The sequence below is a fragment of the Leptodactylus fuscus genome, chromosome 4 (assembly GCF_031893055.1).
Source record: "Leptodactylus fuscus isolate aLepFus1 chromosome 4, aLepFus1.hap2, whole genome shotgun sequence".
In the NCBI taxonomy this organism is placed as follows: Eukaryota; Metazoa; Chordata; class Amphibia; order Anura; family Leptodactylidae; genus Leptodactylus; species Leptodactylus fuscus.
This window is the reverse complement of record NC_134268.1, coordinates 187,694,825-187,766,913: the sequence shown is the minus strand read 5'-3', so window position 1 is coordinate 187,766,913 and position 72,089 is coordinate 187,694,825. Positions and strand designations below refer to the sequence as shown.

General features: G+C 43.9%; 1 protein-coding gene across 1 annotated transcript; it reads left to right on the top strand.

Moving 5' to 3' along the window:
* The first annotated feature begins 40,119 nt into the window (after nucleotides 1-40,119).
* Nucleotides 40,120-71,629, top strand: WDR86 (WD repeat domain 86). The gene is made up of 7 exons (XM_075271544.1): nucleotides 40,120-40,336; nucleotides 43,057-43,363; nucleotides 45,567-45,708; nucleotides 47,006-47,426; nucleotides 68,329-68,464; nucleotides 70,969-71,072; nucleotides 71,273-71,629. Exons 2-7 carry the CDS (start codon nucleotides 43,135-43,137, stop codon nucleotides 71,480-71,482), a joined length of 1,242 nt encoding a protein of 413 aa, XP_075127645.1. The 5' UTR covers nucleotides 40,120-40,336; nucleotides 43,057-43,134; the 3' UTR covers nucleotides 71,483-71,629.
* Nucleotides 71,630-72,089: the final 460 nt, after the last annotated feature.

Below are 72,089 nucleotides of genomic sequence, written 5' to 3'. Positions count from 1 at the left end.
GCTCAGGCAGAGAGCAAGTCCTCTCAGTGCCTGCTCTCTGCCTGCGAACGGCGCTAAGCCCCACCCCCTTTGCTCCACCATGCCCCCTTTGCTCCGCCATGCCCCTTTGCTCCGCCCCCTCATTCGGGGGGGGGGGGGGGGGGCTTTCTGTAGTTTGCCTCGGGCGGTGAAAGGGATAGGTTCACCCCTGTATATGCGCGCACATATTTATGCACGCACATATTTATTCGCGCACAAATTTATGCGCCCTACCCTGTATATGCGCGCACATATTTATGCACGCACATTTTTATGCGCCCTACCCTGTATATGCGCACACATATTTATGCGCGCACATATTTATTTGCGCACAAATTTATGCGCGCACAAATTTATGCGCCCTATCCTCTATATGCGCGCACATATTTATGCGCCCTACCCTCTATATGCGCGCACCTATTTATGCGCGCACCTATTTATGCGCGCACCTATTTATGTGCACACCTATTTATGTGCACACCTATTTATGCGTGCACCTATTTATGCACCCTACCCTGTACATGCGCACACATATTTATGCAGGCACATGTTTATGCGCGCACATATTTATGCGGGCACATGTTTATGCGCGCACATATTTGTGCGCGCACATATTTATGCGGGCACATATTTATGCGTGCACATATTTATGCGCGAACATATTTATGCGCGCACATATTTATGCGCCCTACCCTGTATATGCGCGCACATATTTATGCACGCACATTTTTATGCGCCCTACCCTGTATATGCGCGCACATATTTATGCGCGCACATAAATATGTACGCACATATTTATGCGCCCTATCTTCTATATGCGCGCACATATTTATGCGCCCTACCCTCTATATGCGCGCACCTATTTATGCGCGCACCTATTTATGCGCGCACCTATTTATGCGCGCACCTATTTATGCGCGCACCTATATATGCGCGCACATAAATATGCACGCACATATTTATGTGCCCTACCCTCTATATGCAAGGAAATATTTATGCGCCCTACCCTCTATATGCGCGCACCTATTTATGCGCGCACCTATTTATGCGCCCTACCCTGTATATGCGCACACATATTTATGCGGGCACATGTTTATGCGCGCACATATTTATGCGGGCACATGTTTATGCGCGTACATATTTATGTGCGCACATATTTATGCGGGCACATATTTATGCGCGCACATATTTATGCGCGCACATATTTTTGTGCGCACATATTTATGCACGCACATATATATCCGCCCTACCCTGTATATGCGCGCACATATTTATGCGCACACATATTTATGCGCGCACATATTTATGTGCGCACATATTTATGCGCGCACATATATACAGTCCTATGAAAAAGTTTGGGCACCCCTATTAATCTTAATCATTTTTAGTTCTAAATATTTTGGTGTTTGCAACAGCCATTTCAGTTTGATATATCTAATAACTGATGGACACAGTAATATTTCAGGATTGAAATGAGGTTTATTGTACTAACAGAAAATGCGCAATATGCATTAAACCAAAATTTGACTGGTGCAAAAATATGGGCACCTCACCAGAAAAGTGACATTAATATTTAGTACATCCTCCTTTTGCAAAGATAACAGCCTCTAGTCGCTTCCTGTAGCTTTTAATCAGTTCCTGGATCCTGGATGAAGGTATTTTGGACCATTTCTTTCTACAAAACAATTCAAGTTCAGTTAAGTTTGATGGTCGCCGAACATGGACAGCCCGCTCTCAAATGATCTGAAAACAAAGATTGTTCAACATAGTTGTTCAGGGGAAGGATACAAAACGTCTCAGAGATTTAACCTGTCAGTTTCCACTGTGAGGAACATAGTAAGGAAATGGAAGACCACAGGGACAGTTCTTGTTAAGCCCAGAAGTGGCAGGCCAAGAAAAATATCAGAAAGGCAGAGAAGAAGAATGGTGAGAACAGTCAAGGACAATCCACAGACCACCTCCAAAGAGCTGCAGCATCATCTTGCTGCAGATGGTGTCACTGTGCATCGGTCAACTATACAGCGCACTTTGCACAAGGAGAAGCTGTATGGGAGAGTGATGAGAAAAGCCGTTTCTGCACGTACGCCACAAATAGAGTTGCCTGAGGTATGCAAAAGCACATTTGGAGAAGCCAACTTCATTTTGGAAACAAAGATTGAGTTGTTTGGTTATAAAAAAAAGGCGTTATGCATGGCGTCCAAAAAGAAACAGCATTCCAAGAAAAACACTTGCTACCCACTGTAAAATTTGGTGGAGGTTCCATCATGCTTTGGGGCTGTGTGGCCAATGCCGGCACCGGGAATCTTGTTAAAGTTGAGGGTCGGATGGATTCCACTCAGTATCAGCAGATTCTTGAGAATAATGTTCAAGAATCAGTGACGAAGTTGAAGTTACGCCGGGGATAGATATTTCAGCAAGACAATGATCCAAAACACTGCTCCAAATCAACTCAGGCATTCATGCAGAGGAACAATTACAATGTTCTGGAATGGCCATCCCAGTCCCCAGACCTGAATATCATTGAACATCTGTGGGATGATTTGAAGCGGGCTGTCCATGCTCGGCGACCATCTAACTTAACTGAACTTGAATTGTTTGTCCAAAATACCTTTATCCAGGATCCAGGAACTGATTAAAAGCTACAGGAAGCGACTAGAGGCTGTTATCTTTGCAAAAGGAGGATCTACGAAATATTAATGTCACTTTTCTGTTGAGGTGCCCATACTTTTGCACCAGTCAAATTTTGGTTTAATGCATATTGCACATTTTCTGTTAGTACAATAAACCTCATTTCAATCCTGAAATATTACTGTGTCCATCAGTTATTAGATATATCAAACTGAAATGGCTGTTGCAAATACCAAAATATTTAGAACTAAAAATGATTAAGATTAATAGGGGTGCCCAAACTTTTTCATAGGACTGTATGCACGCACATATATATGCACGCACATATTTATGCGCCCTATCCTCTATATGCGCGCACATATTTATGCGCCCTACCCTCTATATGCACGCACCTATTTATGCGCGCACCTATTTATGCGCGCACCTATTTATGCGCGCACCTATTTATGCGCGCACCTATATATGCGCGCACATAAATATGCACGCACATATTTATGTGCCCTACCCTCTATATGCAAGGAAATATTTATGCGCCCTACCCTCTATATGCGCGCACCTATTTATGCGCGCACCTATTTATGCGCCCTACCCTGTATATGCGCACACATATTTATGCGGGCACATGTTTATGCGCGCACATATTTATGCGGGCACATGTTTATGCGCGCACATATTTATGCGCGCACATATTTATGCGGGCACATATTTATGCGCGCACATATTTATGCGCGCACATATTTATGTGCCCTACCCTGTATATGCGCGCACATATTTATGCGCGCACATATATATCCGCCCTACCCTGTATATGCACCCTACCCTGTATATCTGTATATGCGTGCACATATTTATGCGCCCTACCCTGTATATGCGCACACATATTTATGCGGGCACATGTTTATGCGCGCACATATTTATGCGGGCACATGTTTATGCGCGCACATATTTATGCGCGCACATATTTATGCGGGCAAATATTTATGCGCGCACATATTTATGCGCGCACATATTTATGTGCCCTACCCTGTATATGCGCGCACATATTTATGCGCGCACATATATATCCGCCCTACCCTGTATATGCACCCTACCCAGTATATCTGTATATGCGCGCACATATTTATGCGCCCTACCCTGTATATGCGCGCACATATTTATGCGCGCACATATTTTTGTGCGCACATATTTATGCGCGCACATATATATCCGCCCTACCCTGTATATGCGCCCTACCCTGTATATCTGTATATGCGCGCACATATATATGCGCGAACATATTTATGCGCCCTACCCTGTATATGCGCGCACATATTTATGCGCGCACATATTTATTCGCGCACAAATTTATGCGCCCTACCCTGTATATGCGCAGCGCCGCACATCCCATGAGGCGACCTGAAGCGAGCACTTCAGGCGGCGCTATGTCAGGACCCCAGGGAGGGCGGCATTTTTGATTACCTAAGCCAGTCCAGGACAAGCTGTCCTGGACTGGCTTAGCACCGAGCGGTGGTTTGGGGAGGCCACTGGAGCAGCGCTGCTCCAGCAGCCTTCCCTCACGCTCAGGCAGAGAGCAAGTCCTCTCAGTGCCTGCTCTCTGCCTGCGAACGGCGCTAAGCCCCACCCCCTTTGCTCCACCATGCCCCCTTTGCTCCGCCACGCCCCTTTGCTCCGTCCCCTCATCCGGGGGGGGGGGGGGGGGGCTTTCTGTAGTTTGCCTCGGGCGGTGAAAGGGATAGGTTCACCCCTGTATATGCGCGCACATATTTATGCACGCACATATTTATTCGCGCACAAATTTATGCGCCCTACCCTGTATATGCGCGCACATATTTATGCACGCACATATTTATGTGCCCTACCCTGTATATGCACACACATATTTATTTGCGCACAAATTTATGCGCTCACAAATTTATGCGCCCTACCTTGTATATGTGCGCACATATTTATGCGCGCACATAAATATGCACGCACATATTTATGCGCCCTATCCTTTATATGCGTGCACATATTTATGCGCCCTTCCCTCTATATGCGCGCACCTATTTATGCGCGCACCTATTTATGCGCGCACCTATTTATGTGCACACCTATTTATGCGTGCACCTATTTATGCACCCTACCCTGTACATGCGCACACATATTTATGCGGGCACATGTTTATGCGTGCACATATTTATGCGGGCACATGTTTGTGCGCGCACATATTTATGCGGCACATATTTATGCGTGCACATATATATCTGCCCTACCCTCTATATACAAGGAAATATTTATGCGCCCTACCCTCTATATGCGCGCACCTATTTATGCGCGCACCTATTTATGCGCCTTACCCTGTATATGCGCACATGGCACATGTTTATGCGCGCACATATTTATGCGGGCACATGTTTATGTGCACACATATTTATGCGGGCACATATTTATGCGCGCACATATTTATGCGCGCACATATTTTTGTGCGCACATATTTATGCGCGCAAATATATATCCTCCCTACCCTGTATATGCGCCCTACCCTGTATATGCGCGCACATATTTATGCGCGCACATATTTATGCGCCCTACCCTGTATATGCACGCACATATTTATGCGCGCACATATTTATGCACGCACATATTTATGCGCGCACATATTTATGCGCGCACATATTTATGCGCGCACATATATATGCACGCACATATTTATGCGCCCTATCCTCTATATGCGCGCACATATTTATGCGCCCTACCCTCTATATGCGCGCACCTATTTATGCGCGCACCTATTTATGCGCGCACCTAATTATGTGCGTACATATTTATGCGCGCACATATATATGCGCGCACATAAATATGCACGCACATATTTATGTGCCCTACCCTCTATATGCAAGGAAATATTTATGCGCCCTACCCTCTATATGCGCGCACCTATTTATGCGCGCACCTATTTATGCGCCCTACCCTGTATATGCGCACACATATTTATGTGGGCACATGTTTATGCGCGCACATATTTATACGGGCACATGTTTATGCACGCACACATTTATGCGGGCACATATTTATCCGCCCTACCCTGTATATGCGCGCACATATTTATGCGCGCACATATTTATGCGCGCACATATATATGCACGCACATATATATGCGCCCTATCCTCTATATGCGCGCACATATTTATGCGCCCTACCCTCTATATGCGCGCTCCTATTTATGCGCGCACCTATTTATGCGCGCACCTAATTATGTGCGCACATATTTATGCGCGCACATATATATGCGCGCACATAAATATGCACGCACATATTTATGTGCCCTACCCTCTATATGCAAGGAAATATTCATGCGCCCTACCCTCTATATGCGCGCACCTATTTATGCGTGCACCTATTTATGCGCCCTACCCTGTATATGCGCACACATATTTATGCGGGCACATATTTATGCGCGCACATATTTATACGGGCACATGTTTATGCGCGCACATATTTATGCGGGCACATATTTATGTGCCCTACCCTGTATATGCGTGCACATATTTATGCGCGCACATATTTTTGTGCGCACATATTTATGCGCGCACATATATATCCGCCCTACCCTGTATATGCACCCTACCCTGTATATCTGTATATGCGCGCACATATTTATGCGCGCACATATTTATTCGCGCACAAATTTATGCGCCCTACCCTGTATATGCACAGCGCCGCACATCCCATGAGGCGACCTGAAGCGAGCGCTTCAGGCGGCGCTATGTCAGGACCCCAGGGAGGGCGGCATTTTTGATTACCTAAGCCAGTCCAGGACAAGCTGTCCTGGACTGGCTTAGCACCGAGCGGTGGTTTGGGGAGGCCACTGGAGCAGCGCTGCTCCAGCAGCCTCCCCTCACGCTCAGGCAGAGAGCAAGTCCTCTCAGTGCTTGCTCTCTGCCTGCGAACGGCGCTAAGCCCCACCCCCTTTGCTCCACCACACCCCCTTTGCTCCGCCACGCCCCTTTGCTCCGCCCCCTCTTCCGGGGGGGGGGGGCTTTCTGTAGTTTGCCTCGGGCGGTGAAAGGGATAGGTTCACCCCTGTATATGCGCACACATATTTATGCACGCACATATTTATTCGCGCACAAATTTATGCGACCTACCCTGTATATGCGCGCACATATTTATGCACGCACATATTTATGCGCCCTACCCTGTATATGCGCACACATATTTATGTGCGCACATATTTATTCGCGCACATATTTATGCGCGCACAAATTTATGCGCCCAACCCTGTATATGTGTGCACATATTTATGTGCGCACATATTTATGCACGCACATATTTATGCACGCACATAAATATGCATGCACATATTTATGCGCCCTATCCTCTATATGCGCGCACATATTTATGCGCCCTATCCTCTATATGCGCGCACCTATTTATGCGCGCACCTATTTATGCGCGCACCTATTTATGCGTGCACCTATTTATGCGCCCTACCCTGTACATGCGCACACATATTTATGCGGGCACATGTTTATGCGCGCACATATTTATGTGGGCACATGTTTATGCGCGCACATATTTATGCGGGCACATAATTATGTGCGCATATATTTATGCGCGCACATATTTATGCGCCCTACCCTGTATATGTGCGCACATATTTATGCGCGCGCATATTTTTGTGCGCACATATTTCTGCGCGCACATATATATCCGCCCTACCCTGTATATGCGCCCTACACTGTATATCTGTATATGCGCACACATATTTATTCGCGCACATATATATGCGCGCACATATTTATTCGCCCTACCCTGTATATGCGCGCACATATTTATGCGCGCACATATTTATTCGCGCACAAATTTATGCGCCCTACCCTGTATATGCGCAGCGCCGCACATCCCATGAGGCGACCTGAAGCGAGCGCTTCAGGCGGCGCTATGTCAGGACCCCAGGGAGGGCGGCATTTTTGATTACCTAAGCCAGTCCAGGACAAGCTGTCCTGGACTGGCTTAGCACCAGTCCTCCCCTCACGCTCAGGCAGAGAGCAAGTCCTCTCAGTGCCTGCTCTCTGCCTGCGAACGGCGCTAAGCCCCACCCCCTTTGCTCCACCATGCCCCCTTTGCTCCGCCACGCCCCTTTGCTCCGTCCCCTCATCCGGGGGGGGGGGGGGGGGGCTTTTTTGTAGTTTGCCTCGGGCGGTGAAAGGGATAGGTTCACCCCTGTATATGCGCGCACATATTTATGCACGCACATATTTATTCGCGTACAAATTTATGCGCCCTACCCTGTATATGCGCGCACATATTTATGCACGCACATATTTATGCGCCCTACCCTGTATATGCACACACATATTTATTTGCGCACAAATTTATGCGCTCACAAATTTATGCGCTCTACCCTGTATATGTGCGCACATATTTATGCGCGCACATATATATGCGCGCACATAAATATGCACGCACATATTTATGCGCCCTATCCTTTATATGCGTGCACATATTTATGCGCCCTTCCCTCTATATGCGCGCACCTATTTATGCGCGCACCTATTTATGCGCGCACCTATTTATGCGTGCACCTATTTATGCGTGCACCTATTTATGCACCCTACCCTGTACATGCGCACACATATTTATGCGGGCACATGTTTATGCGCGCACATATTTATGCGGGCACATGTTTGTGCGCGCACATATTTATGCGGCACATATTTATGCGTGCACATATTTACGTGTGCACATATTTATGCGCCCTACCCTGTATATGCGCGCACATATTTATGCGCGCACATATGTTTGTGCGCACATATTTATGCGTGCACATATATATCCGCCCTACCCTCTATATACAAGGAAATATTTATGCGCGCACCTATTTATGCGCCCTACCCTGTATATGCGCACACATATTTATGCGGGCACATGTTTATGCGCGCACATATTAATGCGGGCACATGTTTATGTGCGCACATATTTATGCGGGCACATATTTATGCGCGCACATATTTATGCGCGCACATATTTATGCGCGCACATATTTATGCGCGCACATATATATGCGCGCACATATATATGCGCGCACATATATATGCACGCACATATTTATGCGCCCTATCCTCTATATGCGCGCACCTATTTATGCGCGCACCTATTTATGCGCGCACCTAATTATGTGCGCACATATTTATGCGCGCACATATATATGCGCGCACATAAATATGCACGCACATATTTATGTGCCCTACCCTCTATATGCAAGGAAATATTTATGCGCCCTACCCTCTATATGCGCGCACCTATTTATGCGCGCACCTATTTATGCGCCCTACCCTGTATATGCGCACACATATTTATGCGGGCACATGTTTATGCGCGCACATATTTTTACGGGCACATGTTTATGCGCGCACATATTTATGCGGGCACATATTTATTCGCGCACAAATTTATGCGCCCTACCCTGTATATGCGCAGCGCCGCACATCCCATGAGGCGACCTGAAGCGAGCGCTTCAGGCGGCGCTATGTCAGGACCCCAGGGAGGGCGGCATTTTTAATTACCTAAGCCAGTCCAGGACAAGCTGTCCTGGACTGGCTTAGCACCGAGCGGTGGTTTGGGGAGGCCACTGGAGCAGCGCTGCTCCAGCAGCCTTCCCTCACGCTCAGGCAGAGAGCAAGTCCTCTCAGTGCCTGCTCTCTGCCTGCGAACGGTGCTAAGCCCCACCCCCTTTGCTCCACCATGCCCCCTTTGCTCCGTCACGCCCCTTTGCTCCGTCCCCTCATCCGGGGGGGGGGGGGGGGGCTTTCTGTAGTTTGCCTCGGGCGGTGAAAGGGATAGGTTCACCCCTGTATATGCGCGCACATATTTATGCACGCACATATTTATTCGCGCACAAATTTATGCGCCCTACCCTGTATATGCGCGCACATATTTATGCACGCACATATTTATGTGCCCTACCCTGTATATGCACACACATATTTATTTGCGCACAAATTTATGCGCTCACAAATTTATGCGCCCTACCTTGTATATGTGCGCACATATTTATGCGCGCACATATATATGCGCGCACATAAATATGCACGCACATATTTATGCGCCCTATCCTTTATATGCGTGCACATATTTATGCGCCCTTCCCTCTATATGCGCGCACCTATTTATGCGCGCACCTATTTATGCGCGCACCTATTTATGTGCACACCTATTTATGCGTGCACCTATTTATGCACCCTACCCTGTACATGCGCACACATATTTATGCGGGCACATGTTTATGCGCGCACATATTTATGCGGGCACATGTTTGTGCGCGCACATATTTATGCGGCACATATTTATGCGTGCACATATTTATGCTTGCACATATTTATGCGTGCACATATTTATGCGCCCTACCCTGTATATGCGCGCACATATTTATGCGTGCACATATTTTTGTGCGCACATATTTATGCACCTAATTATGTGCGGACATATTTATGCGCGCACATATATATGCGCGCACATAAATATGCACGCACATATTTATGTGACCTACCCTCTATATGCAAGGAAATATTTATGCGCCCTACCCTCTATATGCGCGCACCTATTTATGCGCGCACCTATTTATGCGCCCTACCCTCTATATACAAGGAAATATTTATGCGCCCTACCCTCTATATGCGCGCACCTATTTATGCGCGCACCTATTTATGCGCCTTACCCTGTATATGCGCACATGGCACATGTTTATGCGCGCACATATTTATGCGGGCACATGTTTATGTGCACACATATTTATGCGGGCACATATTTATGCGCGCACATATTTTTGTGCGCACATATTTATGCGCGCACATATATATCCTCCCTACCCTGTATATGCGCCCTACCCTGTATATGCGCGCACATATTTATGCGCGCACATATTTATGCGCCCTACCCTGTATATGCGCGCACATATTTATGCGCGCACATATTTATGCACGCACATATTTATGCGCGCACATATTTATGCGCGCACATATTTATGCGCGCACATATATATGCACGCACATATTTATGCGCCCTATCCTCTATATGCGCGCACATATTTATGCGCCCTACCCTCTATATGCGCGCACCTATTTATGCGCGCACCTATTTATGCGCGCACCTAATTATGTGCGCACATATTTATGCGCGCACATATATATGCGCGCACATAAATATGCACGCACATATTTATGTGCCCTACCCTCTATATGCAAGGAAATATTTATGCGCCCTACCCTCTATATGCGCGCACCTATTTATGCGCGCACCTATTTATGCGCCCTACCCTGTATATGCGCACACATATTTATGCGGGCACATGTTTATGCGCGCACATATTTATACGGGCACATGTTTATGCGCGCACACATTTATGCGGGCACATATTTATCCGCCCTACCCTGTATATGCGCCCTACCCTGTATATGCGCGCACATATTTATGCGCGCACATATTTATGCGCGCACATATTTATGCGCGCACATATTTATGCGCGCACATATTTATGCGCGCACATATTTATGCACGCACATATATATGCACGCACATATATATGCACGCACATATATATGCACGCACATATATATGCGCCCTATCCTCTATATGCGTGCACATATTTATGCGCCCTACCCTCTATATGCGCGCACCTATTTATGCGCGCACCTATTTATGCGCGCACCTAATTATGCGCGCACATATTTATGCGCGCACATATATATGCGCGCACATAAATATGCACGCACATATTTATGTGCCCTACCCTCTATATGCAAGGAAATATTCATGCTCCCTACCCTCTATATGCGCGCACCTATTTATGCGTGCACCTATTTATGCGCCCTACCCTGTATATGCGCACACATATTTATGCGGGCACATATTTATGCGCGCACATATTTATACGGGCACATGTTTATGCGCGCACATATTTATGCGGGCACATATTTATGTGCCCTACCCTGTATAAGCGTGCACATATTTATGCGCGCACATATTTTTGTGCGCACATATTTATGCGCGCACATATATATCCGCCCTACCCTGTATATGCACCCTACCCTGTATATCTGTATATGCGCGCACATATTTATGCGCGCACATATTTATTCGCGCACAAATTTATGCGCCCTACCCTGTATATGCACAGCGCGGCACATCCCATGAGGTGACCTGAAGCGAGCGCTTCAGGCGGCGCTATGTCAGGACCCCAGGGAGGGCGGCATTTTTGATTACCTAAGCCAGTCCAGGACAAGCTGTCCTGGACTGGCTTAGCACCGAGCGGTGGTTTGGGGAGGCCACTGGAGCAGCGCTGCTCCAGCAGCCTCCCCTCACGCTCAGGCAGAGAGCAAGTCCTCTCAGTGCTTGCTCTCTGCCTGCGAACGGCGCTAAGCCCCACCCCCTTTGCTCCACCACACCCCCTTTGCTCCGCCACGCCCCTTTGCTCCGCCCCCTCTTCCGGGGGGGGGGGGCTTTCTGTAGTTTGCCTCGGGCGGTGAAAGGGATAGGTTCACCCCTGTATATGCGCACACATATTTATGCACGCACATATTTATTCGCGCACAAATTTATGCGCCCTACCCTGTATATGCGCGCACATATTTATGCACGCACATATTTATGCGCCCTATCTTCTATATGCGCGCACATATTTATGCGCCCTACCCTCTATATGCGCGCACCTATTTATGCGCGCACCTATTTATGCGCGCACCTATTTATGCGCGCACCTATTTATGTGCGCACATATTTATGCGCGCACATATATATGCGCGCACATAAATATGCACGCACATATTTATGTGCCCTACCCTCAATATGCAAGGAAATATTTATGCGCCCTACCCTCTATATGCGCGCACCTATTTATGCGCGCACCTATTTATGCGCCCTACCCTGTATATGCGCACACATATTTATGCGGGCACATGTTTATGCGCGCACATATTTATGCGGGCACATGTTTATGCGCGCACATATTTATGTGCGCACATATTTATGCGGGCACATATTTATGCGCGCACATATTTATGCGCGCACATATTTTTGTGCGCACATATTTATGCACGCACATATATATCCGCCCTACCCTGTATATGCGCGCACATATTTAAGCGCACACATATTTATGCGCGCACATATTTATGCACGCACATATATATGCACGCACATATTTATGCGCCCTATCCTCTATATGCGCGCACATATTTATGCACGCACATATTTATGCGCCCTATCTTCTATATGCGCGCACATATTTATGCGCCCTACCCTCTATATGCGCGCACCTATTTATGCGCGCACCTTTTTATGCGCGCACCTATTTATGCGCGCACCTATTTATGTGCGCACATATTTATGCGCGCACATATATATGCGCGCACATAAATATGCACGCACATATTTATGTGCCCTACCCTCAATATGCAAGGAAATATTTATGCGCCCTACCCTCTATATGCGCGCACCTATTTATGCGCGCACCTATTTATGCGCCCTACCCTGTATATGCGCACACATATTTATGCGGGCACATGTTTATGCGCGCACATATTTATGCGGGCACATGTTTATGCGCGCACATATTTATGTGCGCACATATTTATGCGGGCACATATTTATGCGCGCACATATTTATGCGCGCACATATTTTTGTGCGCACATATTTATGCACGCACATATATATCCGCCCTACCCTGTATATGCGCGCACATATTTATGCGCACACATATTTATGCGCGCACATATTTATGCACGCACATATATATGCACGCACATATTTATGCGCCCTATCCTCTATATGCGCGCACATATTTATGCGCCCTACCCTCTATATGCACACACCTATTTATGCGCGCACCTATTTATGCGCGCACCTATTTATGCGCGCACCTATTTATGCGCGCACATATATATGCGCGCACATAAATATGCACGCACATATTTATGTGCCCTACCCTCTATATGCAAGGAAATATTTATGCGCCCTACCCTCTATATGCGCGCACCTATTTATGCGCGCACCTATTTATGCGCCCTACCCTGTATATGCGCACACATATTTATGCGGGCACATGTTTATGCGCGCACATATTTATGCGGGCACATGTTTATGCGCGCACATATTTATGCGCGCACATATTTATGCGGGCACATATTTATGCGCGCACATATTTATGCGCGCACATATTTATGTGCCCTACCCTGTATATGCACGCACATATTTATGCGCGCACATATATATCCGCCCTACCCTGTATATGCACCCTACCCTGTATATCTGTATATGCGTGCACATATTTATGCGCCCTACCCTGTATATGCGCACACATATTTATGCGGGCACATGTTTATGCGCGCACATATTTATGCGGGCACATGTTTATGCGCGCACATATTTATGCGCGCACATATTTATGCGGGCACATATTTATGCGCGCACATATTTATGCGCGCACATATTTATGTGCCCTACCCTGTAAATGCGCGCACATATTTATGCGCGCACATATATATCCGCCCTACCCTGTATATGCACCCTACCCAGTATATCTGTATATGCGCGCACATATTTATGCGCCCTACCCTGTATATGCGCGCACATATTTATGCGCGCACATATTTTTGTGCGCACATATTTATGCGCGCACATATATATCCGCCCTACCCTGTATATGCGCCCTACCCTGTATATCTGTATATGCGCGCACATATTTATGCGCGCACATATATATGCGCGCACATATTTATGCGCCCTACCCTGTATATGCGCGCACATATTTATGCGCGCACATATTTATTCGCGCACAAATTTATGCGCCCTACCCTGTATATGCGCAGCGCCGCACATCCCATGAGGCGACCTGAAGCGAGCGCTTCAGGCGGCGCTATGTCAGGACCCCAGGGAGGGCGGCATTTTTGATTACCTAAGCCAGTCCAGGACAAGCTGTCCTGGACTGGCTTAGCACCGAGCGGTGGTTTGGGGAGGCCACTGGAGCAGCGCTGCTCCAGCAGCCTTCCCTCACGCTCAGGCAGAGAGCAAGTCCTCTCAGTGCCTGCTCTCTGCCTGCGAACGGCGCTAAGCCCCACCCCCTTTGCTCCACCATGACCCCTTTGCTCCACCACGCCCCTTTGCTCCGTCCCCTCATCCGGGGGGAGGGGGGTTTTCTGTAGTTTGCCTCGGGCGGTGAAAGGGATAGGTTCACCCCTGTATATGCGCGCACATATTTATGCACGCACATATTTATTCGCGCACAAATTTATGCGCCCTACCCTGTATATGCGCGCACATATTTATGCACGCACATATTTATGCGCCCTACCCTGTATATGCACACACATATTTATTTGCGCACAAATTTATGCGCTCACAAATTTATGCGCCCTACCTTGTATATGTGCGCACATATTTATGCGCGCACATATATATGCGCGCACATAAATATGCACGCACATATTTATGCGCCCTATCCTTTATATGCGTGCACATATTTATGCGCCCTTCCCTCTATATGCGCGCACCTATTTATGCGCGCACCTATTTATGCGCGCACCTATTTATGTGCACACCTATTTATGCGTGCACCTATTTATGCACCCTACCCTGTACATGCGCACACATATTTATGCGGGCACATGTTTATGCGCGCACATATTTATGCGGGCACATGTTTGTGCGCGCACATATTTATGCGGCACATATTTATGCGTGCACATATTTATGCGTGCACATATTTATGCGCTCTACCCTGTATATGCGCACACATATTTATGCGTGCACATATTTTTGTGCGCACATATTTATGCGCGCACATATATATCCGCCCTACCCTCTATATACAAGGAAATATTTATGCGCCCTACCCTCTATATGCGCGCACCTATTTATGCGCGCACCTATTTATGCGCCCTACCCTGTATATGCGCACATGGCACATGTTTATGAGCGCACATATTTATGCGGGCACATGTTTATGTGCACACATATTTATGCGGGCACATATTTATGCGCGCACATATTTATGCGCGCACATATTTTTGTGCGCACATATTTATGCGCGCACATATTTATGCGCGCACATATTTATGCGCGCACATATATATGCACGCACATTTTAAGCGCCCTATCCTCTATATGCGCGCACCTATTTATGCGCGCACCTATTTATGCGCCCTACCCTGTATATGCGCACACATATTTATGCGGGCACATATTTTTGTGCGCACATATTTATGCGCGCACATATTTATGCGCGCACATATATATGCACGCACATATTTATGCGCCCTATCCTCTATATGCGCGCACATATTTATGCGCCCTACCCTCTATATGCGCGCACCTATTTATGCGCGCACCTATTTATGTGCGCACCTAATTATGCGCGCACATATTTATGCGCGCACATATATATGCGCGCACATAAATATGCACGCACATATTTATGTGCCCTACCCTCTATATGCAAGGAAATATTCATGCGCCCTACCCTCTATATGCGCGCACCTATTTATGCGTGCACCTATTTATGCGCCCTACCCTGTATATGCGCACACATATTTATGCGGGCACATATTTATGCGCGCACATATTTATACGGGCACATGTTTATGCGCGCACATATTTATGCGGGCACATATTTATCCGCCCTACCCTGTATATGCGCCCTACCCTGTATATGCGCGCACATATTTATGCGCGCACATATTTATGCGCGCACATATTTATGTGCGCACATATATATGCACGCACATATTTATGCGCCCTATCCTCTATATGCGCGCACATATTTATGCGCCCTACCCTCTATATGCGCGCACCTATTTATGCGCGCACCTATTTATGCGCGCACCTAATTATGCGCGCACATATTTATGCGCGCACATATATATGCGCGCACATAAATATGCACGCACATATTTATGTGCCCTACCCTCTATATGCAAGGAAATATTCATGCGCCCTACCCTCTATATGCGCGCACCTATTTATGCGTGCACCTATTTATGCGCCCTACCCTGTATATGCGCACACATATTTATGCGGGCACATATTTATACGCGCACATATTTATACGGGCACATGTTTATGCGCGCACATATTTATGCGGGCACATATTTATCCGCCCTACCCTGTATATGCGCCCTACCCTGTATATGCGCGCACATATTTATGCGCGCACATATTTATGCGCGCACATATTTATGCGCGCACATATTTATGCGCGCACATATTTATGCGCGCACATATTTATGTGCGCACATATATATGCACGCACATATTTATGCGCCCTATCCTCTATATGCGCGCACATATTTATGCGCCCTACCCTCTATATGCGCGCACCTATTTATGCGCGCACCTATTTATGCGCGCACCTAATTATGCGCGCACCTAATTATGCGCGCACATATATATGCGCGCACATAAATATGCACGCACATATTTATGTGCCCTACCCTCTATATGCAAGGAAATATTCATGCGCCCTACCCTCTATATGCGCGCACCTATTTATGCGTGCACCTATTTATGCGCCCTACCCTGTATATGCGCACACATATTTATGCGGGCACATATTTATGCGCGCACATATTTATACGGGCACATGTTTATGCGCGCACATATTTATGCGGGCACATATTTATGTGCCCTACCCTGTATATGCGTGCACATATTTATGCGCGCACATATTTTTGTGCGCACATATTTATGCGCGCACATATATATCCGCCCTACCCTGTATATGCACCCTACCCTGTATATCTGTATATGCGCGCACATATTTATGCGCGCACATATTTATTCGCACACAAATTTATGCGCCCTACCCTGTATATGCACAGCGCCGCACATCCCATGAGGCGACCTGAAGCGAGCGCTTCAGGCGGCGCTATGTCAGGACCCCAGGGAGGGCGGCATTTTTGATTACCTAAGCCAGTCCAGGACAAGCTGTCCTGGACTGGCTTAGCACCGAGCGGTGGTTTGGGGAGGCCACTGGAGCAGCGCTGCTCCAGCAGCCTCCCCTCACGCTCAGGCAGAGAGCAAGTCCTCTCAGTGCCTGCTCTCTGCCCGCGAACGGCGCTAAGCCCCACCCCCTTTGCTCCACCACACCCCCTTTGCTCCGCCACGCCCCTTTGCTCCGCCCCCTCTTCCGGGGGGGGGGGGGCTTTCTGTAGTTTGCCTCGGGCGGTGAAAGGGATAGGTTCACCCCTGTATATGCGCACACATATTTATGCACGCACATATTTATTCGCGCACAAATTTATGCGCCCTACCCTGTATATGCGCGCACATATTTATGCACGCACATATTTATGCGCCCTACCTTGTATATGCGCACACATATTTATGTGCGCACATATTTATGTGCGCACATATTTATTCGCGCACAAATTTATGCGCCCTACCCTGTATATGTGTGCACATATTTATGTGCGCACATATTTATGCGCGCGCATATTTATGCACGCACATAAATATGCACACACATATTTATGCGCCCTATCCTCTATATGCGCGCACATATTTATGCGCCCTACCCTCTATATGCGCGCACCTATTTATGCGCGCACCTATTTATGCGCGCACCTATTTATGCGTGCACCTATTTATGCGCCCTACCCTGTACATGCGCACACATATTTATGCGGGCACATGTTTATGCGCGCACATATTTATGTGGGCACATGTTTATGCGCGCACATATTTATGCGGGCACATATTTATGTGCGCATATATTTATGCGCGCACATATTTATGCGCCCTACCCTGTATATGCGCGCACATATTTATGCGCGCGCATATTTTTGTGCGCACATATTTCTGCGCGCACATATATATCCGCCCTACCCTGTATATGCGCCCTACACTGTATATCTGTATATGCGCACACATATTTATTCGCGCACATATATATGCGCGCACATATTTATTCGCCCTACCCTGTATATGCGCGCACATATTTATGCGCGCACATATTTATTCGCGCACAAATTTATGCGCCCTACCCTGTATATGCGCAGCGCCGCACATCCCATGAGGCGACCTGAAGCGAGCGCTTCAGGCGGCGCTATGTCAGGACCCCAGGGAGGGCGGCATTTTTGATTACCTAAGCCAGTCCAGGACAAGCTGTCCTGGACTGGCTTAGCACCGAGCGGTGGTTTGGGGAGGCCACTGGAGCAGCGCTGCTCCAGCAGCCTTCCCTCACGCTCAGGCAGAGAGCAAGTCCTCTCAGTGCCTGCTCTCTGCCTGCGAACGGCGCTAAGCCCCACCCCCTTTGCTCGACCATGCCCCCTTTGCTCCGCCACGCCCCTTTGCTCCGTCCCCTCATCCGGGGGGGGGGCTTTTTTGTAGTTTACCTCGGGCGGTGAAAGGGATAGGTTCACCCCTGTATATGCGCGCACATATTTATGCACGCACATATTTATGCGCCCTACCCTGTATATGCACACACATATTTATTTGCGCACAAATTTATGCGCTCACAAATTTATGCGCCCTACCCTGTATATGTGCGCACATATTTATGCGCGCACATATATATGCGCGCACATAAATATGCACGCACATATTTATGCGCCCTATCCTTTATATGCGTGCACATATTTATGCGCCTTTCCCTCTATATGCGCGCACCTATTTATGCGCGCACCTATTTATGCGCGCACCTATTTATGTGCACACCTATTTATGCGTGCACCTATTTATGCACCCTACCCTGTACATGCGCACACATATTTATGCGGGCACATGTTTATGCGCGCACATATTTATGCGGGCACATGTTTGTGCGCGCACATATTTATGCGGCACATATTTATGCGTGCACATATTTACGCGTGCACATATTTATGCGCCCTACCCTGTATATGCGCGCACATATTTATGTGCGCACATATTTATGCGCGCACATATATATCTGCCCTACCCTCTATATACAAGGAAATATTTATGCGCGCACCTATTTATGCGCCCTACCCTGTATATGCGCACACATATTTATGCGGGCACATGTTTATGCGCGCACATATTTATGCGGGCACATGTTTATGTGCGCACATATTTATGCGGGCACATATTTTTGTGCGCACATATTTATGCGCGCACATATATATCCTCCCTATCCTGTATATGCGCCCTACCCTGTATATGCGCGCACATATTTATGCGCGCACATATTTATGCGCGCACATATTTATGCGCGCACATATTTATGCGCGCACATATTTATGCGCCCTACCCTGTATATGCGCGCACATATTTATGCGCGCACATATTTATGCGCGCACATATTTATGCGCGCACATATATATGCACGCACATATTTATGCGCCCTATCCTCTATATGCGCGCACATATTTATGCGCCCTACCCTCTATATGCGCGCACCTATTTATGCGCGCACCTATTTATGCGCGCACCTAATTATGTGCGCACATATTTATGCGCGCACATATATATGCGCGCACATAAATATGCACGCACATATTTATGTGCCCTACCCTCTATATGCAAGGAAATATTCATGCGCCCTACCCTCTATATGCGCGCACCTATTTATGCGCGCACATATTTATGCGCCCTACCCTGTATATGCGCACACATATTTATGCGGGCACATATTTATGCGCGCACATATTTATACGGGCACATGTTTATGCGCGCACATATTTATGCGGGCACATATTTATGTGCCCTACCCTGTATATGCGTGCACATATTTATGCGCGCACATATTTATGCGCGCACATATATATCCGCCCTACCCTGTATATGCACCCTACCCTGTATATCTGTATATGCGCGCACATATTTATGCGCGCACATATTTATTCGCGCACAAATTTATGCGCCCTACCCTGTATATGCACAGCGCCGCATCCCAGGAGGCGACCTGAAGAGAGCGCTTCAGGCGGCGCTATGTCAGGACCCCAGGGAGGGCGGCATTTTTGATTACCTAAGCCAGTCCAGGACAAGCTGTCCTGGACTGGCTTAGCACCGAGCGGTGGTTTGGGGAGGCCACTGGAGCAGCGCTGCTCCAGCAGCCTCCCCTCACACTCAGGCAGAGAGCAAGTCCTCTCAGTGCCTGCTCTCTGCCTGCGAGCGGCGCTAAGCCCCACCCCCTTTGCTCCACCACACCCCCTTTGATCCGCCACGCCCCTTTGCTCCGCCCCCTCTTCCGGGGGGGGGGGCTTTCTGTAGTTTGCCTCGGGCGGTGAAAGGGATAGGTTCACCCATGTATATGCGCACACATATTTATGCACGCACATATTTATTCGCGCACAAATTTATGCGCCCTACCCTGTATATGCACGCACATATTTATGCACGCACATATTTATGCGCCCTACCCTGTATATGCGCACACATATTTATGTGCGCACATATTTATTCGCGCACATATTTATGCGCGCACAAATTTATGCGCCCTACCCTGTATATGTGTGCACATAAATATGTGCACACATATTTATGCGCGCACATATTTATGCACGCACATAAATATGCACGCACATATTTATGCGCCCTATCCTCTATATGCGCGCACATATTTATGCGCCCTACCCTCTATATGCGCGCACCTATTTATGCGCGCACCTATTTATGCGCGCACCTATTTATGCGCGCACCTATTTATGCGTGCACCTATTTATGCGCCCTACCCTGTACATGCGCACACATATTTATGTGGGCACATGTTTATGCGCGCACATATTTATGCGGGCACATATTTATGTGCGTATATATTTATGCGCGCACATATTTATGCGCGCGCATATTTTTGTGCGCACATATTTCTGCGCGCACATATATATCCGCCCTACCCTGTATATGCGCCCTACACTGTATATCTGTATATGCGCACACATATTTATTCGCGCACATATATATGCGCGCACATATTTATTCGCCCTACCCTGTATATGCGCGCACATATTTATGCGCGCACATATTTATTCGCGCACAAATTTATGCGCCCTACCCTGTATATGCGCAGCGCCGCACATCCCATGAGGCGACCTGAAGCGAGCGCTTCAGGCGGCGCTATGTCAGGACCCCAGGGAGGGCGGCATTTTTGATTACCTAAGCCAGTCCAGGACAAGCTGTCCTGGACTGGCTTAGCACCGAGCGGTGGTTTGGGGAGGCCACTGGAGCAGCGCTGCTCCAGCAGCCTCCCCTCACGCTCAGGCAGAGAGCAAGTCCTCTCAGTGCCTGCTCTCTGCCTGCGAACGGCGCTAAGCCACGCCCCCTTTGCTTCATCACGCCCCCTTTGCTCCGCCACGCCCCTTCACTCCGCCCCCTCATCCGGGGGGGGGGGGCGGCTTTCTTTAGTTCGCCTCGGGCGGCGAAAGGGATAGGTTCACCCCTGCCTGACACATGTGATCCTAGCCTAAGACTGCTAAAGTACAGTGTGCATAGAGTGTATAGAGTAGTCTAAGAAGCTGGTGCTCATCATATAGGCATAAAGAAGAAACTGGAGAGACTGCACTAGAATATTCAAAAACAGAGCACCAAGGGATCAATGTGAACTGCAAATATCCTACTAATATTATAAATATGAAAGTTTGGATGTTACTCTTTCATGCAAAAACGGATGAATAGATTTGAATGAAATTTGGCACATAGATAGTTTGTAACCTCGATTAACACATAGGCTACTTTTATCTCGGTAAATGACATGGCTTCACGACTGTTATGAATTTATGTTCATATATTATATTAAGTTGCTCTTACAGCAGCTTATCTCACTAATTGCACTTTGCTGATAACAGACCTGGCTTTATCCCTTATATCTTATGTAAACACACAGCTAACACTGAGTCCATTGTAAACAAGCCTCTGCATATTATCTGATCTGCTCTAACAGTGTTCTCACAAACCTCTTTAATCCAAATTGGCAGTTTGCCAATTTTAAACATGGGGAGAGGAAAAGAAAATTAGTTCTTCACAAGCGGAGATCAGGGGATCATCGACGCCAACAACACACTTATTACAGGGTGTCCCAGCGAGCTGCTGAGATACGAGAACAATCACAGGCAGAGTGCAAGGAACAAATTCAGTGGCAGGGCAGCTTGAGAGCTGCCAAAACGCTGTAGCAGGCAAACCATTGATGGCAACAATTTGCTGAATATAGGTGGATCATCGATGCCAACAACATGCAGACGAAGTCACGGGCAGAGGCTAGTACACACATATATATTCTTCATAAAAAGTGTTTAAAAATCTTAACAAATATATTTAATTATATTGTAAGGAGTTAAACATTAATGTACAGTGCCGTGCAAAAATTGTATTCAGGTGTAGAAAATGCTGCAATGTACAAATGCTTTAAAATTAGAAGTATTAATAATCTATATTGAGAATTAACAAAATGAAGTAAATGATCAAAAGTGAAATTTATATAAACTCGCTATTTGTTGTGAGTGCCCTTTACTATATATCAATTTTTCTCATTGCAGTTGCAGAATGAACTTGGCAGGGAGGTTGTTCCCGCCATCTTGGAGAACTAAGCACAGATCTTCTGTGAATATAGGCTTTGTCCAATCCTTCTGTCTCTTCATGTAATCCCAGACAGACTGGATGATGTTGAGATGAGGGCTCTGTGGGGGCTGGATCATCACTTCCAGGACTCCTCCTCCAAAGGGCAAAAGTCATACCAAATATTGAACGGATTTAGATTTCTCTTTTACTCAGATAAATATATAAATTAAATTAATTAATTTTATTAATTGACAAAAATGAAGTAGTAACACTTTTATTCTTAGTTTGTTTGTAGAAGCTTTTTTTCCACACTTTTGCAAAGTCCTGTATATGTACTAAATAACTTTTTTTTATTTTTTATGTAGATTGTGAGCCCCACATAGAGCTCACAATGTACATCAGTATGTCTTTGGAATATGGGATGGAAATCCATGCAAACACGGGGAGAACATACAAACTCCTTACAGATGTTTTTTTTTGCCCTTGGCGGGATTTGAGCACCAGGACTCCAGCACTGCAAGGCTACAGTGCTAACCACTGAGCCAACATGTGGCTCCTATATACTAAGTAACTTACATACAGAAAGCGCAATTGGCCGGTTGGACAATGCTAGCTTAGTTCTGAAGGGGTTAAGGTTCCTTACAATTTGATTGATAAGTATCAAAGATATATGAAAGGAAATTGCTGTAGTGTGAGGTCTTCTCGTACACATTCCTTATATATGGCATCACATTGCTGTCATTATGTTGTATAGTGAAGATATTTTTCATCCTTTGCACAATCCTAAATAGGAAAATAACTATAGAAATGGTTCTGCAGTGACTGCTGGGAAAGGAGAGGAATAATATGGAGGCGATGAGTCAATGCTCTGATCTAACACTTATTCTCACATTATAAATGTCTGATAGCAAACACTCTGCATGAGATCTTCTTAATAGACTTAGTAACAGGCCCGGGCAATGTCTTACAGGAACAGAGGTTTTCCAGAAAGAACTTTTCTTATTTGCCAAAATTTTGGAGTAGATGCCTTGCATCACATTTTTTAAAGAGTAACTAAACTTTTTTTAGTCTGTAGTCTAGGTAAAAATAGCAAACTTTGACATATACCGTACTTTAACTTAACTTATTTAGTTCCTTTTGCCAATAATCAAATGTGTACAACAGAAGCCTATGGAGAGGGGAGAGAGTAAGAAGAAGAGAGACAGCTATTTATAGAGACAACTTCGCCGGGGTTTGAAGAATTACTATCCTTCTCCTACAGGAACAGGTCATTCAAGGATGTAAACGGTTTCTTATGTCAGTCTCTCATCTCCTCCTACCCCCTCTCCATAGACTGCTTGTGTGTGAAGTACAGACTGAAATCACTCAGATAAGAGGTAAGGATAGAGGTAATATTTAAAGATGCAGAGACTTTTCTTTAGTAAAGTATATTACAAAGTTTGTCAATTCACCTGCACTAAAAACTAAAAATAAAGGTTTACTCCTACTTTAAGAATTTTTAGACATTTTTGCCTGGACCATATAGGGAAAAGGTGACTTGAGATGAACCAATGTATACCAAAATTTTGTTGGAAAATTCAGGTGTATAGTAGGCCAACTAACAGGTGGGATAAATGTAGTGCGGTCTAAAAATACACCCAGCATCAACCACTGCGATAAATCTGACTCTGAGTCTGAGATTCTGAGTAATTGACTGTTTAGTCTAGGTTTGCCTAAATTTTAGACAGGACCCTTAAAGGGAGTCTATCAGCAAGTACCAAACTAATAACAGTATCTTGTGGGGCTTCTTATTGTTCGCTGCATTAGCAACAGCACTTCTCACTACAGCACATGCGCAGATTTGCGCAGCAAAGAATAAGAAGAGGAGGATCTCTTCACGTGAAGGGGCGTGTAGTGGCCAGAGGAGGCGGTATACTGGATAAGATAGGGCTGTGCTCGGAGCACAGGGGGAATGTCCCCTCTGATTCGGGCACAGAATTAACATATTAGAATAAAATATTTATTTCAAAAACGGTGTCAGAGCTAGAGCTAAAGAAAGGTAGGGATAGAATTGGCTTGTTAAAGGCTATTCCAATATGTTGTTATGGAAATTTGCCTAAATCCAATGATAGACTCCCTTTAAAGGGGTTCTCCCATCTCATCCTTTTCAGCCAGGCTGTATCCAGTGTCTGCTTCTCACTTCCTGTATTTCTTTCCCTCCCCCTCCTTCCTGCTGAACAGGACTCACAACACTTCTTCAGGTCAGATAATCTTCAGGTACAGAACGAACTCAGTGTTATCTGTGTTTTTACATAGAGAGATAAAAGACTCGGCTTTATCAGCAAAGTGCAATTAGCCAAATGGATTCCCTTGCCGGCACTGAGTAAGTGACATCATTTTTCCTATCTCCCAGGTCCGTGGTTATAGCAATGCAGTGTAAACAATGGGAGGCATAAGTTCACATAACAGGCAAACAAGGCAGAATTTCTATAGCAATATATTTAGGAAAGTCTTCATTTTACATAAGCTATCAGTATAGCTAGGATCCTTGAGATGGAACAACCCCTTTAAGCAGCGAAGAGCACATTGAAGTGATGCATGATCGCTTAAGGAGAAATGCATTTAACTACTTTGCTACTGGAACAACTTCTGAGAACAATAAATGAAAGTAATACATCTATAACAATGCAAAAAGAAGGCGATCAGTTTACAAGCGGCTTGGCTCCAACGCTCAATGATGAGTCAGGAGGATTTAAGCCAGATGGATCTTGCTTTGACCCCTTGCATCCCTTAGTGTACATTTTTCCCAGTGGCTTGGCTCAGAGGTCTGTAAATAAAGCCAGACCCCTCTCATTCTTATAGCAATGCAACCCTCATATTTCTTAGTGAGCCGGGTATTACAGAAAAAAATAACATCCGCACTCCACCACAGCAGAGAGCCCTGTATACACAGTGCAGATTACTGTAGGTGCATGCTTTACACAAGAGTAGACCCTGAACATCAGACTCATGCTGGACTGCACTTCTCATTTCCAATACAATTACGGTTTAAGCTAAATCAAAAACTGCATAAAAATGAAATTATGGAGTAAGGAAAGGGTTAAGTCCTGCTTCTTTGCTTGTTCTCCATCTTCAGTTCAGTAGTAGCTCTAGCCAAGTTGTAGACCAGGGTAATAAGGTATGATCTAGACTGGTTGGTACCTTATTATAATGTGTTAATTATAAAGGGCACAGAGGTACAATCGCACCTGAACCCTCATGTCTGAAGAAGCACAATAGCCCCTCTGCAATGGAAAAGGTTGCCAGTATTATTATGGGTGTAATTTAGGTGGTTTCTGTTAAAGATTTTGCACAGGGGCCCGGTAGGTGTCCTTCTAACAACCCAATCCTAAGAAAACAGAATTACCATTTATTGTAGTTTGGTTTGAACCCCAGATCATGTCACTAGGTTTCTTGATAACCCTTGACCTATCACATAGGGAGCAACCTTCCAAAAGGTGGACCTAGGGAAAAAGCCATATGTGAGTTGCTGTCCTTGTGACGGTCATACGGATAGGGTAGAAAGCAGTGTAGGTCCATGTTGTCAAACAGGGAAGCTGGTATGTGGCAGTTTTTATTATGTAGACTCTATTTTATTATTACCGTTATATGACTATCGAAATGTTTTGGACAATTCTGCGTGGAGGTCTGTGCAGTGTAGGCAATTGTGTCTCAATGTTATTGTCACTACTGTTTGGCCTTCCCTCCTATATGGAATACCGGGACTCCCGGGGGCCGAGCCTGAGCCGGTGGTCCGAACCGGGGCTCCTATACAGGAATAGCTGTAAAGTAGCGGAACTGTGTAGGTACTAGATCAACAAACAAAACATGATATAGTAAAAACTTTTTTGCATCACATCATTTTTAAGCAAGTTTTCCCTTTACCTTTACCTACATTGGAATTTCCAATGTAAAAAAAAATTACCAGTAAATATTCCATTTCTCCCACTAGAGCACAAAAATGAATCTAATATTTCCTATTTTTAATATATTTCTTTAATATAGAGCGATGATACTCATGCATGGTACCTGCAATGTTCATGGGTTTGGCGGTACGGAGACAAGAGTGAGGGGGCAAAGGTCTCCATCCTGCGCTTAGGGATTGCGAACAATGGGGGATCCTATGGCTATGGCCCAACGATCAGAGGTTTATCTTCTATCCTGTGGATGGTGGCAAATATTAATAATGGGAAACCCCTTAGCTGTACTTATACTCAGCTCAGGGGCTTATAAAATAAGGAAACTATTAAAGGTGCATTTTGGAAATAATTGATTTATTTAGTTTTTTTGGACCTTGGCACGCTCCGTAATTTTTAATTGTTTGTGTAGCGAGTATTTGCACACTAGAGTTCTATTAGTTGACTGCTCCTATTTCACTAACACATGTTTTAAATTGTTTGCGGGAAGCCTTATACTCTGTGGTCTGGATTTCACAGACTGACTTCCTAGCCTTATTCCGACCCACTTCGGCTCGTCTGGAGCTCTATTCAATAGTTGACCAAAAAGAATCCATTTCATGCTACAGCCGAGTGCGATAAGGTGATTGTTTCAACTTTTCCATAGTCTAGTAATGGAATCTATTTAACCAAAACTAAAGGAGAATAAACACAGAGGTATATTTAGAAAATCACAAGCTAAATAGTGAATCGAAGCCATGAGATCAAGTCAACAGATTAAACAATGAGAAACATTTGCAGTTTCGAGTGGAATGATAGGATTTTCCAGTTTCCCAGAGCAAATGTAGGATTTTCACAGCATCTTGTCTATTCCATATAATTTATATGTTTGCCATTTCAATCATCTTAGAAGAAATATTAAATAGATTTCAACTCATTGACCCAAAGTTTGGAGACGATCATTGTGGTCTACCAAGAACATACTAGACATGGATCTCCAGTGTAGACTGAGTTGACTCATTGTGACCTAGTCTGCCCCACTCTTGCATATCCATACACAAGTATGTGCAATCCTTATGATTAGAATTTGGGTAAAATTCCAATGACTCATTCTGTTCACCCATAGACTATAATGCAAAATATCCCACACTTCATTCCAGGTAACTTCCAAAATGCACAAAAAATGTGTGGACTTTTTTCATACATGATGATCAATCTCTACTTGTTGGTGCCATTCAATAGGACATGTGGGTCTTTTTTCAATAAATACCACATTGTGAGGAATTTGTGCCCCCCAAATAAGCAAAGGCACTCACAAAATCAAACTGACAATAGCTCGAATATTCCTGTTTTTGAAAGAAGGACATCAGGCGGGCCCGGGCAAGGTTTAGGTGTTGTTTTTGTCTCAAATTTTCAGGGAATGTTTTTACATTAGCTATTAATATCATCTCTGTAAAGTAACTAATAGAAGATGACAACGAAAATATAAAGAAACAAGTTATTCACAATACTCATATATTAGTCAAAAGGATGACCATGGTGGGCTCCAATTAAAGTCCTTCACTCTGGTGAATATTTCATAGGGTCATAGGGTGTTTAGTCTGCATACTGTGTGCTGGGTATCAAAACCTCTTTAGTAGTTATTTGAACCAGACTAATGGCTATGTAAGGGCTATTAAAATTCTCAAGTATCGGAGAGGCCACAGGAAAATCGCCGATGGGGCATAGTCGACCATTTTCCTGTGGCCGAACAGGAGAGAAGAAGCAGAGTTTTCTTGCAGCACAAGGGTGGTCCTTATGGGGAATATCTACCAAATGGCGGCACGGAGAAGACATCTAAAGGTAGGGGAAGAATAACCTTCCTTAAAGCTATTCTGATGTGGGTTTATCTAAAAACAGGATTGTAATGATAGAATCCCTTTAATACCAGTCCTCGAGTATAAGCCAAGGGGGCTTTTTCAGCATAAAAACTGTGCTGAAAAACTCTGCTAATACTCGAGTATATACGGTAATACCAAATAATTTGTAATTCATCTCAGATGCACTAAAACCTCCATGACAGAAGAGACATGTGTCAGCCAATAGTCAGTGCTGATGTCACGTATCGTGTATAAGATACCATGGGCAGGGCATTTTAGTGATATTAAAACTAGACTAACTTTGTCTAAGACTGTTTTATAGATGATATTTTGATCTATGACTGTCCACAAAGTCTCTTGTTTTTACTGACAAAATCAGTCCTTTTAGTGAAAAATCTTTACTCAAGGGTTTTTAAGGAAAGAGTTAGATTTTTTTTTTTTTTTTTGTTAAACAATACAAACTGCTGATCTAATGGTCAAACACTTAATTCCACCTGTGATATTCTGAAAAATCTCAGTTTCTTAAGGATTTTCTTTTGGTTACCCAACAGACATAGAAACTGGTGTTCTAACCTCACGGCAACAACCAAACACACAACAGGCAACTGACACCGACAACCTACACCCTCAGGTACATTCGTATCTAGCGTGCACCTATATACCTGCAGATAACTGTGACCCCAAGGAATTCTAGGACAATAGGTTAGAGCAGTGGAAGGAGCAGGCCCAGTTTGCCATTGGTGTTTTATTTCGTCCAGCCTCAAACGTAATGGCCAAGAGAGTGATTGGCGCTGCTAATGCCGTTGTAACACCTAGAAGGGCCAAACTGACTACCACCAGTGTTACTGGATCAGTCATGGATCCGTGAGGATTTCCACACACCTACGGCTGTTGACTCTGAATAGGGCTGCTATACCTCAGTGTATCATGCTCCATTAATAGTACTGCTACTCCTACAAAGCTGGAATCATCTCCTGAGGCCCAGCCATCACATTATTCCATGCTGTACTGCCAGTCATGTTGCCAAAGCAGCCACATCTGACACCCCTCTTTTAATGCCAATGCCATTTTGATTTCCCATTTGAAGGGATGATTTTTAACAGTTTTTGTTTTGGAAAGCCAATTCTTCATCTAGGCCCACAGATAAATTTGTCTCTCATATAGCAAGCCTGTAGCACCTACAAGTCATCAAAACGGGCTAGTTTGTAGACCATATATGTATGGGCAAGCGCATTTCCCCCCAAAAAGTCATTTTTTGAGCATATGGTTAAACTCAGAGTTGTATCCACTGCTTACCATTCGTTTTTCCATAGACATACATTTCATGTTCACTTTGACATAACTTCAACCATGTTTGCCTAAGGGCCCCTTCACACGGCTTTACGCGCGTTCCCATTGAAGTAAATGGGAAGTGTTTAGAAGCGCTCGCGTGTACAGCTCGGAATGAGCCGAGCGCTTACGCCGTGTGAAGGGGCCCTAAGAGCTGGAAATTGGATAGAAAGGTTCCCTGGAGCCCTGAGATGTTTTAAGACAATTTTAGCTATGGTTCATACCAAACTTATTCGACCTGAAACTAACCTTTGTGCTGAACCAAGCAACCCCAAAATGAAACGAATTTTGAGAGGTTTGCCCATCTCTAAATATATGATGTTTTGGAATATCCCATTGGTTTGTCCAAATGCTTGGAATGAATTTCTAAGTTCCACAAATATATTTGCCTTTTCATAAATCCATCTAATGTCTGATCTTAGATTCATGAGGCCCTTTGCAGTTCAATAAAATAATTCTACGGTTTTGACTTTCTAATACAGAGAGGCACAGGTGGCTCTTTTGGGTTGTAGAATTTTGGAAGTCGGCCTTCAAGAAGGTCTGTTTAGTATATTGCTTTGTTCGCGGGTAAAATGCCACACCAGCTAAACTGAGAATGTTTTTCTTCACTTCCCTGTTTGTTTTTGCATCCTACCAATGAAATGTAAATTGATATTTTTACTTACTCAACATCTGGTCACTGACCACAAACTTTGTTGATTCAGAAGTATGGTACTTGAGAAATCCTTTGAATGATATATCAGCTCTTATGCTGCAGTAAGTAAATGTTCCTACATTTATGGGGCACTCATCCATTTCCAATTCGCTACCAGAAACGGACTTTGTGATCCAAAAGCAGCATCTGAAACCCTGCGGAGCCAATTACCACTGAAGATATTTGCTAAGAAAAGTCTAGAACAGTCTGGAAAAAAAACACTATTCCCTTGGAAAATTTACAATAAAAATGTCTTTGTCAAAATCCATCTATCTAGTTGCAAGATGCTGATAGAAGAATAGATGTCCATCAATAGTGACGCCATGGACATATCTACATAAAATCTCTGGGCAGATCTCAGTAACGTAACTCTTTAACAAAAATGATATTATTAGTAGAGATGAGCGAACAGTAAAATGTTCGAGATTCGATATTCATTTCGAGTAGCCCCTCAATATTCGACTACTCGAATTGAATATTGAACCCTATTATAGTCTATGGGGGGAAAATGCTCGTTTCAGGGGTAGGCAACGTTCGATCAAATTATACTTACCAAGTCCACAAGTGAGGGTCGGGCTGGATCCTCCGAGAAGTCTTCTCCGTGCAGCGTCCCCGCGGCATCTTCTGGCTCTGAAATCACTCTGCCAAGCATCAGGCCTGGGCAGAGCCGACTGCGCATGCCCACACTACAAGCGGACATGCGCAGTCAGCTCTGCCCAGGCCTGATGCCTGGCAGAGTGAATTCAGAGCTGGAAGACGCCGCAGGGACGCTGCACGGAGAAGACTTCTAAAGGTAGGAGAAGAACCAGCGTTGATTGGCCGACTGTATAGCATTAGGCCAATCAATGCTGGTTCTGCATCAAACTTTTCCATTCGAATAGCGAGTGGTACTCGATCGAGTACGAGTATTTCGAATACCATAGTATTCGATCGATTACATACTACTTGCTCATCTCTAATTATTAGAAGTTGCACCAAAGATTAGTAAAATAGATTTTTCCAATATTATATTTGTTGCAAATAATAAAGGTTAACTTGCAATTGTGTGCTTTGCCTTGAATCCAGCTAAAATAGACATTTAGGCTGAAGCCCCGCTTTGTGAAACACAGCAAAAAATTGTTATGGAAAAAAAGCATTGTGGTGTTTTTCTTTGTGTTTTCGCAGAGTTTGTCTCTGTGAACTTTCAGACGTTATTATATCTATAGGTAAAAATGTCAGCATTTTTCATAGGTATTGGCTGAGAACCACTTGGCTCTCCTTCTAAATGCTTCTCCTGTAAAGTTAATTTCAACTGAAAGTCCTTGGGAAAGATTTACTGAGTTAAATGCCCCAAAATTATGGGGGGATGTATATGGTCCAGTGTTTGCTAGAGCAGTCTTAATTAGAGATGAGCGAGTAGTATTTGATCGAGTAGGTATTCCATCTAATCTTCCATCTCTGAATTCACTCTGCCAGGCACCGGGCCTGGGCACAGCCAACTGCGCATGTCCGCTTGTAGTGCGGGCATGCGCAGTCGGCTCTGGCCAGGCCCGATGCCTGGCAGAGTGAATTCAGAGCCGGAAGACGCCGCGGGGACGCTGCATGGAGAAGACTTCTTGGAGGATCCAGCCCGACCCTCACTCGTGGACTTGGTAAGTGTAATTTGATCGAACGTTGCCTACCCCTGAAACGAGCATTTTCCCCCCATAGACTATAATAGGATTCGATATTCGATTCGAGTAGTTGAATATTGAGGGGCTACTCGAAACGAATTTCGAATCTCGAACATTTTAATGTTCGCTCATCTCTAGTCTTAATCTCTTAGTTAGTTAGGTAGTCAATGTGCCAGAAGCAGACATCTATATGAGATAGGGGCTGATGTACAGGGTGGGCCATAAGAATGGATACACCCAGGTGGTCCATAAGTTTGGATACACCCAAATATGGATACACCCAAGGTCTCCGGATCTCACTCCCTTGGACTAGTATCTCTGGGACCATTTGAAGACTATGGTGTACTCCATGAAGATCCAGGATGTGGGGCACCTTGAGCACATCCTTTAGTGGGTTACTGTCGTTGCTCCATGTCACAAACGTGTCAATAACTCGATAATGAATAAAACTATGTTAACAATGAGCACACCATTTTTTCCCCTGTGCAATTCTCCATGTTTTTGATGTGTCACATGACCCCTTTCGCATTGAAAAAAGTAAACTTGAATTCAAAATGGCAGCTTTGCGGATGGCCGCCATGGGCGTCACCTGGCCTCAAATGTTTCCTCCCTCCCATGTACTAATATGCCACAAATGGTAAGTGATAGCAACCACTTCCATTTTAGTTTGGGTATATCCATACTTATTGCCCACCCTGTAGATTCCAGCCATTATTTGGATGAGTTTTCTGGTGAAATTATGTCAAATGAAGTGAGTGTCATGAAAAGATGAAAAACTTGCTGTTTTTGGGACAAATATGCCACATTCCAAAACATCTGACATAAGTAGTTTCTGGCATAAAATGTATGACAAAGTCCCCTCAAGTGGCTTCATTGCAGATGCAGCCCTGGGCCTTGTGTTTGACCCCTGAGGTCTATAGGGAGCAGATTATATGAGAGGCAGTGAAGTAGCAGGGAGGCAGACAGATGAGAGAAGACAGAAGAAAAGGGGGGAGAAATCGATGAATCTAAGGTCACTTGGTATCTCTCAATAGTATCTGCAGACATCAGAGAGAGACCTACTGTTTACATAGTAACACATGCTAAAAAATAAAAGTCACACTGTGATCATCTGGCTTATTGAAGAAGGTGAAAGCATAATAAGGAAAGGCACTGTGAGGAGACAACTAGCGAGGAGGTGGTCTTTCAGATAATATCGCAAATCAGACTGTCCACGTCCACCACAATGGCTCTATGTGGCAACATTCTGGTTTAGTGTAAATCACCTTACCCTTGTGATAACCTCAATCTAGACAATCTAAAGGTGTGCCAAATGTGTCATATAGCATCCAACATTGTGATAAATCTGTATAAAACTAGAAGACAGGATGAATAAATCTGCCCCAAATTCTCGACTACCGAAAATCCCCCTTCGAAAATTCAGTTTTGCCTCTTGCAGTCGGGCTTCCCTTACTGCATCTGGACTTCCCAATATGAAGGATTTGTCTTTCCTGGCACCTGACCATTTTGGGCACTCGTGTAGGAATGATCTTTGTGTATAATTCCCTGGTCACGTATATTCAATAAACTTCTAAATACTGACTTTTTGTTATTTGTATTGCCTTAAAAGCTCAAGAATGCAGGTGAAGAAATGGATTTACTTTGGCTTCGTCCTGGTGGCACCAACTTGGCGGCTCAGGACTGTAGACTTTAATGATACGTTAAATCTGTACAAGGAATTTTCTGCACAGTATGCCGCACAGAATAATCCAGCGTTCCTTTTCGTTCCAATTAACTCACTTGACCCTCACATCCAATTAGCTAATTCTTTGTGATTTAGCTAAATATTACATTCAATTAAGCGCTAATGTCCATGTCATGTCATTCTCTACATCTGGTCCACAATATTCTAAATCGTTTGTTTGGAAATGGTTTATTCCTGCAGTCGTTGTTTTCCAAAAGCCTCTGATATTTTCCTGTCCAGATCGTGAAGTTGTCAGCTTTTACAGCATGATTCAGCTATGTATAAACAGGCAAACAAAGAAACGTTTCCATATGGCCCTGATCATGGCCAGCTCCAGATATATGTTTATTATTCCTCTGTCTTTTCCAACCATGGCAGAGGATGAGCTGGCTATAAGAGGCGCTATCCCAGACATGCAGCCCTTCCATTTACATTACATTAGTACTAAGAAACACTGAAACTATAGGAAAGTCGTTTCCGATTTCCCACCAATTTTATTTACTAGCCATCCATATCCTAGAGACTATATAGAATATATCCCAGAACTGACTATATATAGTAAAACTGGTGTAAGTCACACATGTACTTTATTTTTGAATAACTTCACTAATATTGTTGTACAGGATTATAAAACTTGGCTTGGGTCAAGTCTGGTATTATAACTCTGTAAACTGTTGCAATACCACACACAACCAGTGAATGAATATGGCACTGTTTGCAAAAATAAGGAGCCATGTTTTTCTAATCCTTTGCAACCCCTTTAAGCCTTAAAGGGACTTTCTCTTGTACTCACCCAAGGGTGTAATGATTGTGCTTAAATTAAAGTAACTGCCAAACACCTCCGAAGGGGAAGGAGGGCCACAATATGGTCAACCAAGTCACTTCAGTCTTGTTTCCCTTTCAAACACCGTGCTGGAGTCCATGTTTGTTAAAGGGGTTGTGCAGTTTCTGCAAATAAATGCTGTTTTTTTGTATATTGAAAAGTTGCACAATTTTCCAATATGCTTTCTATATCAATTCCTCACAGTTTTCTACATCTCTGCTTGCTGTCATTCATTGTTTACTTCCAGTTTATAAAAATCAGTCCATGGTTATGTGATGTACAGTCCATGGTCATGTGATAGACACACAGGTGCACAGCTCTTTACAAGACAGAGCTCCTTGAAGTGTTCTCATCATCAGTGCATCAGTGGTGCAAAGATTGTGATGACACTGCTTTATACACAGGGGTGTTCACACTTGCGCCCCGTGTCCACCTTGTGCCATTCTGCCGGGTTTCCGTCCTCAGCCCCGAGAAACTGGAGAGAGGATGGCTTCCTGGCTGTCAGCTTTAGAGCCCATTCCCTTGAATTGGTTTTTAAAGGTGACCGCTGGTGTCCGTCTGCGGCCTGCCCGCGCAGAAACCATTTTTTTCAGCCAGACTCAAAGTCCTGCATCTCTGGTAGGGTTACAGGTAAACAGGGCCGTGTACCAGGCACAGCCATATGGACTCGAGTTGTGTAACACCAGCAGTTTACTGCCCCTGTCTTTCATTGCTCCAACACATCCCGGCTCCTCTCTGCTCTCATCTCCCTGTCTTTGAATGGCGTGCATACTGGTGCTTCTAACTTCTTAAAGGCTACACCAGCAATTGTGCCCCCAGCCAATCCCTGTTGGCCCTGACCTTTTTAATGATGCTCATTTTTCTACTCTGGGCCTGACTTTATCTAAACTGTTATCTGAACTATCCTGACCAGTGCATTGACCATTGGCTTGTTCCTTTGTTCCTTTCTTCTGTTCCTATCCTGTCTGATATTTGTGCCTGGACCCTGGCTTTCCCATCTGCGTGGACCTGACTGCTCACTTATCTGACCCCTGGTTCTTTGCCTCAGTGTCTCTTGGCTCACTCGGCCAGTTTCTACCAACAATGGAACAACTTTGGGGTGAGTTCACACGGAGTAACGTCCTGCGTGATGTGGCACGTATACGGCGGGTGAGACTTTACGCGCTGTAAACGCTCCCATTAATTTCAATGGGAGCTTGGATCGTATACGCCGTGTTATTTTGCGGCTGCAAAATAACGCGGCGTATACAATCCAGGCTCCCATTGAAATCAATGGGAGCTTTTACAGCGTTCAAAGTCTCACACGCCGTATACGTGCCACATCACGCAGCACGTTACTCCGTGTGAACTCCCCCTAAAAGGTGGCACTCTGGTAGCCTTCCCACAGATCACATCCTTATACAGGGGTTAAAGGGGGTTAAATATCAGTGAGGCTCCTTAGAGAACATCCTTAGAGGTAGCCCGATGGCAAACCAGTTTGGTTGCATGGTGGGTCCACATCTTGCTGACCATAAAAGTAGTAAAGTGTCAGGTACTTCTTTGATAGGTGCTTTCTAGCGATCTATTGTAAATTCAGGGTAATAGACCTGCGCCATCCAAAATGAATCACTTCTCCGCACTCTAAGTTATATTGCACACAGGACAATTTGTTTAGGAAATAAAGTAATTTCATCAGAATTTCTTCCTTTTGTAAGAATGATCTGGTCAATATTTAACCAGATAAATCACATGAAAATCAGTCTCTGCGCAATTTCCCTGTCAGATATTCCATGCACCCCTGCCAAATTATTACTGGGCAGTCCAGCTTCAGCAGATGGATTCATTTATGTAAGGAATGAGATGCCTATTAGAGTCATTACTAACATCAAGACCATATTGGATTCTGTACCCCTTGAACAACCCATTAAAGAACCAACCTGGAGGTGTCTATTTCAGCTAGTTAGCTATGAGAGATCATGAGACCACATCCACAACTTATTTTCCATGATTGGGTGATGTGGACATGCCAAATAACATAGAGAGGAGGATTTCTCAGAGCCCCGCCCATGAGGAGCCCATACAGTGGATGGATCAATTATTTACTCTTGTAAGAACATCTGTGGATGCCCTAATATCATAAGATGTGTTTGGTGACAGATTATCTACATAGGCAGTGTTTCTTATATTAAATATAGACTTGTTTTTTAAGTATAGGTTCCTCTTTAGCTGTAAGTTATTCTGTCCTGCTAGGCCGGGTTATTGCATTCGTTGAATACTGAGCTCTGGTTGTGAATTGATAGATTTATTTTTATTACTAACATTTGTACCATAAAAAAAAGATCTCATCAGTTTATTCCTGAGTGTTTTCCTGTAACAATGTTGTCTGTGTCCACTTAGTGGCTGGGAGCTGTGTGTGACGTGACTAAATCACTTTAATGCGAGAGGCTTCTGGTAAATACATACAGGACGGCGAGGCTGCAGTCATGTCAGCATCTGGAATTAATCTGCTCATGCAATGTATGTGGATCTTCAGGATTCGGAGATTAGTTTCAGCTCAGTTCATTAGAAAGCGATATTCTGTCTATTTGCTTAGAAAAACTCTAAAAGATGACTTAATGTGATAAAACACAGGTTTGAAAAAAATATTAGCCGACTTGGGTTACGGCCATAGGCCAACTTTAGCTGGGACACTCGCTTGACCGAAGATCGCCATGTTATTTACTATTGGAAGTAATTGGAGTCACAATGTGCTGCAACTACAACTACAGGTCTCAAAGTGACTCCATTCTATTACATTGGTAAAAGTCCAAGAACGGCAATGAGATCTTTGGTTGTGCAAAAGTCGCGATTGCCAAGAAGCCCTAGCTTTAGAGGGTTGTCCAAGAATTTCAGGGCAATTGGTGGCCTCGGCAGCCTAAGCAAAGGAACTGTGACGTCCTGGTTCCTTTCTTTAAGGTTTTGTATGATTTTTTATTTTTATTTTCACATTCCCTGGCTTCCTTACAAAAATCTGAAATTCCTAGGTATCCCTGCGCATGTCAGTGAATTGTGACCTTACATTCAATTGAATGGACGATTGTATAATAAATGAACTTGCTGAGTCCGTCCGAGCAGCAACAATTTCTTTGCGGTACCTTTGTTCCTTGCTATTAGTCATGTAGTAACCAAGGGGCTGTAATGGCGCAGATTTTCTACAGCAGACATTTTCCAGCATTCCTGGTTTGCAATCTATGGGATTGCTGGATTTAGCCAAGTGCTGTAAGTGACTGTCTTCAGCATTCTCATAGACTATGAATAGCGTACCAGCATGCATGCTTTACCGCTGCTCCATGTAAACCAGGCACATGGGATACTCATTGTCCGAAACAGTAGGCAGGGGAAGGGGGCAACAGTTTCACCACACATGATCAGGTACTTATCAACTATCACCGTTATGGTGGACCTATGGCATAGGTGCCACAGTTGGCACTCAGAGCCCTCTCTTTGGGCACCCATCCGTGGAACAGATTACACTGTGTGTGGGCCACTATGGAGCAAATTGTACTGTGTGGGGGTCATTGTGAAGCAGAAAGCTCTATAAAGCCCCATTCGTGTGACCATATTTTGGAGGTCTGTAATTGTCTGCAATTGTGGATCCGCACATTATTAAGGTTAACTTGCTGCGTGGCACTTTGTGATAAAATAGTGGGTTTTGGGTTGCTGTTTGGGCACTTGGTCTCTAAAAGGTTCACCATCACTGACCTATGGGCATAAACAAGGATGTTTTCATTCCTTGACAGCAAGCAGAGATTCAAACAATGATGGGGAACACAGTAGATTAGAAAATGTCATCATACAATAATTATATTTATTGTATAATATGGAAAAACCCATTTAACACATCTGATGGTTGAACTGTACAGTGCAGGGTTTCTTCAAGTAAAGAATAGTGCAAGATCTCATCTCCTGTGTCAGGCGTCTTGTAAGGAATGCAGATAGATAGATAGATAGATAGATAGATAGATAGATAGATAGATAGATAGATAGATAGATAGATGCATAGACAGATATGAGATACATAAATATGAGATTGATACATTTTACATAGCGTGACATGTAGGAAGATAGATATATAAACAGATGATATGAGAAAAATAGACAGATAATTAGATATGAGATAGAGAGAGAGAGAGAGAGAGAGAGAGAGAGATAGATAGATAGATAGATAGATAGATAGATAGATAGATAGATAGATATGAGCTAAATATAAAATCGATGTATTTTTGGATAGGTAGGTATGTGAATAGATACATAGATAGACGATAGATTTTCAATAGATAGATAGATAGATAGATAGATAGATATGAGCTAGATAGATATAAATAAATAGATAGATAGATAGATAGATAGATAGATTTTTTATAGATACAGATAATAGTATTCTGCATGCATAATCTATACAATCTTTATTCTCCATGTATAATCTATACAATCTTTATTCTGCATGTATAATCTATACAGTCTTTATTCTGCATGTATAATCTATACAGTCTTTATTTTATTTGCATAGTGTTAATCTAAGAAATCCATCAGCATTGCCTTTATCCCTTTGCCAGCCTTTAGAGTGTAAGCTTCTCTGCCCAGTAACTCCATATGTTACACATTTCCCTGCTCTCACGGTAAACTGTAAGGATCCTGAAATCGTGTGAGTAAATCTGCAATATATTTAGGGATTTAGATAAAATTGCCCTGAATTCAATTTTCTGACTACACAGAAGAAAGAAGTAATTGACAGCACATGTGGAGTAAGATGACCTGTGTGAGGGCACGGCTGTGATCAGGCAGTGATGGGCTACTGTGCCAGTGACAGTGCTGGGAGAGGGGGGCATCTCCAGGGGAGGGGGTTAGGATCATTTGTGCCAGCACCGCCCCCCAGGATAAAACCTAGTGCAGCTCACTCTCCTTACACAGCCAGTCCAGCACATGTATCCTGCAGACAGAGGAGGATTAGGATCCTGCACAGAGCAAGAAGTATCTCAGCAGCTGGGGATTGGATACGTATTCACACAGGAGGTAGCCCCCCTGCACTGTACATATGTGGCCCATTAAATAGGGGGTGCAGCATCAGACGGCCTCGCCATACATTACATGGGCAGAGGAGACTTCGGCTATTGCAATGGAAAAAGAATCCTTCTAATTGGGAAAACTTCAAAGACTTCACATTATCTCCTGCTGAGGAATCTGGAGGTAAATAGTCAAGTACTGTGAGCAGATGTGTGTATGGGAAGTGTCATACCACCTGTGGTGGGGGTCTCTGGTGTGGTGGGCACATGTAGGTTCTTGTATATTGTGCTATTATTATTACTCTTATTATATTGTATTCATTGAGATCTTATTCTTTTATATTCCTTGTGCCCACTGAACAGAGACGATAGCCTAATGTTACTCGGGCTAGCGACAAACTGGCATAGGACAATTGTTCACTATGTAGCCGAATGTGCAATGAATAGGAAGGGTTAGGTAGGGTTACTATATAGTCACACATAGGGTTTTATCTGTATTTTCGGTATGTAGATCTGTACACATCAACTTGTGGCAACTCTTGCAAGACTACAACTGCTAGCATGCAATGATATCCTTATGCTGGGAGTTGTAGTGACTGGAGTACAATAGGTGTTACATTGTAGTAAAGGCGGTGTTCAGGGCATGCGGGATTTTTGTAAAATGTGTATACAGATGGAGCAGCCTTTAACTTGAATCTGATAACTTGCTACAAAAACCATTGATAAAGTCAAGTTAAAGTTGGCTGTAACTGTAAAATCCTTGGTTGCTGGTAGAAGTTTTTCCATCTCATTTGAAGACCAAGATCTAAAGATAATACATATACATGTGACTTATGATGAAAGTTTGGAGTATGGTAGGTGGTTTGACCAGGACCACTTTCTAATGGTGAATGGTGCCCCGTTGAGCCCAATCTCAGCCTTGGAATACAGAGGTGATAAAGGATTCTGTGTATATCCTATCACTCTTTAGTGTTTCAACTTCTAATGTAGTTTTCATTGTGATGGAACTACAAGTCCCAGCATAGCTGCTTAAACTGAATGGTTGCATGTTGCTGGCCTCTGGAGCTGTGAAACTATTAAGATCTCTTAGCAGGGGCTTGAGTCTTGTAGTCACAGGAGAGCTCCAGTCTATGATTCTTGGAAAGCTGAGATTGGGAGCTGTGCTGACTCTGCAGTTCTCGCTTCCCAGCCCCCTGCATAGATAGCATTGTTCTGTAAACTCTACAGCATAACCATGGGCTCTGTATAAACTGCTGCCTGGTCTCTGCAGGGCTCAGCTCAGGGCCAGTCGCTTATTGAGACTGTGGTGCATGACTTTAATAAATCCGAGTCAATAGTGTAGATATTCATATAATCAACATAGGACGAGAAAAGAAAACACATTAGTTTGCATTCATGTCATTCCAATGCAAGATGCATATGGACGCCTCTATACAAAGAAACACAGCCATATCCTCAGGCACAGTCCTTAGGGTTTGTACTCTGACATCATATTTCTAATGTATTACAATGTTTCATTTATTTGCTTTCTATGATCCTTTATAAAAGTAGACATCCCCTTTAAAAGTTGTCCCATCAGAGACAACCCTTTCAGAATACGGCCATGGGGCAATAAACTAATTGCCCCAGGTAGTGTTTGAGGCGCCCCAGGTAAGAGCAAAATAATCTATCGCTACAGCCAGCCATGTATTCCCCTGTAATGTTATATAATGTCCCCTGTAATATTACATGCTGCCCATTCAGATGAGTGTCTGCTCATTTCCACAATAATAGCAGACAGTCCTACAAAGCAGCCCTCCGTTCTGGCTCATAAAGGGGGTCCCAAGAAGCCAATCCCATTCTGTAATGTACATATGCCATAACAGGGCATCCAACGGGGGTGGGATTGGCATTGTTCCTACTCTCAAAGTGGACATAGAAAATGTGCATTGTATTAGCCAATGGAAGAAGCCTTGGCCACCACACCAGAAGTCTAGTGTAGGATTTGCGTCCACCAGTACAGGAGACACTATGACTAAGGACTCATGTTGCAGAAACACAACAGAACAAAATGCTGCATTGTACAGTATCAGCAAAGAAAATGAGATTTTAGTTACTCTCATTCATACACTGTTAATAATAGGTTGTTTCACTTGGTGGAAATGGAAGAGGATTTCCATTTGTGCTCCTCCAGATTTCCGTCACGACTTGCCCCATGGATGAATAGTCCTACTCAGTGAATGGCTCCCATCACGCTGGTTTTCTTGGAATTTTGCTTCAATCTCTACCCCAAATTGAATACAACAGGAGGCAGAATCAGGGCAGAATTTAGTACTGGTTTTAAGATGGAATCCACCTTAGAATCAGCACCAGATTCCTCAATGTGAACCGGCCCTGAGCACGGATAGCAGTGAGCAGTGCGTATACACGAGAGGAGTAAGTAAAGGGACTGAACATCTTGCTCCCATCCGCTCCTTCTACATATGGTCGCCCAAAAATGTGATAAATGAAAACTCTGTGATACTTTAACAAACTTAGATTACAAAAATAAACAAGTTCTCAGGGCCGTGCGGTGTAATGTATTGAATGGACTACTTCTTCCATCATCCTTAGATGGACAATTGGCTTGTGCTTTGAGTTACTGAAGCAGAACTAGGGAGTACGAGTGTTCTCGAATATCCGAGCAATCAGTCCTCGGTTATGTTTATGTTCTGCCAAGTGTCATGTAAGCCTCGAGTTATATGATCAGGTCTGTAGAGCTGGTAATGGAGAAGCCAACACGACATTGCATGGGGCTGATATAATAATATACTTTATGTATTTATACCAATAAACATGGCAGGGAAAGTTGGTGTTGGCTTCTCGAATGACTCCATGTTTCTTTAAAGCATCTCCACTAATTTGGTCTTTTCGATCCGTCTATAGGTACCTTCCATAAGTTTTTCACAATGTAGAAGACGCCAATAAATTGTCCTGCTCCTTTGCACCTGAGTGGTGAAACCCATGAGTCCTCCTCCCTATGTCACTGCCCATGCTGGGCTCCAGAGAATGGGGAGCGGAAGCTCCAATTGTGGCACAACCAATTCTATGATCAAAGTCTGCAGAGATCACAAAGGAGGAATCAATTGGCTTAGTCTGAGCCCAGACGGGTGTCATCTATTGACCGCCAGTGAGGATTGCACTGCTCGCTTGTGGAGGACATCTGACCACCAGTGCTGTAAATTACTGCAAGGTGAGTGTATGGTTTAAATAGCATCCCTACATCACCCCAAAAGTGTTGATCAATAAAACTCATTATTAGATTAGTGCACACTATATATGACAACCATAGCCAAGCAATAATAAATGGTTGGGCTTAGAATACATAATAATGTCTTATTGTCCCTACACTTTTAGGCTGGAGCCATGTCAATTATACCTGTCTGTCCATAAGCCCTTATCGGACATATGGATGCCATAAAGGAGTTTCTCTGTTTGGGATTTTAAGAATATTGTCTAAAAATTGGAAATAAAAATAAGAAAACCATCACTCACCTGTTAAATTCCCCAACTCTCCAGTGGCCCCTGCCAACCCTACAGCAGTGATGTCACCTATATAATGTATATGTTCACTGTAGTCAAACACTGGCATCACTGGCGATTGGCAATTATAATATATGACTGCTGACACCAGTGACCGACTACAGGAGTCATGTGACTGATGGATATGACGTCACCACTGCAAGACTGACAATGACCACCAAACATAACAGGTCAATTATATTGTATTGTTTTTAGTTTCCTACTCTTAGAAAAATTTTGGAAAATCCTGGATGACCCCTGTAATGTACACGATTTAGAAATAAATCCACTTACCTAGAGATGTAGCCTTCCTGCATACAGAGCTAGAGTAGATGGACATGATAATGTCACATGATTGCTATATGTCCCATCAAATGGCCCACTTTTTTCCTCCAGCCATATTGGTTGCAGGGATCCTATAGCACTGTAAGGATCTGGATTACTCATGTATATACATTATAACTTCTCGGACAATCTAAGAAAGAACTACTGTCTATAAGATAAGATAATCAAATGCAAGACACACATCAGTTATGGAACGTCTTGTGATCCGTGAAGCCTGGGAATTCATTGCAGTGATATAACTACAGTATTATGTTAGTAGCCTTCGTGTGTTCCTGTAGTTCACTGGTGGTCTAAATCCTATTATGACTATAGGTAGCAATGTGAAGCATTAGGAGGCTACACTGTGGATTTCTCATTACGTGGGCACCAGACAGTCTCATTTTCCTCCAGGGATTAGTCCTGAAATTGAGTTTCTTGATAATACTTCCACAAACTGCATATTAAATACGGCACCTTATACAAGGCAAAGACTTCAAGTTGTTCTGGAGCCAAATCTTACTCTTTTCCCTGACACCAGAGCGCAGTTTGATGAATGGGCTTATGCTACAATGTAGCCCCAGTGATATTCCAATCATCAGCGGCTCAGAAGGGAGCGGGCAACGCTTGGCACATACCAACATGTAACTTGGCAGTCATGTAAAGGGAACGGATTTATAGGGAAATAAGCATGACTTAAGTAATCTGCTGTTCGGGAGAATCAGCACACTACTTGATGCAATATTTGGTAAGAAATAAATACCGTATATATTTCACGTTACGTTCCCTTTAGCGATCAGTCCAAGGCACAAACCTCGCTTATATAGATCTGCTACTAAAGAGAGAGAACTGAATTATAAATCGCTGCTTTGTCCGATATTTTCTGGTGCCGGACACAAAGTACAGTACTGTGTATGAGGCATGCAACTCTTGTGCGCCGCATATATAAGATTTGGGGGTAGCTTGCAAGAGCCGGGCCATGGTGACCGCTCCAAGCAGGGAAAGGGATACTTAAAGAAAACAGGTGGGTTTGAGCGGTACTGGTGGCTAAGGACAAAATGGTGCAACTGCGTGCAAGCGAATGTCCCTGATGCATCAATAGACTATATTCACATCACCATGTTGTGTCACGGCCAAGTGTGGCATCCTACGTTGTCACTGATGACTTTCAATGGGAAAGTTTGGTCCATGAAAACTGAGCCATGTTTTCAATCCATCAAATAGTACAGCAAGATCTACTTCTTCACAGATCACAGATATCGCTTACCCGTGAACATTGTTAAGCTATATTCACATCACCGTGCTGATTTTTGGTCACATTTTGCCTTGGCTGATTCAGCACCAATGTAGCATCCTATTTTTTCAGGGACCTAGTGATTTTCAATGTGAGAGTCGAGTCTTTGAAAATGGAGCCGTGTTTCTGATCCATCAAAGCATGTTCATAGAAATAATATAATATGGTATTTAGCAGTATTGTATTATACCAGATACCACTGTATACAATAGGAGCTCTCATGACAGATTTCTCTTCTTTTGCCAACCGTTGGCCACAGGACATAGCAGCTACATTACATTTTGTCACCTGGAGAATGAGGCCGCATTCACGTGCAGCGCTGACCACACTGTGAGAAAATGGGAGGTGTCGACAGGTCAGTGTCTGACTGTGTATACAGGACACACATCCATTGTCAACAGGTGAGTGACACTTTCCCGGGATATTTCCTGTACTGACTGTCAGTTTTGTTTTTGATATATTCTTCACGTGTCTTCTACTTTGACCAATTCTTCTGTAACATACGTCTTCCACTTTGCACAAGAAGCCTGATAAACTTCCAATATGGAGGGCTGAACTTGGTGCGCTTCCAGTTTTTACATGAAATATTAGGCAATTGTATAAACAGGAACTTCCTAATATATTGTTATTAACAGACGTGTTACCATTACCAGCAGTAGCAGGCCAGATGTAGAGCTACAGTCTATACAGCTGCTGGTCTGGCAGACAAGATATGGACATTTCTCTGGCTGCAATCTTCTAAGATGGAGATATTGTGTTATACAAATATCGTGTTATACAAATAGAAATTTCTTAATGCTTAGAGGACTATTCCACTTAGAGAAAATGTGATCCTTTGCTGATCTTGACATCAGTCTGGTATACTTTGGCATTCTTCTACTGTATGCACAGGCCTATCAGGCACTCTCAACTTTGCCCAAGTCACTTGTCGGAGATGATACTGGATGGGTCCCTATGATCCTGTTTTAGAGGTAGAGGTGCAATAGTAAGAAGGGGATGCTTATCCACTATCCAGGCTGGGGGATCCTTCATTCTAGCAAACAATGGGGGTCCTAATAGTTGGACCCCACCCAATTTAATATGTACATTATCACCACTTCTGTCTGGTAAATGGCACATTTGCCTCAAATTCCTCAGCTGTTTGGGGCAGCATAGCATTATAAAAGTAAGATGTCTTGTCAAGGCTACTATAAAACTAAATGAATGAACTAAAGAGAAATCTAAGTCACATTGATATTTGGTGTGAGTGCCCTTTGGAGGAGGAGTCCTGGAAGTGATGATACGGCCCCCACAGAGCCCTAATCTCAATATTATCCAGTCTGTCTGGGATTACGTGAAGAGAGAGACGGATTGGGGCAAGCCTATATCCACAGAAGATCTTTGCTTAGTCCTTCGAGATGTCTGGAACAGCTTTCTGCTGAGTTCCTTCATGATCTGTCTGCAAGTACCGAGAAGAACTGATGGAAGGCAAAGGGCAAAGATCACACCAAATATTGATGGGATTTAGATTTTTCTATTCTTCATTCACTTTATTTTATTAACTGATTTATTTGTGAAAGCATCCCTTCTTTGCAGCATTTGCACCTACCTAAAGCTTTTGCACATCCTTGGAAATTTACACTGCTTCGCTTATTTCATGAATAAGTCTCTTGAATTGCCTCAAAAATCTGAATTTTCAATATAACTCTCCCCCCTCAGGATACTTGTGGTCAGGAACTTGCTCTTCAGTGGATCTTATGATAGAACTGCTCGCTGTTGGGACACCGACTCTGGGAGACGTCTTCAGGAGTTTCAAGGACACCGAAACTGCATCTTAGTCTTGACTCATTTTTCATCCAGCGACATCCTGGAGGAATCGGATATTGAAGGCAAGGAAATGAAGGAATTCTTGGTGACTGGAAGCACAGACTGCACAGTGAAAATCTGGGAAGCTTTTAGTGGGTGCTGTTACCAGACATTAAGGGGGCATTTAGGCGCCATACTGTGTATAGTGTTGGACACCCCCAATAGTGAGCTGTATTCAGGCAGCACGGACTACACCATCCGGAGATGGAACATGGTCACTGGGGATCAACTTAAAGTATTCAGAGATCACCAAGGATCTGTAATATGCCTAGAGGTAGGTGGTACAATTAGTACATAGTAGTACTTTAAAGGTGTTCTTCTCATAAGAACCATTGGATTCGACCTTCAGGGCAGGTAAGTGGAAACACATGTGAAATTAGATTTTGCTTTCTGTTGATGAAAGGTTAGATTGGTGCGGATCTGATGGCTTGGTTGCCCACCATTTGTTGGAATGAGGTGCGCCAACTCAGTTGTTTCTGTAAATTCCTATAGAGCTGTATGTAGCAGCAATGAATCTGCTTGGCCGTCACACCGTACAATTGTTTCCCACCATAAATGTGCTGGTTAGGAAGGACATGGGGACTTGAGACCCTCATACTGGAAACTAGCAAGACTATGAGGACAAAATGACCTATTCTATCTGAGGAAGGTGAATCCATAAGACAAAGCATTAACCAGACCTGTCTATAGATTATTCTCAGCTGTCAATGTCACATTCTTGGCAAATGTTTCGATAAGGTAATCTTTGCTATGCTAAGGTAAAGGACTCCGTTCTGGTGATAGGCTTCTCTTCTTTCTAGAGAACTCTAGGAGTATAGAAACATTAAAGGTTCACTTGCTGGGTTAAAAGACTCTCATAGGTCCAATGTCATGGTCTCCTGATGAAGAGACTACTATGGCCCTCATACACATTGGTAATTCTTGCGCCTGTAAATGGAACTTGTCATCTGATATATCTGATATGTAGTATTGGAGTCATTTTATTCAGCAGGTCCACCAGAAGTGATCCTTCATTGTACAATATCCATGGTGCCAGATTGCCTGAGATTCAAGAACCTGGAGAAGGAAAACTCAGCTGACTACTTGTAACATGTGCAGTGTTAGAAACAAGAGTGACAACCAGGTTACTACTTATAAAGTCTTTTAAGACGGTGGAACAGATAAATTGTCAGAGTAGGCAAACAGTTGGGCCACAGAGTCCCTGTCTTTAGACGCCTGGCCTGTGCAGGGGGAGTGTCTTGACTCACTGTTACGGTTCTCTGTGTATATATATATATATATATATATATATATATATATATATATAATATTTTTGAACAACAGAACCTCTGGTCTGCAAGACACTGCAGCGAGGTCCACAGGCCCATATGGGCGGCTGTATGTCTGTACTAAAGGTGAACAGGGTGCAACACACACTGGCCAAGGTGCGGCGCAGTACTCAATGTGAAAAACTGCAGTGACAGTGGTGTGGTGCGATACTCAATGTGAACAGGGTGCAACTAAATCCTGACAGTTAAGCTCACTGGCCAGGTGCACCAGTACAAGTGAAACAAACACAAGGCTGCCAAGGGTTAACACTCACCCCAGGTCAGCAAACACACATGCCCCTTCAACAGCTAGAAGCCACCACGGAAGGTAGAACATTCTCCTGCGCACAGCTTAGGAGTTACCAGGGGAGTTTTCATGCTCTTGCACACAGCTAGGAGCCATGAATGAAGTTTGACAGTACACATAGGCTATCTCAGAGACCATACCTGCTGCAACTCCACAGGCTGGAACAATGTCTACTGCTCCTAGCCCTGGTGTAGAGCTAACAGTTCAGGGTTTACAGGTCCTAACTAACAGCACCCAGGAGAAGCAGAGGAACCCCACACAGAGGCCTAGTCTGGCAACCTGCCTGAATACTGGAGCCTATCCCTGAAACTACTGTCATTAGCAAAACTCTGTGAACTTTGAAGTGAAGTGTGAGCGCTGGGCAGGCGTTGGCTCACACTATTTAAAGAGAAGTCCCTGCCCAATAGGGGCGGTGGTGATTACCTCACCGCTCATGCTCAATAGGGGAGAAATGGCACTTAGCTTGTGAGTGGCTCCAATAGGTCTGAGCATGCTCAGTAGGGCGAAAGCTGTGCTTGGACTGACCCGCAGGTGGCGCTGTGCGCTGTGAGAGCAACCTGCGGGATCCATTCCTAACACTCACCCATGGTACTCTTCATCAGCAGAGCTCTCCATTTCTCAAAGTAGCCACTTTCCCTAGTGTGTCCATTGATGACCTGTACTGTGCTTATACCAGCTTTTGGGGCAAGAGCTTGGTCCTCTCACCCCATTTTGGGGAATACCAATTACGCCAAACTCAAGCCAACCAATCAGGACACACAATATGTACTTCCTCTCTACTAGCTGTGTGCAAACTGAACCCATATTTTGTCAAAAGTCAAGTAAAGACCTCTTCACCCTCAAGGCTTATGAGACTGCTGGACTGGGTTGAAAGTCCATGCCAGTCTTGATATCCATCGATTCCTGCCCCACTGGAGTTTGCACCTGAATTGTGACAGAGTACAGAAAAACGATGTGAATGATGGTAAATCTAAGAGGGGCAATGGCTACGTACTACTGTACCCCCATTGTGATGTCTCTGAGGAAAGTGGAATGCAGGCTGCAAAACTTGAAAGGTCTCAATTTGCACAAAGATTCTGACTTGCAAAAAATTGCACCTTTTGTCATGGCCTGTATGCAAGCTTTCTAGCACACAAGCCATGATAAATCCAGCCTTAATGTTTTATGTGAATGGGTTATTTAATGTATGCTATAGTTCAGGTACTTCTATATGTTTCCAGTATATACTTTACATTTGTATTTTCCTGCCGTCCTATGTCTGTTACACACAACTGGTAGATAACAAGGATTCTCACAAAGATTCTCCTTAGAGGGTCAAACACAGACAACATTTTATCAAACCCAATTACAGTTGTGAATCAGGAAGCCAAAAGAAATCATGGAGGGGTTGTCATCCCAAAAGGGCTGAAAACATCTGGTGTGTGCTGGGGGATGGGTTACTGTATAGCTTGGTGTACAATTACTAATATGTACCAGAGTCCTCAGGCCTTAGCATATCACAAATGCTATATATATATATATATATATATATATATATATATATATATATATATATATATATATATCTTTTACCATTTTGCAACATTTTTTATTCTGCAATTTTCACCTTGGTCACTAAGTTGAGTAGTAGCCTGACACTTGCCAATTCCATATGGGTTTTATTTTGCAGCAATCACTTCATTTACATCACAGACGGTATACAATAAAAGATAACACCTCTATAAATAAGACCACAGAGCCATCATTGCAACTACTTCCGACAATAGATGATATTACAGTTTATCTTCTCCCCTTCCCTACATAGAGTCTAGAAAATTCTCCCATAAACCTCAATGAGACGGCTTCAGTCTACTGAAGTCTAAATGGACTTGTCTAATATCGGTAAGTCAAACTCATCTGAAATATTATTTCGGAAATCTTGAATGTTTCGCCACTCATGCAAGTTAGTCTTACTTCGTAGTAGGGAAAGTGTCAGGATGACTTTCCCTATAACTTGTCCTACAAGCCATGTAAGCTATGGAAACAATTAACGTGACTCCTGAAATGGGATTTCTTCTATAAATCTAATTGATCTTGACTTGCTGGTGCCAGAAGCGCTATGGACGGGTGTAGTAAGGCTTACACGAACATACTTAAGCTAGACGTCAGTTTTGTACTACGTATAGTTTACCATACCGGAGAGCATATATTGGTCACCACGCCATGATTTCTCTTTGATCGTCTCCATAATTGAGGTACATAGAGGATGTAGAGCCCCATAGAAAAAAGGAAACCGCACTGCAAACCACCTGGGTCAAAAGGCCGGCTGTATTTTCTTGAGTCCTCCACTTCCTTACTTGCTAGCACCTGTGGAGGTCAGATCCTAGAGTAGGTTCTCACCATTAATAAGACTAGGACAAGGTCACCCTAGAATGGGCCCCTCCGCTCAGTGGCCCCAGTGCAGTTGCACAAACTCTCAGCTGTTCTTTTTCTCTAAGTAAAAATACACTAAGGCTACGTAATTTTGGACCACAAAGTGATGATCATATTTCTTATTTCCTGGTCTAATTCTGGAAAACCAGTTTCCTATAATTTATTAGGGAATTTATATGTGTGTGGTGTGCAGGGTCTCTCACTTTGGAGGACTTGTCCTGTCCTGCATTATACAGACCACCCATTGATTTGAATGGGTAATGTGTAGAGATGAGCAAGTAGTACTCGATCGAGTAGGTATTCGATCGAATACTATGGTATTCGAAATACTCGTACTCGATCGAGTACCACTCGCTATTCGAATGGAAAAGTTTGATGCAGAACCAGCATTGGTTCTTCTCCTACCTTTAGAAGTCTTCTCCGTGCAGCTTCCCCGCGGCATCTTCCGGCTCTGAATTCACTCTGCCAGGCATAGGGCCTGGGCAGAGCCAACTGCGCATGTCCACTTGTAGTGCGGGCATGCGCAGTCGGCTCTGCCCAGGCCCGATGCCTAGCAGAGTGAATTCAGAGCTGGAAGATGCCGCAGGGACGCTGCACGGAGAAGACTTCTCGGAGGATGCAGCCCGACCCTCACTCGTGGACTTGGTAAGTATAGTTTGATCGAATGTTGCCTACCCCTGAAACGAGCATTTTCCCCCCATAGACTATAATAGGGTTTGATATTCGATTCGAGTAGTCGAATATTGAGGGGCTACTCGAAACGAATATCGAACCTCGAACATTTTACTGTTCGCTCATCTCTAGTAATGTGTAATGCTTAGGCTGAGGCCCCACATTGTGTAAACGCAGCTTTTTTGTTGCAGATTTTGCTGCAGTTTTTGAGCTAAAGCCAATAATGGCTACAAAAGGAATGGGAAATATATAGGAAGTTCTTATACGTCTACCTTCTGCTCAATTCACACCTGGCTTTGGCTCAAAAAATTGCAGCAAAATCTGCATTAAAAAAAAAGCTGCGTTTCCGCAACATGGGGCTTCAGCCTAAAAATTTGCTTGCTAGGTTGAAAATGTATTTTTTGCTACAGAGCGCCTGTGTGGTTTGATATTGGCTTTTGGATGTCTTCTGCTTCTTATAAGTTCTATCATGAGATGTGGCTTTAATCGATCGGTATAATCGTGTCTCCCTCTTCTGATACATTTGATACATTGTAAGAACATTCTTTGCTTCCTTTACTATCTTTACATCAAAACAATGCTGAAATAATTATTTTCGCACAGACTTTGATGAAAACAGGCTGAGGTTTAGTTGCCTTCATAGGGGAGGTTAAGCCCGCCATGTGGAACTTCTCATCTTAATGTATGTTGACCTCCTCTTGTATCTTGTGAGGCCAATGTACTCTGGGGAGACTGTTTTAATTCATGGCTAGTTAAAGGGAATGTGTCTACTTTATTTTAAACTTGAGACTTCTAAAAACTAATGAGAATTTAATCTTGAACCTTTCCCCTCCTGAAATATTCTTCCATTTTAGCGATTTTAGTTTTTGGATACAGTGTCTAGTTATTTCTTATATTTACACATAAAGTTAATGGAAGCAAAATATTAATTGTGCTGACTCCAATATCACACAACTTATCCATGAAAATAGTATAAAGATAACTTGTAATCCTACAGTGTTGATCCAGGAGAAGGCACAAAAACAGTAAAAACTGCACTGTGGACACACCGCGATTTCCAAAACTGGCTTGGTTTTGGAAATCGCAGCATGTCAATTAAACTTATGGAAACACCAACCGTTTCCCCATAAGTGTAATTGAAACAGTAAGTCCGAAGAGGAAAATTCTGCAATCTTTCTGTCTAAAGAGCTGTGGGAAGAACTTTGATACATTGCCGACACGGTTTTCTCACAGCACTTTTTTGCTACGGGATGCCATGTAGGACCTTAGCCTTAAAGGAGGTTTTCCCGAGCATTATTTTGGTCACTTTGCCAACTTATAGTAATTTTACCACCCATTATACGCCAATCACATGGTGTAATAGGTATTTATAGAACAAGGAGGTTTAGATAAGATAAGATAATCCTTTAATAGTCCCACCATGAGGAAATTCAGTGTGTTACAGTAGCATGGATAATACAGTAATATATTACAAGAAAGAACACATACAAGCTCATAGCAGATAGAAAAGATACTAGGAGTCATCGCAATGAAAAAGAAAAGAAAGACTTCAGGATCATTTAGTTCTCTGTGTGGAGTGATTTTCTCTTAGCCTGATGTTGATTATACAGCCTGACCGCGGTTGGGAGGAAGGATCTCCGATAGCGGTTCCTTCTCACACTTGGGGTGAAGCAGTCGGTCACTGCCCAGTGCTGGCACAGTCTTATACATGGGATGGGAATTATTCTCCAGCATGGAGCTCACCATGGACAGTGTCCTTCTGTCACCCACCACCTGTATTGGGTCCAGGGGGCTCCCCAGGACAGAGTGGGCCCTTCTAACCAGCATGTCAAGTCTATTTCTATCCCTGGCTGGTATGCTACTCCCCCAGAAGGCCACTCCAAAAAATATGGCTGATGCTACCACAGAACGGCTGTGTACAGAGTATACAAGTAGCTGTAGTAGGTGAGTGGAGATGGTAGGAATGACACAGTGTAAGTCTAGTGTCCCGCTATGGCAAACAACACTGCGTTTTACAGCATCTCCAAAGTGGATCGAATTCTAGCAAATCCCATCCACGCATTGCAGAAAAAAATCTGCAGCGAAAAACTGTGTTTTCAAAAACACTTTGAAAATGTGTGTGTTTAAAAATCGTAGCCTGTCAATCATACCTACAGAAACGCTGGAGGAAAACTCTGCAAAGTCATGTTTTTTTTGCTGTGCTTCACTACATGGGGCCTTAGGCTACAGTGAGGATTGAAATAAGCTACACTGGTAACACAGGCTTATTACAGAGGTGACAAAACCAAGCAAGTTAACTTGTTAGAGATGATGGCCTCAGGCAGGCCAAGGAAGTGTTCCAATCTGGCAGAGACGTTCCTTGCTTTGTGTGGACAACAATATCCTGTTGAAGAATGCCAGTTGTCCGCCCTCCCATGAGAGGCAGCACATGAGGCTGTGGGATGTCCTGCACATATCGCTGTGCTGTTAGCATCCCTCATATCACTAGTAGGGGTGACCGAATATTCTATGCAACAGATCATCACACTAGCTGTTGGGGCATTGTATTTAAACACATTCAAGGCACGAATAAAGTGCTCACCATGGGGCCTCGATACTCGAACCCGATCATCGTCAGATCCCAAACAAAACCTGGATTCATTACTAAAGATATGTTCCATATGGTTCCAGTCCAGGTTTCTTGTTCACAACACCAAACAAAGGTGATGGTGGTTGGTTGTCAATGGCAGGAAATCTAATGCCTGACACCAAATCTCCTTCTGCTCAGTGCCTGGAAATAATCAAGGCAGAGTCAGGGGTGTGTAATGAAGTTGCCACGTGTGTCCAAATGGTGGACATGGAAACTGTGGGAGCTACTTGTGCTTGGTGGCAGATCAAATAATATTTTGCCGATGGTCGTATGGGTCATTCAGAACTTGTTTGCCACGTGTGCTCCCCACACATAACCTGTGCTAGCAGCTAGTTTAGAATGGCATTTCGTCAAAATGACCATCCTGCTTTTCTCAAAACCTGTCAAATGGGAGATGGAGGCATGTGTAGCCATCAACGATCTCTTAATAAGAGCTACACTACCCAAAAGTAGCCTCTAAGAGCCTTTGTATAAGGCAGCCGGGAAGCACTTTTATGCCCTCTTGTGGCAATCATGTGTATAACCAGTTGACAACTAGAATCTTTTACATATCTGCTTGAGATTTAACTGCAGGCCAAGTTTTTCAGCAATCTGAATTTGCTATGTAATAAAGAGCCTGGTACATCCAGAATACTGGACCATTTCTAATATTACCTAGAGACACTTTGTAGCTGCACTAATGAAGAATATAAGAATTGTGTCTCTGGACAATAGAAACCATTTACCTTATTGTAGATCTTTCCACAGGACAGATCTAGCTTGGCTTTGGGGAGCGGTGACATTTGCAAGCAATATGTGTATGTGTCCAGAATGGAAAATGTTTGGTAATTGAATTCATTTTACAATGTGTCTGGATGGTTTTATAATTACATGGAATTGTAACTTGGTTACTCGACACCCGTATAATGAAATGCCTTGAAATGATGTGTAATGTAATACAAATTGTGCAATTATTTTCCGACATTGTCCTGTTTACCCCGCGCAGGATCAATGCTAGCTGAATGGCAGATTATGAATGCACCTACTTGTAATGCAGCACGAATTGTGTGCGGCTCACCCCGCTGGACTCAGATTACCCGAAATCTTCATGTTAATTGCACTTTTGTCAAATTCTCTACCCCCTTCTGGTTATCGGGTTAAAGTTGTGAGAGAGCAAACATCATTCCTCCGAATACATTACAATGTACCAACATGAGAAATCTCCCCGAGGGACATGATCTGTTTTTGTACATAATTCTTGTGAATTTAGATTTCTTATATTTGGGATTAGTAATTCTCTCTCTGACAGATCTGGGCATGGAAATTTTGATTTTCCCCTTTGGTTGTCAAAGCAATACATGTCATGGTTATTCCTCTTATACTTTGTATTTTATCTTCTTTTTCCTACATTTTGATTTGTTTGACTGTATTGTATTAGTATCTATTTATGTTTTATGGTTCATTACTATGGTGTTGTACCTTGATGGAGATTATTTTAGTATTGCTCAGTGTAATAAATAAGAGCATTGCAATCTAATGTAATATAGATTTATATCTGTTGCTGGTCACTTGCACCTTAAAATGGACCTTTCACTGCCTCCACCAAGCCCAATAGGTGCCCCACCATTGATTGTAGCACAATTGGAATTTTTTCTCTACCCTCCACCACTTCTGAGCCACTGGTGGTGTTGTTTTCAGCACCCAATATGCTAATTTGACTCTATATTGTCAGATTTTTTTAGGGTTTTTTGCTCCCTTGGGTACTGATTAGAGATGAGCGAGTAGTACTCGATCGAATACCTCCCCTGCATAGTTATTGGTGTAATTGGTGGAATACCAAGGGGTTAAACGCAGTAAAAATTCGATGCCCCTCCCACCTTCCCTGGCGCTTTTTTACATCAATAACTATGCAGAGGTATTCGATTGAATATACTCGCTCATCTCTAGTACTGATATTATTGTTCAGGAACGGTGAGGGATAGAGAAATATTTCTAACTACAATGGAACTAGTAGAGCAGGACGTGTTGAAGGATGCTAAGAGTTGGAGTTGGTAGGAGGTTATGAATAGTTTTCTTTAAGGTGGTCATACACTTTAGACATATTTTGCACATGCTTGCTTTGCTTGGTCTAGTTGCATGTGTGTACTGAACTAGGAGGAGAGAGAAAGAAACTGCAGGACTCCTCTGACAGCGGTTTATCTCTCTAAGGGTTCATTCACACGTGGCAAGAGGGGGCGGATTGCAGATGGCTGATGACACGTGCCTTCTGCCATTGGTTATTTAACGTTGACGTCAAAAGTAGGCGGTGGTCACATTAATATGACTGGACTGTGTAACATCACAGCATGTAATGTCACATGCAGACATTATGATATCCCAGAAAAGTAACAGGCGCAGTCACTATTCCACATCCCCTTCCATCATCCATACATATTACTACCCTAGGTCTCAGTGGAAATGGTCCCCTTAGTTGTTGGGCCCCATAGCTGCTGCCTTGTCTGCTACTGTGGTAGTTACGTCCATGAACTGCCCATAGCACAGTCCATGAAATAATCACTCCTTAAGGAGCCCAAAGGAGATTCCCTTTAAATGAAGAGCTGTTTGGTACGAGAAGTGTTTCCTGAGAGGAGAGCCCATTGTATCACATAAACATCCTCAGCTCTCCGGCCGTTCCGCTCCTGTAAACTAAGCAGAGGCAACACCAACAATACAAGTCGTAGCATGTTAAGCATTTGTACGTCACATACTTTGTGTGCACCTCTGTTGGGAGTCACTAAGATGGTCAGGTAACATGTGCACATTTCCTCTCTTGGTATAAGAGATATATTAACCCTTAGGCCCCATTCACATCTCCGTTCAGGGACTCCGCTTGGGGACCTCCTGGGCGGAAACCTATACGCATTAAAAAGTGGTTACCTGGGAAAACACACGGACCCCGTAGACTATATAATGGGGTCCATGTGGTTTCTGCACGAAACATGCAGAGAGAAAAGTGCTGCAAGCATCCGTTTTCTCTCTGCGTGTTTCATGCGGAAACCAAACGGACCCATTATATAGACTATGAGGTCCACGGATTTCCCAGGTCACCACTGCAGGGCTATCTATGAGGAATCCATACAATCGGGCGTCAATCAAAACATATGTTGCATCCATTTTTTTCCGAGGTCTACATTCACTTGACAACTCACTGTATGGGAATGGGACGATTCTTATGACCAATTTTTTGACAGTCCTATTTTTTGCCGTTTTTACGGATCCCTCATTACATTCAAATATATGAGGCATTGGGTAAAATCAGTGTTGCTCAAGTGCCAAATGGCTGTATAATATGTACATTTTCCACAGCCGATTTCTACCTCGGTCATGTCAATCCAAGCGAAGGGTTTAAATGAGGTCAGATATTATTTGTCCATTTCACTAATATATTTGCACGTGAGCTCACAATTCATGAACGCTGCTTTGAAACGCTCTTGCTACATAAAACAAAGTTTTCAGGGTCAGGTTGTCCAAATAATGAAGAATTCCAGGGAAAAGCTCCCATATATACTGTAGTTATACAAACAACTTCCTCGACATGATTTGCTTTTTCTGCATGTGAACATACATGTATATTTGGATGGATATTAGTTCACGGCCTGTGCATACAGATCATGTGAGCCCTAAGTTTATGTGAGGAGAGAATCGAGATGGATATGTTTGTTTTACCTTCTTATTGAAATAAATGAATCTGCTGACAGACTGTAGGTGCGAACTGCAGCCAATAAACCATCTGATATGTGCAGGGGAAAAGCGAGAAAATAAAGGTGCATACATGTCCTGAAACTAACAGAGAATGCAATTCCACTGAGCAGACCCATTAACCATTGAGGTTGTTTCCTTTTACATGGTCTATCCAGTTTTCATAAGGCCAGTAAATCTGGAAGAGTAGGATCTGTGTCTGGAGCTCACTCCATAGGATTTTCTTTCTGTTTTCTGCACATTTCGTGACCTCACATTTCAATTGTGTCCTTTAGGTTGAGGTCCCACGTAACGAACTGCAGAAAAAAAACGCAGAAAAGGATGCAACGGAAATGCATCGCGGTTTTTTTCTGCATTTTTCACAGAAAGTCTGTACAGTTTTCCTCTGCGGACTTTCTGCCTCTATAGTAGTATATGTAGATACAAATAGTTAAAGCGGGCACTAAAACCCATACTCTAGCACCTGAATGTACTATACTACATACCTCCCAACTTTTAAAGGACAGAAAGAAGGACAACATGTGGGCGGGCCGTGAAACATTTAGCTCCACCCACTTCTAAATTGACCCCACCCATTCCCATCTATTTCTCATTTGGTACACCCTGCACCCCACATTTCACCACCCCCCACAGTACACCCATACACCTTACATCTCTCCACCACCCACAGTCAACCTTGCACCCCAAATCCCTGCACAGTACACCCATGCACCCCTCATCCGCCCCCACACAGTACACACTGCATCCCACATCTCTCTCACACAGTACACCCATGCACCCCACATCTCTCCCTCTACCCATGGTCAACCTTGCACCCCACATCCCTGCACAGTACACCCTGAACCCCACATCTTCCCCTCACACACAGTCCACCCAGCACCACATATCTCTCCCCCACACACAGTCCACCCTAAACCCCACATCTCCCCCCTACACAGTCCACCCTGTATCTCACAGCCCCCCCCCCCCAGTACCTTAGACCACACATCTCTCAATCTCTTTCTGAACCGCACAGGATACAAAGACACGTCTACCTAGTCATGTGACTGTCTGATGTCAGACAGGTCCTTCTGAGTACAGTAGTCAAACTCCCCCGTTCACCACCTGCTCTTATCCCGGGTACAACTTTTTAACTGTTATATGAGCGGATGGTGATCAGGGGAAAGTTTGTTAATAAGCAAAACACTTCAGGGGCAGAACGGGACATGCGGTAAGCCGTGCGGGACTGCGGGACCGCGGGACAGCAGTCTAAAATCAGGACTGTCCCACGGGATGCGGTACGGTTGGGAGCTATGTACACTACAAGGCCAATACAGCAGCTGCCACAGACATTGAAACATGTCATATGTCACAGTCATGTAAAGATGGAGAAGGTGCACTTAGGGTCAGTTCACACTGAGGAATTTGCCATGAATTTGGGGGCAGACTCCACCCCTCGAGTCCGGAGCAGATTCCACCCGATTCAGCCTCCCATTGTTTTTAATGGGAGGCAGAGATTGCAGCAAGATGTGGAAAAAAGAAGCGTCCTGCTCGATCTTGCCTCGGATTCCGCGGCTCAAGGCTCCTTCCTGACTAGGCCGATTCAGCTGAACCTATTCAGGAGCGGGACACCGCAAAGAAATGCTGATGCATTGCATTGGCATCCCTTCACATCTAGCCCGCGAAAAAGCCAGCGGTGGAAAATGAAGAGGAATTTCCTCCTCATTTTCCACCGTGTGAACTGACCCTTAAAGGGAGCTTGTCAGGTCTAAAATGCCTACCAAACTAAAAATAGTGCCTTGCCTTTAATAAGAGCTGAAATATCTTTGTAACAACAACCAATGAAGCAATGCAGAGATAGTCATCTTTCTATGGACATAAAAATCAGCCTCAAGTGCATTGGGGGCGGACCTGTTGTTTTCAGATTTGCCTATAGTTGACCACAAGCATTCTACACTCACCGGCCACTTTATTAGGTACACCATGCTAGTAACGGGTTGGACCCCCTTTTGCCTTCAGAACTGCCTCAATTCTTCGTGGCATAGATTCAACAAGGTGCTGGAAGCATTCCTCAGAGATTTTGGTCCATATTGACATGATGGCATCACACAGTTGCCACAGATTTGTCGGCTGCACATCCATGATGCGAATCTCCCGTTCCACCACATCCCAAAGATGCTCTATTGGATTGAGATCTGGTGACTGTGGAGGCCATTGGAGTACAGTGAACTCATTGTCATGTTCAAGAAACCAGTCTGAGATGATTCCAGCTTTATGACATGGCGCATTATCCTGCTGAAAGTAGCCATCAGATGTTGGGTACATTGTGGACATAAAGGGATGGACATGGTCAGCAACAATACTCAGGTAGGCTTTGGCGTTGCAACGATGCTCAATTGGTACCAAGGGGCCCAAAGAGTGCCAAGAAAATATTCCCCACACCATGACACCACCACCACCAGCCTGAACCGTTGATACAAGGCAGGATGGATCCATGCTTTCATGTTGTTGACGCCAAATTCTGACCCTACCATCTGAATGTCGCAGCAGAAATCGAGACTTATCAGAGTTTTTCTAATCTTCAATTGTCCAATTTCGATGAGCTTGTGCAAATTGTAGCCTCAGTTTCCTGTTCTTAGCTGAAAGGAGTGGCACCCGGTGTGGTCTTCTGCTGCTGTAGCCCATCTGCCTCAAAGTTCGACGTACTGTGCGTTCAGAGATGCTCTTCTGGCTACCTTGGTTGTAACGGGTGGCTATTTGAGTCACTGTTGCCTTTCTATCAGCTCGAACCAGTCTGGCCATTCTCCTCTGATCTCTGGCATCAACAACGCATTTCCGCCCACAGAACTGCCGCTCACTGGATGTTTTTTCTTTTTCGGACCATTCTCTGTAAACCCTAGAGATGGTTGTGCGTGAAAATCCCAGTAGATCAGCAGTTTCTGAAATACTCAGACCAGCCCTTCTGGCACCAACAACCATGCCACGTTCAAAGGCACTCAAATCACCTTTCTTCCCCATACTGATGCTCGGTTTGAACTGCAGGAGATTGTCTTGACCATGTCTACATGCCTAAATGCACTGAGTTGCCGCCATGTGATTGGCTGATTAGAAATTAAGTGTTAACGAGCAGTTAGACAGGTGTACCTAATAAAGTGGCCAGTGAGTGTAAGTCTCCCCTGGAATCACCCAAATGACAGCAGATAAGTTATGATTGACATTTTCAGTCTCTGCATTACAACTGTCTATAGACAGATCCTGCAAATCAGACCACACCCCCAGTGCACTTACAGACTGATTTACGTATCTATAAAACGAGGATTATCTCTGCATTGCTTCATCGGTTTATGGTCACAAGGGTATATTTCTGTTTCTATTAAATGCCCCTACATGGCACTATTATTGGTTTGAGAGGCATTTTGGACCTGATAGACTCCCTTTAAGGAGCACACTGGTGGCAAACAGTTATATTATAGGGGATGGAGTACTACTATGTACTACCGTATGTATTTGTGCTGTTTATAGCACTGTTTGGACACTACCTGGATGATTATCTGGAAATGTATGTGCTGTATCACATGTATTGCCATAAATGTACTGGCTAATGTATGTGTTTTCTCTGACTTCAGTGATTCGAGCATTGGATGGCAATATTAATTGTTTATGGAAGAATATGGGCATTTTTGTGGAATTAGTTGGTATATGCAAGCATGATACTATTTATACAATAGCAATATTCACATAGGCATTGTATGGCGGTAAGTGGAGCTCATCAATGCGTCTTATGATGACAATGGCCATGTAATATAATATTGTCACCTTTGTGGCCCACTGACTAGTGATCTTCACAAACTTCTACAATCCTTCTAGGGATAAGTACTGGACTGTTGAGAGGTCCCATACATTGGTATAGTGAATGCCTAAGTCTCTGTATTATGGACAGACTCCATACACAGGACTGTGATAACAGGTTTGCCTTGGAATTCTTGAAAAACGTCTTTTCAGCTGTGGTCAAGAAGACCAGAAGTGGAAATAAACATTGTGTAGGAGCTGGGGCTCCTTCTTGCCTGTGCTATAGTAATGGTTACTTGTGATTACTATGCATACATACTGTAGATAGACCACTAAAAGAGGGGAAAGCCATTTCTGCAAACAGAGCAGAAGTTTTGCGGTGCAGTGTGCTCAACACCCCATATCATGTAATGTTGGAATAACCATTTTGTACTAAATATTTATAAAGCGTTTTTCTGCAGTTCCCTCCCATGTGGCTTCTCTAAAATGTATTTATTGTACTTGTTTTATTATACCACGTCCCAGTTTTTATACTGTCAGTTTACTGAGTGATGGGATCTCCAGTCCTAAATTAAATGTTGCAAGAAAATATTTTACCCCGAGATACAATAAACTACTCAATTTTGTACATGGTATTAAATTGGTTAATACTTGGGCTCTGTTTTTTTCATTACCTACAAGTCCTAGTACTCTTTGCAGGTTTGTATGGGATTTGTGGGATGTTATAATCCCCAGTTACTAAAATTTAAAGTGGACTTTTCACTACTTTCACTAACTCTAACGCATTGATTCCTTTAATAGGCGTCCCTTCACTGGTCGCGGCGCAGTTGGAATCGTTTCTCTAGTCGCTGTCATTCCAGAGCAATCGCTACTGTTTGTTTCAGTACTAGTTATGCTGACTACTATCAGATGGGCGGTCCCTGACAGCGTGCTCCAGCATAAGACCGCCCACCAGCATATCTGGTGCAGAATCTACCAGCACTCACTGCTTTGGAATGGTAGAGGCTAGAGAAAAAATTCTAACTGCACCAGAATCGGTGAGGCAGCATCTATTGCAAAGAAACTGGAGGTGGTGCAAGGTCCCCTTTAATGTACTGTCAGACGCTGTTCTTTTTTCAGGGACCTAGAAGCAAAGTTGTCCGGATTACACATAACCCAACTAATTGTATTATTATAGATCATTGACATTGTGGTCATAGATTGAAGGTTTGCTCTAACACAGATTTTTGGATATGTTATAGTATGTTACTCTAGGGACTAGTTATGGTTCTGTATTAATGTAGATATATCACTAGCATATGCCATAACATTATAATTGATGGGGACTACATGAACCTCTTCAGAAGAACAAGAGTACTAGGGTCCCTGCATGTTAGGGTCCATTCGCGCACTCGTTTTGGCACAATACATATGTAAAGAATAGAGTTGAGCGACCATGTTCGGAAAAGATCGGATTCCGATCGGCGATCGAGAAAATTTCACGATCGCGATCGGAATTCCGAACACGATCTTTTTAGGTGGGATCGAGATCGGTGATTATTTCCCACAATGCTTTGCTACTGGCCAAGCATTGTGGGAAAAGCTAACAATGTTTGCCTTCAGACTGAGTATACGCTCCGCTCATTCTGAGCAGAGCGTATACTCAGTGTGAAGGCTCCGCTGCAGTTCTATAGAAACGAATGGAAGCAGCCGGCACAGAGCCTTAACCCCCTGCACGCCGGCTGCGTCCATTCATTCTAATGGGAGACTAGCTAACATCTCTAGTAGTTACTTACTTGCAGAGATTATTGGTCCGGTGCCCAGTGTTCTTGTTCTTCTTCACCTCGCTGCCCCCGCCTCCCAGGTTAGTGTTAAAGAGCTAGGAAGAAGGCGGGGCTTGTGGCTTAGGAGAGTGTGGGCGGGTATTGGGCGGGGAGACGTGACATCTCCCCTCCCAGTACCTGCCCACACTCTCCTAACCCGCCCACACTCTTCTAATCTGGGGGGCAGGGGGAAGTGAGGTGAAGAAGAACAAGAACACCGGGCACCGGACCAGCCATCTCTGCAGGTAAGTGGACACCAGGGGGACTAAGTAGCCAGAGGATTAAAAAAATATCCTCTGGCTACTTAGTGATTAAAAAAAATCACTACACAGCGTGGATTTTAACAATTAGAGCGTTCAATTGTTAGATTCCATGCTGTATAGTGAATAGGATTGTTTTTAAAATCCGATCTCCGATTAGTAAAAAAATCCCATTGACTTGCATTGGGATCGGAATTGGGATCGAGATCGGGTTCGAATGAAAAATGATCGGAAATCGGATTTCAAAATCGATCCTGAAAAGTCAAGATCGGCTCAACTCTAGTAAAGAATACACGTGTAAAAAATGTCATTGAAGTGAATGGGAGTCTTATTTTTACATGTGTATTCTCTACATGTGTATTTTGACAAAACGAGCGCGCGTTTACTCCGTGTGAATGGTCCCTTATTGTCCAAACACCGGTGATCTCAGACACACCCTGTGCCATGAACTTCAGCACAGCTCCATTCAAGTATTGATCCCTACGTGATGAGTCGCGTAGAATACGTTGTTGCTCCATAATAGGAAATTTGTCCTTTAGATTGGTGTTGGGTTATTACCATGTGACTCTGACTCCTAATGAAACAAACTGTGCTATGTAAACTAGTGCAGGTGGATGGCGGAGGTTGAGTGGCATGTATAGTCACATGGTCCAACCCTGCCACCAATTTATGGTCTGGACTGATGTCTGCAAGTACTGAACTCTAATAGAATGGAGGATGCACGATCATTCCAGTTGTCACCTGCAAACTGGGAGTGAAATTATTAACCTCCAGGGTCTCTTCAGGTGTAAAGAAATAAACCTTACTCTCACCTTCTCTCATCTCTTCTGGGCCTCCTTGTAGAATCTGGCGCTCTATCTGGGTCTTCCTATGGCCTCTTCTGCCCTCTTGGGTGACTGGAGTGCACTGAGCATCATGTCATCATGAACTTCATCCGAATAAGTTTGGACTGAAATGAAGTGGAGGACCAACTCACCCAAACCCAAAACTTACTGAATCTTCAGAGGTTCGCCTATCTCTACTGTTGACCTCTCATAAGAATATGTCTACATTATTACATTCCAAGAAAAACCCTTTTAAGTTAAAATGACCAAAAATACGTTTTCTGAACCCGACAACCCCTGTTAGTCCTGTGAGTTATGATGATAATCTCTTGTGAGCTATAAAATGCATAGGTCCTCGAGTCTTGTTATGTTGTGGTGAAATATTAGTTTGATGTTGAATTTCCTTTCATATGTACATTACGAGAGGCAGCCAAAGAAAACACGCGGAGAGGATTGTCTCGCGTCACCGTCAGGTCCTGGCAGATTAGTGTCCGTAATTCTATCACTAGATTATTGCAAACAATAAAAAGGAAAATAAAAGCGCTCATCTGGCGGACATTACGCCGCTTTGAACATCGAGGCTGTTTTCCTGGTGTAGGTCTCCTAAAATGACTTGCACTTAAGCTCCGCTGTTATTGGAGGAGATGGATCTTTGTCTTGGAGAGGCAAGTAAAACAAGTGATATGTATGACAGCGTGTTACATGGGATAATATTGACAGATACATGGCTGGAGTATTTGCACAAGTTGACCTGAACTCTGTTTAATAAGACTACAAGTTTGAGGAAGAAATGAGAACATTCTAACATGTTTTTCTTGGTCCCGGTTGTCCGGTTATATCATCGGCATACTCAATCTTCTAAACTTTACCATTATGTAAAACAAAGCTCATCCTTGAGGGCATTGGGAGGACATCACTTACATCAGGGTCCTCTACTCGGTTTTATAAGATGTTACTTGCCTCATCCTATCCATCACTTGTTTTATTATGAATTCCCCATACAAAAAAATTCTGGAGCATCTTTTCCTTGAATTTGGTGCGGGGGCTCTGATATTCCGCCTAGAAATATGAATAAATTGTCAAGTGCAGGGCCATTTTAACACTTAGGTGGGCCCAGCGCAAAGGTTTCATAAATAGGTTTTCCATCATCACCCTTTAGAACTACCTGTCCTCAGAAATTATAATACCCCGTCAGTGGCTCCCACATGGTATAATGCGCCTTAGTGGTCCTATTATAATTTAATGCGCTTCAGAGCCCATCCTACTATCAATGCCCCTGCCAAGACACTTAAAATTAACAGTTCCCCAGTCTCTCATATAATAACCGATCCCACCTCAATGGCCCCTTGAGGCCATGTCCCCATCCATTTTGTCCCCACAGTATAATGTCCCTTTTATACTTTGTTCCCACAGTATAATGTCCCCTTTCCAGGTTGCCCTCACAAAATATTGTCTCCTTTGCTGGTTATCCCAACAATATATTGTTCCCTTTCCAATATAAGCTCACCGGACAAAAATTAGTCAACCCCTAAAGAAATCATGAAAATCATCATTTAATATTGTGTAACTCCACCTCTAGCCTTGATATCCACCTGTATTTGGTTAGGAATAGTGTTGAGCGAATAATATTCAAATCCTAGATTCGAATACCTTCGTTTCCATAGGAATTCATGGGAGCGGCCGATCGCGAAGGGGTTAAGCGCCGCCGGCCAGCTTCAATGCATTCGAGTTCGAGTGACTGAGGACCCTGCTCGCAAGAGCTTACAATCTATGAGATAGAGGGGGGGACACAAGAGGTAGCAGGGGCAGCATTGCTTATACAGAGGTCAGACACTTTTGTAATAGGGGTTACTGTCATTACACAAACATAAAACTTTATGAGCCGTCACCAGTCGTGTCCTTTAACATGTGGATGGAGCTTGGACCTATAAAGTTAGCCTGAAATGGCATCATATCATGTGGGGAAATGTGGGAGCGGGGACAGAGGAGGGTTAAATTTTGGGGATTCTAATTATAGTACGGAAGGGTTTACGTTAGAAATTGTGATAGGCCTGTCTGAAAGATGCGTCTTTAGTTTGCATTTGATACTGTAGAAATTGGGAGTTAATCTCCCAATTGTCTGAGATTGTCTGGGGTAGAGCATTCCAGAGAAGTGGTGCAACTCGGGAGAAGTCTTGTATACGAGCGTGGGAGGTTCTGATAATAGAGGATGTAAGTGTTAGGTCATTGAATGAATGGAGAACACGGGTTGAGCGGTAGACAGAGATGAGGGAGGAAATGTAGGGAGGTGCGGCATTATGGAGAGCCTTGTGGCACTTGTGACACAGACACTGGGTTGCACACAAGTTCAGGCTTTATTCACTTGTAACACATACACTGCTTTTGCAAAGGCACAAATAGCAAAAACAAACACCTTCTTGGCTGAGAACTGACTTAAACATAGGAACACTTTTCCCTGACTATACAGGAGACTGGCTACCAGTCTCCCACCTTGGCAACAACAACGGGTGGCACAGTACCTGCTTTGTAGGTTTGGTATGGAGAGATCAGCTCTGTCAGTGTGGTGCCACCCTGCTAGTCATCCCACTCAGACTGTTATTAGGGCCTGATTAATCAGCTGACCTCCCTGGTGTGAATCCTTACCATACACCCCTTAGGTGCCTGGCTGGAATATACTTGTCTTCCCAGACTGCACCCTTCACTCTCTCACAATTGTTATTAGATCTCCCCGTAGACATCCTTTTTCTAAACCCCAAGTTTGTTACTCTGTCTCTGTCCTCCCGTCCCCCTAATAATCTTGGCCTCCCTTTTCTGCGCTCTCTCTCGTTCACTTATCTCCTTCTTGTATACTGGAGCCCAGAACTGCACAGAATAGTCAATGTGTGGCCATGTCTGTTTCCAAGAGGAACAGTAAGGAAGGAAATATTTGTATGTTGGGCTAGGGTCAGACATACGTACGCAGCCCTAAAAAATACTTCATTGTGAAAACTGAACCTCGCACTGAAGCATGACTTTGGGAAATGTCAGGATAAGAAGAGTGTCTTATTAAAGATCATATAATAATGAGATCTACGTCTTCTTCTATTCAGTCATCTGCAATATTAGGAAACAAAACAAAGTGTCACAAAGCTACTTAGTCATGAATGACTTCTCCTGTGGGTGGCCACATCAGACAAATCCATGTAGTGGTCTCCTGGGCCCAGCGTCTACATCATTTCCATGTTGAGTGAAGCTTCATCCGTTTCCTCATACCTGAATATTTTCCTGTTGAATTGGTTTTTGGCCACACACACTGTGATACTCGCTCATCGGGTCACCGGTAATATTGGATTGTGTTTATATAGGTCTGGAATATGATAGTTCCTGAGTCATATGTGATCTCATCTAAGTATAAATCCTGTTTTACAAGCCAGTTCTTGTTTTTTTACACTAACCTCCACCTGACAATAGTTGTTAACTACAATTGTTCTTCTTACAGATGGTTGGACGTCACTTATATTCTGGCAGCGTTGACCGGACTGCTAAATGTTGGCTGTCTGATACTGGAGAATGCGCCCGAACATACAAATCTCATAAACACAGCATTAGTACTTTGAAATACCACGATGGAATACGTAAGTCATTGTAATAATCGTGTCTGCTCCATGTTTGTCTTCGGTTTTTCATAATGGACACATACACAAGGCAACCGTTGTAAGAAATTGCCAAGAAAACGGATGAAACATGGCCATTTTGCATCTATGGGGCACCTGTTTATTATAGATCCCTCAAAGACTTCAGTCTAGGTTAGGATCACATCTGCAATGGGAGACTCTTCTGCAGATTCCGCTTAAGATCGGCGGAGAGAAAACATCAGCACAGAGGACTAGGTGTTGGTATAAAATTGTCAAAAATCTGATGGACATCCGGTGGACCCTCTTATAGTCTATGGCAGGGGTAGGCAACCTTGCTGGATCCAGCTGCTGTGAAACTACAACTCCCAGCATGCTCCATTCACTTCCATGGGAGTTCCAAGAACAGCAGAGCAAGTATGCATGCTGGGAGTTGTAGTTTTGCAACAGCTGGAGTGCCCAAGTTTCCCTACCCCTGATCTGTGGTGTCCATGGGTAACTGCTTTTTTAGCATGGGTCCCCATGCAAACTGTGAATTGGAAGATAAAAGCCTAACTTAATGCTCTTAGGCATCAATGCAATATATGTAATATGTATATTTGTATAATATGTAACTGTAAATCTGTAATATGGCCACCACTTACCATACTGGTGTCATCTTATTTGGGAATAAGATATTGGTGACATAAGATTTAAGGTTCTGATACTTCAGGCCCCGGAGCAGCAGTGTGCCACGTCTATGTGTCAGGTATGCCATGACACAAGTCCTACATTATACAATTATGCCCTATACATAATTTTTCTACATAAACTTAGCCTTATTATATGTTATTCCATTGTTATTATATGTATTCCAATATTATGTTTCTCCATTTACTGGATATCCATACACAATTTTCATTTCCTATGGGTGACACAGGTTGCTATGCCGCGGTCATGTACATGGATGAATGACCAAACTACACTGCAGTTAATGAATATGATAAAATGACGGGGGTGCACTGAGCAGAGAGCTGGTTCTGCTTTGGTAACCGACCTGTAAGCCATCATCCTGATTTATATAAGATGGCAAATCCACAAATTCAGTAAGAGTTTTCTTATCACAGCCTTGTATTACAGCCTGGCTACCCGAGCCATGTCCTGTCTGGATTTACTTCATCTTTTAGGGCAGTGGTTCTCAACCTTTCTAATGCCGTGACCCCACAATACAGTTCCTCATGTTGTGGTGACCAAAAACCAAAAAATAATTTTGGTGGCTACTTGTAATTTTGCTACAGTTATGATTCGGAATACTCTACAGTACGCACCCCCCCCAACCCCACAGTATTATATGCTCCTCAGTACGCTCCCCCAGCCCACTGTATTATATACTCCTCAGTATCACCCCCCCACACTGTATTATATACCCCTCAGTATCCCCCACTGTATTATATGCCCCTCAGTATGCCCCCACTGTATTATATGTTAGTGAGCGATCCAGGAGACGGCGCGCGGGCCGGAAAAATGTCCTCGGTGGGCTGCATGTGGCCCGCGGGCCGTAGTTTGAGGACCCCTGGGCTAAAGCCATCGGAAATATGTATTTTCCGATGGCTTTAGGCGACCCCTGTGTTTTGGTCGTTCGACCCCCGCCGTGGTCGTGACCCACAGGTTGAGAACCGCTGTTTTATGGGCTTTATATTAAGAACTACAGTGATATCACCAAAAATAATCACAATGTAGTGCTAAAAGGATTAGGACATGTGTACTGGACCTGAAGTGGTAACATTAACGCTATAAAGCATAACTAGGTCTTCGGACGACATTTGATTACATGGCATCATTTGTAATGTTAATAAATTTTGTAATATTTTATTATCAAAGTTGGCTCCTTTCTGTGAAATCCTGCATTTATTTATTCTTTCATTTGCTTCTGTATTGAGGTCTATACAGCTGTATATAAAAATCCCAATCCTGATATCTCTGTAAATCGTCCAGGTAGAACTACACCAGATATGAAACATGAGATTTTCCTCTTTTAAATGGAGACTAAACCACAGAAATTTCCCAAAATTGGCAGTTTCAGAATATAAAAACATTGGACACCCAGTGGACCCCTTTATTGTTTAAGGGGTCTACAGGTAACTGCGTTTTTAGTGGTTCGGCTCTCCACGGTTCGGGTCCCTTGACGGACCCGGATGAAAGTAGATGGTGCCATATGGCGTTATGTATTGCACCATATCTAGTACACTAGAGTACATCATAGTATTTGGGTGCCCTATTACACCTCTGTACAACTCAGAGGCCTCCAGCTGGTTAAATAACACACCATCAAACATTGGGACTTGTGTATCAACCAATTGTATCAGTCGTACAGCGTGCTCATGTGTGTAGCAGTGCTTTCCATTAGAGATATCCATGTGGCGGCCTGAACCTACACGTACAATTGAACTGTCCTAATATGATGACACGGATGCTACAAAGGTTAAATGGCGGTATTTGTGAACGTGGTCTTTTCTTCTCTCCTCCAGTGTTTACAGGAAGCGGTGACGCTTGTGCCAGGGCATTTAATACAAAGTCAGGAACCCTGCAGCAAGTCTTCCAAGGACACACTTTTATCATTAACTGCATTCAGGTATGTTATGAAGTCTCCTCCGTATACCCAGTGCAATACACATGATAGCATGCATGCTTTACATTCCCAGGCCCAGGGAGGCCCCTGCTCAATCAGGGTCAGATCGTAGAGTTTCCTTCAGTAATGCCATACATGTGGAGGATACTTTATGTCCCCCGAGGGACGGCCATTAATAACTACTCTTTGGTTTTAATTTACAGATACATAACAATGTATTATACACGGCCTCCCATGATGGAACGCTCAGAGTCTGGGACATTACAGGGATCTGCTCACAGAGTAAGCACCAGAAGAAGTCATCGGTTAGAAGTAGGCACTCTCAGAAGGGCAGCATGCCTCATATCTTTCACAATAAGGTTGGCTGTTCCCTGGAGGCCAATGAAGACTGTGAACCTGTAGAAATCATGTGAACTGGATGAATTCTAACATCCATAACTGGAATATACAGTATTTTTAGTGACAACACACCTCAATCTGCTCCTTAAAGGGGCTGTCCTAGACACAAGGGTAATGGATACTGATGATGTATCAACAGGATAGGTCATCAGTATTAGATCGGTGGGGGAACCACATTTCACTGACCACCTGATTCGGCTGCCAGAAGCTTCTCTGCTCCTATTCAAGTGAAATTCCCCAGTTCCACTGCTACAGGGTACAGCACTGGATACTGTATAAAGCAAGCACAGTATACTGTATAGACCTGATGTTGGATGTATACCCTCTATATGAGTTCGACAAGCTGAATCAGCTGTGGGGTCTGGCTGTCGGACCCTCACTGATCTGATACTGGTAACCTATCCTGCTCCACTCATTGACATCAAGCACTGATCATGAAAAGTGCGAGCAATTAAATCAGTTATTAGAAAGTTTCAGAACTTTTCATTAAACCATGATTAAAGGGGGATTCCAGACCGAAATGTATTTTTGATACTGGTGATTTGTCCCCAGGATAGGTCATAGTATTGGATCTGTGGATTCTGACACCGAACTTGCACAGGCCTACTAATACTGCTGCCT

Coding starts and splice junctions, on each gene's coding strand:
- WDR86 (XM_075271544.1), top strand. CDS start 43,135: ATGAGTCCTCCTCCCTATGTCACTGCCCATGCTGGGCTCCAGAGAATG. Junction 43,364..45,566: donor GTGCTGTAAATTACTGCAAG/GTGAGTGTATGG, acceptor CGTTGGCCACAG/GACATAGCAGCTACATTACA. Junction 68,465..70,968: donor GAAATACCACGATGGAATAC/GTAAGTCATTGT, acceptor TCTCTCCTCCAG/TGTTTACAGGAAGCGGTGAC.